Consider the following 63,348-nt stretch of genomic DNA (forward strand, 5'->3'; position numbering starts at 1 on the left):
GCCAGAGCACGCCCGGAGGATGTTGCCAATGTGCTGACAAAGGTTTAGACAGCACAGCGGGATTGTGGGCATGTAGACTTCCCCTTCTCTATATATTCTAATTTTTCTATAATAACACAGACTACTTCCATATAAGTGAATCTGTACAAAAAAATAAAATGAAGGTTATCTAAAGACCTAAGACATTTTGAAAGTTAAATAATAACATGATTTCAAGGGAATTATGATTCCAGTTCTGTGCAAGAACACTGAGACTTGGAGTGGCTTGGGACCCGCCTGATACCACCCCACTGCGGGAGATGCTGAGGGATGAACTCGGTTTCCCCAACTTGACCTCTCCGTGGTGAGCGGCTGTCTCTGGGCTGGGTGGGTCTATGGGGTCTCCTGATCATCCACTCACATCAGCAATGCATGGCTCCATGCTGGGGGCCACACTGGTGGACAGCTATGCATGGGCTTGGCAGATCCCAAGCCATTTTGCCACAGCCCAGGACACCCCACTCATCCAGCCTCTGAGAAGCCCTCAGGGACTGGGGACAGGGAAGACACAGAGTCAGTGGCTATGGCTGTGGAGAGACCCCCAAGCAGCTGCTCACATGCCCTGCACAGCTGTTGCCAGGGTGCCCCCAGCTTCAGAATATTCTTGTCTTTAAAAGTCAGACTGTCTTGGGTCAATAGTCTCCGTCTGCACTGTGCAGCAGAGTAGCCACTAGCTACATTTGATGATTTAAATTAAATTTCAAATTAAATAAAAGGAAAAAATGTAGTTGTTTTAGCTGTACTAGCACAAGCGACTGGTGGCTGACTAGTGCAGAATTATAGAACATTCCCACTGTGGTGGGTAGATCTGTGGGACCACACTGCTTTGTATGAACCCAGGACTTTGTCACCCGACAAATGTAGCTCCAACGCTTGGCTCTGCCACCTGCCAGTAGACCATATCTCTAGCTCACTGAGGACAGGCCTTTTTGGCTCATCCCCGAGCTCAGCACATAGTAGACACTGTCAGTATTTTTTATAAATTAATGAAAAACGTAGGTAAGGATCTGGCAGAGAGTAGGACCTCAGTTAACATGGCCACCACTTGGTGGGCATATCAGGAGAAGGAAGCCCCCATCACCCTCCCTCTCCTCTCCTCATGTAGATGAGCTGGTGGATTAAGGGGCTGTCTGTAGCGTGTGTAATAAATACCTCAAGGATATGGTCATTCACAAGACTCAGACATTCACGATATTGCTAAATGCTGGCTGCCACGAGCAATTTGTCAAGAACCCATCTATCACTGAGCATGGGCAGTATTCTAACATGGCAAGTGAAATTGTCTAATCCTTCTCTGCACTGTATGAACCACCAGGTCTGTCTGCTCAGCAAGGCAATATAGGGAGAGGTGTCTACGGGGGGGAATAATCGTCACCAATGGCCTGTCACATCTTCAGAATCCTGACTCCGCGGCACACATGCGAGGCTGTAGGGAGAGTGACACATGTTCCGCTAGGATGAGATGCCTGGATCTCCCAGGGTCTGCCTGGGGAACTGGTAAGCTTGCTGGCAGTGCAGTGCAGACAGACTCAGTTACTCCCACTTCCTCCACTCCTCTTCCCATTCGGCACGGCTCTTGTTTAGGTTTGAATCTCTCATCTGAATTCTGCTGGGGCTGCCTGCTCTGCACAGCTACATCCCTGTTCATCTTGTGTATCTGCCACCCTCCCCATATCCATTTTAATTGTCCCATTTCTGCCATGTTTTTTGGCAACAGGGGTCTTCCTAACAGGGCCCAGAGAATATTCTATGTCTCCTGACTAAATCTGTGAGGTTTTTGGTTTTTTTTTTTTTTTTTCTTTCTGGGTCATATTGGGTTCTTTTAATTTCCTCCTGTTTGTTACTTTCCTTGTCAGGGACATTACTATTCCTGGAATTACTACCGTGTGTGTTTAATCACTTGCAAATGAACATGTAGGAGGATAAAAGAGATCATTTTAAAAAGCAATGCCAACCTTCCAGAAATCTTATGTCAACATTAGACCTCGGCCGGGCGCGGTGGCTCACGCCTGTAATCCTAGCTCTCTGGGAGGCCGAGGTGGGCGGATTGTTTGAGCTCAGGAGTTTGAGACCACCCTGAGCAAGAGCGAGACCCCATCTCTACTAAAAAAATAGAAAGAAATTATATGGACAGCTAAAAATATATATAGAAAAAATTAGCCGGGCATGGTGGTGCATGCCTGTAGTCCCAGCTACTCGGGAGGCTGAGACAGGAGGATTGCTTGAGCCCAGGAGTTTGAGGTTGCTGTGAGCTAGGCTGACGCCACGGCACTCACTCTAGCCTGGGCAACAGAGTGAGACTCTGTCTCAAAAAAAAAAAAAAAAAAACTTTAGACTTCAGGTCCTGCATGTTGAAACACAGTAGGAAGATTTCCATTCGGGTTGCATTTTTAAGGAGGATATGGAAAATAGCATTTTTGGTTGGGAGGTAGAGAATTCAAAATTGTAGGGTGAAGAAGTTGGTTTAAACCACCCTGTCTCCTCTGCCCCTTCTACCTGCATTGTCACAGGGCTGTGCCACCGGGTCATCTAGAGACCCGCTTTCTTGTCCTCTCCCCAAACAAACTGAGCTGAATCCTTTCAATCAATGCCCTGGCGCCCTCTCCCCTAGGCACATTTTAAGCATCCTAACGTGTGTTTCCTTCAGGGCACAGGAGTCTTATCTCAGTTACGTGTTTCAGTTCTTTAGATGATGTACAATCTGTCACTCATCCAGGTAGCTTAGGTAGTGGGCGCACTTGGAGTGCACTTCGGGGTAGTTGTCTCCAGTTGTGCGTAGCCGGAAGTCATCAACCTGCCAAAGAGTCAAAGGTGACGTGATTCCAAGATGACTAGAAATGGGGTGGAGGGGGGTGTCCAGAAGAAACTAAGCACCTGGGACACCGGAGGTCATCCCTGCCTGGAGACCCTTGGGGGCACAGGTGTCTGTAATCACGGGAGTCACGTGCCCCAGCTGTGTGCTCAGGGTCTTTGGAGGCGCGCAGGCTGTCTGTCTTTAGGGTCTGGCGAAGCCCTGTGGGGTCTCAGCTCTCAGCTGGCAGCCCCCTCTTTCTTCGCTTTTCTCCTGTGCTCCACTTTTAACACTGTCATGTGCCACTGACTCCTTTGACATTCCTGTTTGTCTTCCTCCATCTCACTTACCTGCAAATGCCACCCTTGGCTGATTTCTGCCGCCCTCTTCCTGAGCTCAAGTGGAGAGCATGATTGGAGAAAATGACACAGCCTGATTTTACTGTAAATTCACTGTCACAAACCCTCAAACGGGCAGGTGGCCCTGGCCTGCTGTGTTTCTTTAACTCTTTTCCACCTTCTCTAATGCCCATTTGCCGTCTTCTCCTCTCTGTGGAGCCTGTAACATCCTGTCTTCTACCTCCTGCTCTACCGATGACCTGATCTCCATCAGGTGGAAACACACACACCTCCCCCACTGCGCATTTATAAAGCCACCCGCATTGACCCCCTCCTCTCCTTTCGCTTGTTTCTCTCTCTGCCCAAATCTTGCTTGTCTGTGCCTGCTTTGGGGTCACCCTGCCCTAGTTTCTCAGGGAGGGGCTGCCTTGGTTAGCCTCTCTCTGTCCGATATTAATTTCTCCTCCTCCATGGGATACTTCCCCTCAGCGTTCCCACATGCTCGGGGCCTTCTGTCTTTAAATAATCACGTGCAGGACTTGACTCTCTGTCCTCTTTAGATCTGGCCACCTGTCCCCCTCTTACCATAGTAAAATCTCTCAGAAAGATTCATCTGTGTGTGCTGCCTGCACCCCCTCACCACCTGGACCACCTGCACACGGTGAAGCTACTCAGTGTGGGCTCCGCCAGAGCACACCACTGGGAGCCCTTGTCAACGTCACCAAGAACATCCATGTTGCCAGATCCCAACAACGCATATGTCCTCATTTTTCTCACTTCTCAGAATCATTCAACACAGTTAATCCATTGCACGTTTCTGAAACATACGCTATGGCTAGAATGTAACCTGCAAGATGCAGGGAACTTGTTGACCCTTGTATCACTGTCAGTTAGAGGTGGCTGACTCACTGCAGTGTGAATATAGACAAGGTACGTTCCCCACATGCTGGACTTCTGGGAGACTCTGCTCTTGGGGTTCTGCTCCTGATTCTTGGCCCCCTCTTTCTCCACCTTGTTCTCCAGGTCCTCCTTCCCAGGGCACTTTTCAGTGTGAGAGCTGCAGGGTTCTGTCCTGGACCATCCCCAAGTGCTCATGCCATTCCCATAGTTCAAATCCCAGGCTCCCTAATTGACATGTTCGGCCCTCGTCTCTCTCCCAAGATCCAGCCCTGAATGTCCAGCTTCCTAGTGAACTTCTTTAATTCAAAGTCTCATGCACATCTCATGTTTATTCATGACAGAGCTCATCTCTCAGCCTTCCCCCTTTTCCATCCAAGACATCGCCATCCACCCGACTGCTCGGGAAAGAACTCTCGGCTTGTCTGTTTCCTCCGCGTCCCCTGGCGCACACCCACGGCCCATCTTATGAGTGTGCTCTACCAAGTCTCCAAGTGACAGGGCATCACCAACAACCTCTCTCCCTGCCACCCCAGCCCAAGCCACACAGCTGGCTCATCTTCACCCCCCACGAGCTTCCTGCCTTTCCCTGTTGACTGCTCCCCTGGCCGCCCATCCAGGTCACCCCATGGCCACCAGTGAGATCCTTAGAGCTTGTCAGGTCCTCCCCTTGCCTGCTGAGGGCTCTCCAGCAGCTTCCACTACACTAGGAAGGAAACTCCAGCTCCTCTCTGCAGCCCTCGAGGCCCTGCGTGACCAGGCACTGTGCCCCTGGCTCACAGCGCTCAGGACTTTGCCTCCAAATGCTTTCCTGCTTCAGATCCTTTACGTACTCCTCTTTCTTCATAAATGCTTTCTGCCTCCCTCTTCCTGGTGGAGTTGTGTTAGTCCTCCAGGCTCAGGTCGCCTCTCACTTCCTGAAAGGCCGTTCCTCCACCGTGTCATCACCGCCACTCTTTCTGTACTTCACAGCACTCATCAGAATTTCATTTTTTTGAACTTTACTAACTTTCCTGGGTATTGACTGTCTTTTCACAAAACTGCAAGTTTCCTGAGGACAGGGACCACGTGTGACTTGTTGGCTTCCGTATTCTCAGGGCCAAGCACTGTGTCTCGCCCAGAAATTGTACCCAGTAAATATTTGTTAAATATTGAGCAATGTTAAGATTTACTAAGTGTGACCTTTTAGTCGTATTCATTGACTAATTTCTAATATGGGGTCAAAGTCTTTTTGGTACCTCAGTCTCCACCCCTCCCTCATTTCTAGAATATTAATGAAAAAAGATTGAAGAGAAAGGTTCTATGTAAATGGTGATCTTACAGTTTCTAAGAGGCAAAGCATACTTTATTATTTTCAATTGCAAATTTTTTTCTGACTATCTAATTCAGAAATGTGCCCCTGCAATTATTTTCCTTGCCATGTGATTAATCACCCACACATCATATTTATTGATATTCATTTATAATGTTAATGTTTATTCATCAGTCATGAGGCCCCCCCCCAAAGCTGGTTACGGATCTGAACTGCCAGATGCTCTGATTTCCTCGTGGCTATTAGGATGTCTGGGGCTGGATGTGGCCTGTTTGCTGAGATTTTATTTAAAGGGTATATTCTATGAATGCTTTGGTAATTCAAGGATCAAAGTCTAACCTTATCAGCACTAGATTTCCTTTCCATTTTGAATATAAATAAAAAGGAAAGACTATTTCTAACTGACCTTTTGAAATAGCAGTACTCTGCCGAAATGGGTGGAACGCACTGTTTGAAACCTATGAAAATGGAACAGCCTCTTTGTCAACTCAAAAACCCTCCCACACTGTCTGTATCCATAAACAATTTCTTAAACATTCAAATTCCCTACCGTCATAGAGTGGGCCATAAAACAAAAAACATAGAATAGATTGCTATTGCAGGTCAAAATGACAAAATCCACAGAACAAGTTAGAGCTGTCACATCAATGACACTTCATTAAAATATCCACCCACAAACCAGAATGGCTACCAAGGAGACCCAGAGCTGAGGACGAGCTGGTTAAGGAGACAGAAGGCATTGAAGGGTCTGCTGCACTTGGGTTTGGGCTCCACTCCCCCACACCCACCCCTGCCAGCTTTGTAAGAAGTACCCTCTTTAAGACTGCCCTTCCCCATCGGAAAGTGGGGATAAAATGCTACCCTGCCCAGGTATAGTGTTCTGTGCCTACTTAGTAGTAGTATAAATTTTCTCCAACTCGATCATCATAACACCACTCTCTCAGACTGATCGAGCTTACAATTTTACACTCCAAATCCTAGACTGAAATAAAATTTCTATTATTACTAAGGCTGTTTACTTAAAGGTTGCCGTTCTGATTCTTGCTTTAAAATGCACCAATTTTTAGACATCCCTTGCTGTGGGGCAGCAGTGCTCAACTGGGAGTGATTTCGCACACCCCTGAGCTTTGGTAGTGTCTGGAGGCATTTTTGGTTGTCACATTTTCAGCAGAGGTTGCTACTGGCACCTGGGGATGTTGCAAAACATTTTACAAAGCAGAGGACACCTCCATGACAAGGGATTCTCCCATCAACTCAATAGGTCGGTGGTTCCAAGGCTGAGAAACACTGCCACAGGGTTTTGTACAGCCAAGCATCCTTTTGTTTTTGTTCTTTTTTGTTCTGGACCTGACTAAAAAAAAAAATTAATGGATTATCAGGTAAATTTATCAATTTGTAATCTACAAAAAAAAAGACTGCATTTTGAGTATCCAGATCACACAAACAGATCTGGACTTGCAAACTATTTATTTTGGAGTTTTAAAACATGTTTGATTTTAAAATCATTGAGAAAAGCAAATAAGAACTTTAGGCCCAGAAGATTATGTAGATAAACAGTGTGGTAACAATAAGTTTACAGTTATTTTAGATATTAGCAGTTAATTTTCTGAGTATCCAAAATGATTACACATCAAAGGGCCCTACAAGGGGATCTCGTACATTAAAGAAACTAAGAAGAAAACATGTACTTTAAAGGAAGTCAAATAAAAACTGTCATTTTCTGATGTTTTCCTCATGCATATACTTAAAAAACATTCAGCCTGTTTCCTTGGCTTTTTGGGCCCCAGGCACCCAATGTGTAAAGGAGGGGCTCGACCTAGCTGGCCTCACAGCACTTCTCACTGAAATTCTGGGGTTACATAACAGTTCACTGTTCTAAAATTAGCCCAGCGGGTTGTATAGGCATTGCCAGGTTCACTATATTCTTGACTTTGCCCATGAAACAAAATGTTTTATTCCTCTTGACTGGTTCTGTCTTTCCCCTTGATCTCTGCTAGACTCTTCTATCTTTAATACGTCCCAGGAAACAGATGTTTTAATGCAGTTTCATTTCAAAACCAGATGCTTTCATCTCTGATCAAATAAGAAATGACATGTTTGAGGAAGCACGTTTCCTGACTGGTGGACACCGTTGCGGAATGACTTTTAGAATTTTATAGTTCTGTGATTTGAAATGTCAGACGTGTCAGCGGGGGTAGTGTAAAGCCCTTGGAGTTATGTTCTGATGGTTACTCAAATATTCCGGTAAGCTGGGCGAAATGACTTCCAGGGAGCAGCGCCGGAGCTGCTTGGCGAGACAGACGAACGCGGACGCCCTGTCAGGGGCGGCATCGGCCCTTTCGGTGGAGGGTATCTAGACAGGAGCTTCAGTAAATTTTCAAATGCACCCTCACGTCTGAAATTCTTTTTTGGTTGCAGCTTGGTGGCCCCAGAGCCTCAGAGTGGGCATGCACTCTGGCCTGGACTGTCTCTGTCCTCACCTGCCTTGGGTGCCGCCAGACATGATGACAAAGGGAGCAGCATGCTGAGCGCAGGGAGGCTTTATTCACCAGCGTGTTGCATTTTGTGCTTAAATGTGCAAGATGGCCAACTCCAGCATTCCATTCATATTTTCAGAATAATTAATTAGTATTTTTAGCATGCCATTGTTTCCTTGAAAAACAGTAGGGGTTTTTTGTCCTCTCGTCTTCGAATAATAAAAAAACACTTACTAATTGACATTTGGCTTCTGGTTATTTTCCTCTTCTCACCATAGCTCTTTGTAAAGGAGCCTGGAGGTGTGTTCCCGTGGGGGGAGGTGGCCAGGGCTAAGCCTGGAGTCTGTCCTGGGCCCTGCTCAGCCTGTAGCAACCGGGCAGGGACTCTGCAGCCGCCTCCCCCGCTCCTCCCACCAGCGCCAGGTAAGAGGATGTCTTCTTCTCAGGGGCCAGCCCCCAGTGGGCTTCAAGATACCCCAGGAAATGAGAACAACTTCTGCACGTGGCAGGAATCCTGCCCTCCCCCACTCCCCAGTGCGACAGACCCCAGGCTTCAGCGGGTGTAACGAGAGTAGCCAAGTGCACACAGTGTGGACAAACATGTCAGACGTATTGAGTCCATCCGACAATCTAGTATGTGTGATAGCCTGGTGCCTCAGCTGCTTTCTGATTGAAGAGGCCAGAGAGCCTCATTATAAAACTGATTTACAGCCAGACACCTCTTAATATTTTTGTCTAAATCCTTATGGCCTGTTTCTGTTAGTATTTTAAACTTCAATCAGTGATACTCTGTTTAATATCTTTTCTTATAGAAGGTATTATTCATAGTGAGGGTTGTATGGTCTTAAAAAGACACAAATGAGAAAATTAAAACAAATAAAAAATAACTCTGGGTGGAGCTCTTGCTGTCTTATGTGAAGGAAGCATCTTAAATTGCATGGAGAACATGATTGGTGGAGGAAAGCCTTGATCGCAAAGAAAGGTTTACCACTAACCCGCACATGGAGCATTTTGTAGAGACAGTATTGGAAAAGATGGGGATAGATCCCTATTCATTGATGAGAAAGGATCGTGTGCACTTTAAAATAATTAAACGTCGTCTGTGCACAAGGGCAGCAGAGATGCTGGAGTAAAAGCTCTGGTATTCCAATTATCGAACTCCACTTTCCCACCGGCTTCAAAGGAGACATCTTCCTTCACTCCCAGACAGTCGTCTATTTGTGTCAATTTGTACTATTTTCATCCAGGATGAAAAACTGACTGTCGGGGCCCAGTCTGGCCAGATCTTTACTGGCACACGAGACAAGGAAAGACGTCTTCGTTTCCCGGACATTCCAGACAACACCTTCCCCTGCTCCTAAAGGGCAATCTGGAGCAAAGAAGGTTTTTATTTTCTCTTCTGAATTGTCCACATAAGGGCCTCAGCTCTCCACTTTCCTAGCTGTAGAAGGTGGCCCTTCAATATTTGAGACAGAACCTATATGATTTGAAAGCGACCACATCATTTTTTAAAATCTTAGAGTAAAGATAGAATTCAGGATATTTTACTTGAAAACGTATGTTTTTGTAAAGCCATGAGGAGAAACCCAATTTTATTTTTGACAATATATTAAGGTCTTGTCTCTGCAATTTTCTTTCCTTCTCATTAGCCCTAGAAGGACTGTTACCCAGTGGGTCCTGGCGGGATTCTCGGGTCTGCGACACTCCCACATTCGGAACACGTTAAGTCTCAACCCAGCCCTGAACACATAGCTGGAAGGATAGGGAGAATGTTTCACTTTTTCCTTCATATTTTTGAACCATTAGGTGTGAATGATGAATTTAAAGGATTCGAGACATTCAGTTCTTTTCGAGCCTGTGTTGAGAGCAAAGGAAAGTGGCAGAAGGTGAGAAAATATCCTCTAATGTGTGGCGGCTCCTGGAGGGGTGTGGCTGTGGGACCCAATGCTGGTTTTCTCCTTTGCAAGTATTTCATACTCTTTTTAGGCATCTGCAATTTCTTACAGTCTTATTTAACTCCCTGGTTATCAAATGCATGTGCATCAAGGTATGACTGCTGCCTGTGAATGAGTCCTCCTGCAGGAAGTATAATGTTTTGATATTATATTCTGGAGATAAGTGTGATGGACTATCCCCCTCTACAGAATGTAGATGAGTGAGTTTTTGAAGCATTAGAGACATTTGTGTTTTAAGTGCTCAGGGCAGGTAATGAGACTGAGTAGCAGGTATTGATACAGGATATTTCTCTGCATCCATCAGGATTTAGTAACCAACTTAGACATATTAAAAAACTTACATGTTGCACCCCCTAAATCTCTTGAAACCAAAGAAGCACATTTCGGTAAATACCATCAAAACAAACGTAATGAGAGAAAAATTTTTAAAAACTTTATTACTTGTGCAAGTATGCAAGGAAAGGTAACATTAAAAAGAGAAAAGAAAATATATATTTTCCTGAGTTCCACCATACAAAACTGAGAAGAGAGCTGTCCCATTTCCCTTTTGCATTGGTAGATGTGCCAGGCTTCGTGCTGGTCTGCGGAGGTGGAGAGGTGGGTGGTTGCAGAGAATTCTCAGACACTGGACAGGGCTGGGCGCCAAGGGCAGTGCTTCCCCCAGCAGCCGCTCCCTCCTCTCCCCACCCTGGGTGCTGCCTCTGAAGTCCAGGTCTGGGGAAGGAGCGAGGCAGGAAGAGATGTGCTGCTGGTCCTGAGCAGCCTCTCACAGGGGCAGTTGGCGCTGACACACAAGACATTCACTTACTCCTCATGTGTTCGGGTGTCATCCTTTGAGTGTCTGTTAGCGTCCTGGAGCTGTCTTAACAACCTACTGCAAACTAGATGGCTAAAGCAACAGTTGTCTATTCCCTCATGGTTCTGGAGGCTGAGCAAGTGTCAGCAGGGCCACATTCTCTGACCCCTGCCCCCCGCCCGCCCCCTGACCGAGACTATGGGCAGAGCCCTTCCCTGCTCCGGTCGTGCCAGCCATCCTGGGTGTGCCTTGACTTGTAGATGCATCACTCCAATCTCTGCCTCCGTTTTCACCTGGGATGTGGGTCATAGTCCCAAAAGACAATCTCTTTTTTGGCTGGAGGCTGAAAGAGCTGTCCGTGAGCCCGCAGAGCACACTGGAGAGTAGATTGAAACTAAAAAGCTGAAACACTCTGTGTTTTCGTGCGATGCAGATAGCGTTTCTGTGGCATCTCCTTTTGAAAACCGAGTGTTTGGTTTTGGGAAAGAATGGCGGATCACACACACGAGGCTGACCCCAAGCGAAATAATGAAGCCCCAGTCAGTCCGAGATGGTTTCGGTTTCGAGGCTCATGGTCACTGGGAGGATTAGTGGAAACTGACCCTCCCTGACTCCCCCCAGCGGCACCACCACTTAGAAGCAGACGGCACCGGTGCAATCTTCTCTGGTTAATGCAGCCAATGCTACATTTTCAAGGCAGTATTTGATTTCTCAGCATTTATCTTAAGGGATATGGATCAAAATACCTTTGAACCATTTAGAATCAAGAAGTTCTGTGGCAAAGAAACCATATGAAATGTCCTAGGGTCACCAATGTCACTGTTTTAAAAATCTAGATTTCTCCCTTAAATAGAAGGATGGCTGATAAGGTCACCATTGTTAAAATAAAGGATTATATTTTCTCACCTTAAAATTGTAGTATTGGAAAGCTTTATGTTTTTAGGCTGTGAGTAATCACCATAAAATAATGTATGCTTTCAAGTTGAGAAAAACATACATTGGTTATAATTTCTTACATTGGTATTTATTTTTTATTGATGAATATTGCCAGTTCAACATACACTCCTTCTAGCATCTTCTTGGTTGCAAACATCAAGGATAGAAAGATAGGAAACCTTGGTCCTGCCCTCAAAGCCCTGAAATACAAGTAGAGAGACAGATCTGCAAACAAATTGTAATGGAGCAAAGAAATTTCTAGAATGAGGACTATATACTACAAGGCAGCCTGTGCATACAGAAAGGGCTTCATATTAGAGTCTAATGTTAGCTGGGATTTAAGGATGCTTAGAAGCTAATATTAACTCAAGAGAAGCAGTCAGAAACTACCACAACGCCTTTCAATTAAATAACAAATTCTCTGTAACTCTCTGCTAAAATTTCTGGCAGGTGGCTGGTAGAAATAATTTGTTGCCATTTTTGGGATCAGAGCAAAAAAACGATGTCTTCCACCTTTCCTGCTAGATCCAAGTGCAGCGACCTGGGTCACAGGGATATTCTAGCACAGGCAGCTCAGACCAGCTGGGGCTGTGCAGTAGCATCTTCTGTCATGATGTTCAAACTGGCAGCCACTGGCCAGTGATGGCTATTAACTCCTTGAAGTGTGGTTAGTGTGACTGAAGAACTGGATTTTTATGTCATTTCATTTAAATTCCTAAATAATATTGAATAATGCAGAGAGTCGCTTTGACTCTCTCCATATATTCCAGAGGCTGAGTGGCGTTGGATGTGTTTCCAGGAGGCAGTGTGTCATCGTTAGCTTAGGAAGGGCACCTGCTCCCCTCCTCCTCCTGCATTGTTTCAGCTCTTAGGAAGCAATTTGGGCAGGAAAATAAGGCAGCCCTGTACAGGTTAGTTCTAAATCTGCCATTTGTCTGACTTAGAGCAGGACACAGAACTTCTTCAAACGTAGCCTCCACACTTGCGCAGGGGGCGGGTTTTACCAGATGTGCCTAATTCTCATCAGCACCTAGCAGGTGTGGCCGTAAAGTAGAGGCTTTGCAGGCAGAAATGCGTGCATCTGGGTCCCAGCCCCAGCACTTCCCGGCTGTGTGGTGTTGGATCTATCACCCAAGAAGTACCTGCTTCTTCTTCTGCTAAGTCCTGGGTTTAGTGTTTTCTCTGCAGAGTTGCAATAAGGATCAGAGGTGACATATTAAGACAGTAGGCGAGTCCTCAATGGCAGCCATTTTTTAAATCTAAAGATTGTACACATTTTGGGTTGTCCTTGGTTGTCCAGCTCCTTCCTTTGAGAAGTCTGTATTATGTGCACACACGTGTGTGATTCACATAGATCTAGGAACCTTTGGAAGGAGTTTGTGAAAAGGAGTTCAAATTAAATGAATTGTGAAAGAATTCAGATTCCTCCAGGTCAGCAGGGAGTCGGAAGATGCCTTTCTCAGGCCTTAGGGAACAGGCCATTGAAACAGTTATTGAAGCCCTTTCTGTTTCCACGTGAATGCCGGCTCCCAGGATGCTGGAGGGGAAACCGTTGGTGGGTGCGGGCATTCCTTACAGATTTAACTTTCCAGGAACTGAGAATGTTCTAGTGTGTGTCTCTTGGGAAAATCCCTTCAACTCTTCTGACTCTCAAAATAACTAATTATAGAGTTGGCCCAGTGCTCACTTCCAGGGGCTGCTTCTCTCACTGGTGCCCTGAAAGTTCTTATCTCTTCCGGAGTTGGGGTGTGAGCATAAAAGGAAAGCTGCTCCATGTCAGTGGTGACTGGACTTGGAGAGCAGTGGTTGTCCCCACCCTCATTGCTGCTCCACTGCCATCTGCACTCAGAAGACACTTCTGCAGTTTCTGGGCCCAGCAAGCCACACATGGGCACCTCCTGCCCGGGGCTGAAATGACCATGGGTGTGTGACAGGAGCAGGGTAAAGAAAGCTGCCTGAGGACCGTTCTAAGAGCTGAGTGCCCAAGGCCACACCATCACCCCTTGCTCCTTCCCAGGCTGTTTGGAATGTCTCATAAAGATGAGTGTTTTTCAGAAAAACACAAGAAGTTCAGCTGATTAGGACTTTGCAGTGGAATTATTGGTTTCTTCTAGAAAATGAATAATGAGGTCTGATTATGTGACCATTCTTGAGGAGGGTGGCTTCTTGAGTCTGTTGGTGGCTGTGCTACTGCCATGATAGTGTGTCCAGTGTGTGGTTTCACGAGGCAGGGCCCACAAGGTGCACCAGGGCTGATGGGCCAGCCTGGAGCCAAGGGAGAAGCTGGCGAAATGTATTTCAACCTGTGGCTCAAAGGTGACAAAGGAGACCCCGGTTTTCCAGGCCAGCCCAGCATTCCAGGGAGAGCAGGGTCTCCTGGGAGAGACGGCCATCCGGGTCTTCCCGGCCCCAAAGGCTCCCTGGTATGTTTATTTCCAGACTTGAAACAGAGTTGAACATTTACAAATGTGCATCTGCAAAGAGTAAAGGAATAAATAATTTGAATCGCATCTATATATTTTCATTTGGATGGTGATTGACACAAATAAACTTGTTTCATGGTTCACGGAAGGACTCAGGTCTGTAAACCTGGGTGTGGGCAGTGTAGACTTCAACAATTGGGTGATAATGGCTCAGTCTCTTCAGCTGTGTTTGAGGAACTGAACAGACAAGTTTCATATCTCTTCACCTTGCATACTGGTGAAATCTAAAGTTAACAGTGATCAGGTTATTGTTTGAAAGAGGATTCCAGATAGAAACCTCTTATTATCTGGAGTATCTCCCTAAGTAGGGAGTGGGAGGGAGAGCGATTGCTCAGCTGAGGGAAAAGAATGCTGGTTTCACTTATTAACTAGAGTGGCCCACTAGGGGGGCTGCTGCGGTGAATGAATAGTGGAAGCCGGTTAAACTCTGGCACTCATTGACTATGATGGCCGAGGAATGCGACATGGGCAGGGATGCCAGTGCGTCTGCTGATGATGGTTTTCCCCTCTTTTCACATCAGGGCTCCATAGGATTGAAAGGAGAACGTGGCCCCCCTGGAGGAGTGGGATTCCCCGGCAGTCGTGGTGACACTGGTGCCCCTGGGCCTCCAGGATTTGGTCCTATCGGCCCCATTGGTGACAAAGGACAAGTGGGCCTTCCCAGGGGCCCTTGGTCTCCAGGCCTGCCAGATGAGGCCTGAGAATCTCGAGATGCAGCCGCCAGGTGCATGAGAATCCGGGGCTCAGAGAGGCAGGGGACCTACCACTTGGGGAACCTGCATCCTTAAGGCCATATGTGGCCTTCTAGGTCCTTAAATGCAGCCTTTTGACTGAATCCAAATTTTACAGAACGAATCCTTTTATTAAAAAGGGTGCAGCAGAGATGAATGAAGCTTTTCTTGCCTCCTTTGGTGCTTAAAAAAGAATAAACTTGAAATCAGAACTGAAGTCAGCCTTTATGTAGGAGTAATATCAAACCGAGGTCACTTTTTTCCTCTTTATCTCTTTTCTGTTTTTTCTTGATGAGCCACCCATTTTGGCCTCTGTATGTCCCAAGCAATGTGACCTCCGCGTCTCCACTGACACATAGGTGCCTGTTGAGTAACTTTACAACAGATGCTGTCTCATGATGGCTGTTGAATTCCATGCTGGTTTCAGCCATCTGCTGACCATTTTTCAAGTGGTTCATGTGCCGAGCGCTACGCTGAATGCTGACAAGAGATGGTCTCTGCCCTTGCACGGCCTGTCCACATGTTTCACAGACACCCTGGAGTAGGGTCTCCCTGAGTCATTCTCTACTGTATTATCAGGGCCGGAGGGGAAAAGGCTGTGGCCCTGGGCCTTGCACACAGTGGGTGCTCAATAGTGACATGGTACACTCTTACGGTTCCCTAGAAGACCCTGGAGTGGGAATGGCTGGTGTGTAGAGGAGGGAAGAAAGGTGCATTACTAGCACATTTTTGAAAGTTGTAAAAGGGAATGAAAGGACTTAGGGTGATTAAAAATGTGTGACAAGTAAACTCGGAAAGGCGTAGTAACTAAGTAGCTGGGTAATCAAAGCGTCCAACAGGAATGATGTTGGAACAATTACACCGCACCCTTCTTGCTCACATGTTTGCCAGTTCTGTAGATCACCATATAGCTAGCCCAGCTATAATCGATTCCTGTCCCCATGTGGGACTATTACTTCATAATTAAGACAAAGTGTAAAGCTCATAAACATTCCAACATGAGAAATATTATCCAGTCTTGATGGGAGTCCACATGTCACATGCTGATGTGTCTTTTATCATCATTCCGAGTTTTGTTTAACCACTGAGTGCTCAACGTTGTTATGACTCCGCTGGCAATTGCTCTTTGTCTAGCAAGGGTCCCAGACATGTCTCTTTTATGACTCCTGTAGCAGGAGGGTGACACCGGGCAAAGGCACCTCTGATCACTTTCCCTCCTCGTTCCACAGTCAACAAATCAAGTGTTCATTGTGCTGTGGCGCCTGCAAATTTGCAGAGCTGTAAGAAGGAATTAGACTTTCTTTTTGGCCAGAAACTACCATCAGAAAAACCAAATGTGTACTTCCAGATATCTCCTGGTGAGATGAGGGATGAAGGGTCCTGAAGGAGGATTGTTGATGGTGGGGTTGATCCTCTGCCCACAGTCTGTAGGGTTCCTTGGCCATCCAGGCCCAGTCACCTTCGAGATTAGAAAACTAGCCTTCTTTGATCTGCCAGAGCTGTGTTTAACTTTGGTGATCGTAAAAGCCTGGTTCCCAGGGACGTAGCCGATAGCAGATATTTTCTAGGGTCAGTCAGTTGGCGTTTCCCACAGTCTATAGATAAAGAATGTGCTGGCTGTTCTGGGGCCGCCCCACATATCTGGAATTCTTACAAGGTTTGTGAAGATTCAGTGCACAAGTCCTTGGAGGTGACCCCCTCTGTCCTCTCTTGATAGCTAGATCCTGACACCCAGTGGATCTCCCAGGCATGAACGGCTGGGCAGCCGGGCAGCCCTTCCTGGCTGGGAAGCAGAAGGGGTGGTTTTCCTGTGCTGCTCAGGGGAGCACAGAGCTGCCCCGCTGCACCGTTATGCATAGTGGGTGACACGTGATCATCCCTTTATCATGTTTGGATGATCTAGCGCCAAACGAACACAATTTAGGTCAGCCTCAGAGCAAATTGGAATTTGTATGACAAGTTGAAAGAAACCAGTAAAACCATTTTGGTTTTTTGAGACAGGCTCATTAAGAAATTACCCAAGGCCATCCACTTTATATTGTAGATTTTTCAGCTTTTTGTGACTATAATTTTGGACTCCTAAGGAATTCTTGAGACAAACATCTTGATCATTTTGGACATACATTTTGGGAAGAAGGGTAGCTCTCTGGAATATTCTAGAAACGTAGAGGGAAGAAATGGAAAATGTGGACAGCGGCTGCTCTCTCTGGGTGCACACAGTGCTGTGTAGCAGCTCACACGCCGAATGTCTCTGTCTTTGTCCCCAGGTCCAAAGGGTGAACAGGAAGAGTCGTTCCCCTTCCAGGCTCCTCTGGAGCAGAAGGACTTCTGGGATTCCCAGGTTTCCAAGGGCCTCAAGGTACCGTTAGAATTCCAGCCCACCTGGGTACCCTGGGAGCTCCCTCACGTTCTTCTCACGCTGACCATTGGTCTTTCTCACAATAGGTGACCGAGGCTTTCCTGGAACGCCAGGAAGGCCAGGCCTCCCAGGAGAGAAGGCGCTACAGGCCAGCCAGGGATTGGATTTCCAGGGCCCGCCGGCCCCAAAGGTAAACCTGCCTCATGACCCCTTTGGTCCTCCTGCGGATCCGGTGAGAAAAGAGGAGGTAGCAGACATAAAACACCACACACGTTAGTGACCTAGGTGTTAACTGGGGCTTTCAAAAATGTCCATGCAGTTATGAGGACAGGGATTTCAATCACTTTATGCGACGGATGCCTCGCAGCGGAGGAGTTTGGTTCTAGAGAAGATGGGACTTTAGGATTGTGCACGCTGCCTGGGCACCACCGTAAGCGGCATTTGTTTAAAACCCACCCTCGAGGGCTTTCCCTTTATCAGAAAAGAAAACTTGCGTGCACTTGGGTGGGCTTGGGAGTCAGAGACAGGGCTTTGCTCCTAGGAGAAAGACCCCTATGGAAAGGGGTGTCCCCACAGGGCACTGGCACTTTAGGACCATCACTTCCTTCTGAAAACTTTAAGGAAGTAATGAGGGCAATTTCACCTTTTTTCTTTTTCTTCTTTTTTCACATTTCTTAGGTCTACTTGTTTATCAGGTAGACTCTGATTAATAGACTTGTCCTTACGGACCTTGGGTCCATGGCTGAGAAGAAGGTGCTGTGAGCATGAAAAGGGGTGTGTTGTGTAAGGAAGTTTGTCTTCATACGACACGCCCTGTGACCAAAACTTCCCCGGCCTCCCAGGCTTTGTGTCTAGAGGCTCTACATCACACCCTCGCATGGACTGTTGTGCTTGGGGAACCGTAGACAGCAGCGCTTTTCTCCAAGAGCCATGTGATGCACACACACGAGGCTACTTCTGCCAGGCTCAGAGAGCAGCAGACTCTCTGTGCTCAAGAGGGAGAGATGCTGAGGCCTTCTCCGTGCCCGTGGACTTACCATGTCCCACGGGAGTGCCCTGTCACCGTCACCATGGAAGGCCTCCCTCACAGAAGCCTGTGGCTCCTACAGCTGCATGGAGGCGCAGGCGTGGTGGTTAGATGCACTCACTCCCAGACCCCGTCTGTGTAGCAGCCGCATCGCATGTGCGATTCAGGCCTACGCCTCTGCAAGCTTACACGTCACCACTGAGCATCACACGTAAAGGGTCTAAACCTGTGGTTGCCAATGTCACTGCCCATCAGCACCTAAAAAGCCCATCAGAGCCAGGCCCAGTGGCTCACACCTGTGGTCCCAGCTACTTGGGAGGCCCGGGTGGGAGGATTTATTGAGCCCAGGAGTTCGAGACCTGGGGCAACAAAAGGTAGTGAGATCCATTTCTAAAAACAAACAAAAGCCCATCTGAGCCTCTGGGAGCGCAGCCCAGACAGTTGTTAGATGTCTGGTGGCTCCAGGGTGGGTGCAACCTAGTTTGAGATCCGGTGGTCTGAAGTGCTCCTCAAACTTGAACGTGTCCACAGATCATGCGGGATCTTGTTAAAAAGTGGGTCTGACTTAGCAGATCTGTGGAGTCTGCATTTTTCACGAGGTCATGGTCATGCTCTGGCCTCTCCAAAGTGCCCTTCTCAGTCTGCAAATGCCAAGGGAGCTATTTGTTCCTACTGGGGAAGTAGGGCAGGAAAGAACAGTTGAGGAGATAGAACAAAGGAGAGGAGGAGAATCAGCATGAGAGAGAAAGAGCAGAGTGCAGGTGCCGGAAGGGTGGGCTCATCTGGCCTCTCAGGGTCGCTCCCAAAGGGCTTGTTTGGTGACCATCTTGAATCAGGTCAGAGATGTTTGGGCAAGTGCAGGAGAAGTAAAGAAAGTAGGGAATAGCATTATAACTGGGCTGATTATGTTGACTCTTCTGCACAGGTGTCGATGGCCTACCTGGAGAAGTGGGAGCCCCCGGGAGTCCAGGTCACCCAGGATTTAATGGCTTACCAGGCAGCCCGGGTTTGCAGGGCCAAAAGGTGGGTGTGATGTTCCCTAGATTGCTCTCTCCCCCTCAGCTTTTTATTAATGGGACACAGAAAATGTAGGTTATTAATCTCACAGGATAGGCTGGAGCAACATGTTTTGTTTTTCAATGAAATGGCATAGACTAGAAAATACCAGAGTACATAGCACATGGCAGTAAATATTTTGAGGGGAGACATTTGTCTGATTTTGTGAAACATTTGTTTCAGTCTTACGAAACTGTATGAGATGTTTTTGTGCATGTGCATGCTGGGTCTCAGTGTGAAATGTGTTTCTCATGGCGGGCGGCAGAGGAACAGCTGCGGGGAAGCCTCTGTCATACAGAGGTCACAGCCAACCAGGGGGTTTCTCAGTGCAGGTTCCTCAGCCTCAGCGCCGTTGGCATTCTGGGTCCAAAATCCTTTTCCGTGGGGTGGCCCTGTGCCTTGCAGGACCTTTGGCAGGAGCATTGCTGGCCTCTGTCCCTGAGACATCAAGAAATCCCTGCCCCCACCCTCAGCTGTGACAACTGAAAATATCTCCAGACATTGCCAAACGTCACCTGTGGGACAAAAGTGTCCCTGCTTGAAAACCACTAGTCTAGTGTGACTTTGGGATTCTTTTTGTCCTCAAATATTCTTCTAGCAACTTTCTTGTACTCAAAATTCTGCCCAGCAAGTGTGAGTGGCCATTAAATGGGGTGGGCTGGGGACCCTGCAGCTTTGGGGCCACATATGGCCTTCTGGATCCTTGAGTGTAGCCTTTTGACTGAATCCAAATTTTACAGAACAAATCCTTTGAATAAAGGATTAAAAGGGTCAGTTGAGGGGCTGAGCTCGGGGATTCGAGGGCCACATGTGGCCTTGGGGCTGCAGGTTCCCCATCTCATCCTTGCATGTTCTGATTATAAGGAACGGAAGTGAAATTGCTGGAAGGTGTTGGTGCAGAAAGGGAGAAAGAGCCGAGGGCAATAGATAGACTTTGCAGATGGCAGAACCTGGTTGGGTAGGCTCACTTTCTATCAGGAGAAGGCAGGTGGCCCCATGGTCCTGGGGGAGCTCCTTCCTAGGAGATGCCTGGCATCATGGTGCCTTCTCTGCAAGGCAGAGACAGAAGGGAAGGCCTTGGAAGTCTGTCTTTATACAACATGCAGCATTTTCCTTTTATAATGTACGTTTTTTTTTTTTTTTTTTTTTTTGAGACAGAGTCTCACTCTGTTGCCCTGGCTAGAGTGAGTGCCGTGGCGTCAGCCTAGCTCACAGCAACCTCAAACTCCTGGGCTTAAGCGATCCTACTGCCTCAGCCTCCCGAGTAGCTGGGACTACAGGCATGTGCCACCATGCCCAGCTAATTTTTTTTTTTGTATATATATATTTTAGTTGTCCATATAATTTCTTTCTATTTTTAGTAGAGACGGGGTCTCGCTCTTGCTCAGGCTGGTCTCGAACTCCTGACCTCCAGCGATCCACCCGTCTCGGCCTCCCAGAGTGCTAGGATTACAGGCGTGAGCCACCGCGCCCGGCCTTATAATGTACGTTTGATTTGAAAATTTAGTCAACTGTGGTGGCGTGTGGATCACCTTAAGCATGCAAGGCTCAGGAGTTAGTGAATGCCAAATGGAATTGGAATGAAGGATTTGATTTGTGATTTGAAATAGTGTGCTTTTTAAAGAATCCTTTGGATGGAGTTCCTTCCATTGTGCAAATTTCCTACTGGGACATGAGAGAAGTATCCAGTACGCACTCACGTCCTCCTTATCTGGAAGTGTCACTTGCATGTAGTGGAACGCTGTTGTTTCACATCCACCTACTTGCTTCAATGGGTACAAGTACAGTCTATGTCTGTGTCTAAACTGAGGCTATTTCCAATGTGCCCTTGCTCTCCAAAATACTTCCTTCATTTCTAATCAACTGTATTCGTCAAAACCCCTGTATTCATGTGGTAGTTTTAAATGTTTAATTTGCTGTGAAAGCCTTCATTTATATAAAAAACTGTGTCAGTGGTACCCGTCCTAGCCCTGGAACTTTCCCATCTCTTAGGAAGCACTCGGTTAACTGGTCACAGATCATATTCGGCATTTTGTCAGTTATTTAGGGTCAGCTCTTCCTCACAGACGCAGGCGGCAGGGCTGAGGGGACAAGCTTGGGTCAGAGGCCCAGGTAGAAGGGCATTCTGTGGGGAGCCTTGGTTTTCCTCCTCTGTGAAGTGAAAACAATAAAAATTCCCCCTCTTGTGGCTTGTGGTGAGATTAAAAGGATATAATAGGTGTGAGGAAGCTTCGCAAACTTTTATAAAGAGTTGAACAGACATTCTTACTAAATGCACTGGCAGTACCCATTACGTGTTCACTTATGCTATTGGCTTGATATAAATATTGACTTTGTTGGTCAATTTGCTTCTCTGTGCTTTGGGGATGGTGGAGCTGGGAGTTGGTCTACCAGGACTGAAAGGGTTGCCAGGTCTTCCCGGCATTCCCGGCACATCCGGGGAGAAGGGGAACATCGGGGCATCAGGCGTTCCCAGAGAATACGGAGCAATCGGCCCCCCTGGGCTGCAGGGAATCAGAGGTAACTTCTTACAGATCTATCCAGACTGCTTCAAAGAGTGGGTGTGCTTATTTTTGTATCTCCAGAACACCTACTAGGTAGATTCCAGACCTGTTTGTTGAAAGAATGATGAAAATCCTAGTTTAGAGCTCACGGTTTCCTGCCATTGTGGCCCATTTTGTAAGTGGGAAGTGTCTGCTACTGTTTCTACAGTTTATTCACAATTTTTCCCTCCAGGTGACCCTGGACCTCCTGGACTGCTGGGCCCTGCAGGAGCTCCAGGAGCTCCAGGAATAGGACCCCCCAGAGTTAGGGGCCCCCCTGGAGGACAGGGACCCCCAGGGGCATCAGGTGATGTGACATTCTCTGAAAATTATCCCTTCTCTAAAGCATGGTCACAGTGATATGGGAGATGATGCTGGAGGGGAGGTCAGTACGATTTGTGAAATAAATGGGAAAGAAGTAAATTCCAGGTTGTAAAGTTAGGTTTGCTTGTTTGCTTAAATGTAGAGTCATAGATTTCTGTTCTTTCCTGCCACTGAGACTGGTTTATGTGCCAAAGAGATCTTTCCTGTATTGTATATTCAATAACTTAAAATTTTACTCAAAATGATGTCTCTATACTATCTTTCCATAGGGGAGTTAATAAGTTGCCGATAATTTAAACTAATTGAGTCCATATCTAGAAGTTACTATTGACTTTAATGGTAATAATCTTAGAATTAAGGTGGTGAGGGAAGAATAGGGTAAACCAATCAGGGAGAAATGGTTCAGAAAAAACGAGTTGTGAACTCCGCTAAAAGTCATTCTCATTTCACCCGACCTCAGGCTCTCCTGGAATAAAAGGAGAGAAGGGTTTCCCCGGATTCCCTGGACTGGACATGCTGGGCCCTAAGGGAGATAAAGGTGCTCAAGAACTTCCTGGCTTATCAGGACAGTCAGGGCTCCCTGGCCTTCCTGGAGAGCAGGGGACACCTGGAATCCCCAGGTTTGCAGGTAAATGGTTTTAGAACTTCTGGCTGGATGGAGGACAAGGAAACAGGCCTTGCCTCATCCTTTCCATGACTCATAGCATTTACCATCCATGTTCCAAGGGAGGAAATATTCATGGTCCTCCCCTCTGTCCACAGGTCCCAAGGGAAAGATGGGCGTCATGGGGACCCCCATGCAGCTGGGCTCACCAGGACCAGCAGGTACTCCAGGATTACCGGGTGAAAAAGGTAGGAATCCGTCTCTCTCGATGCCCCTTGGGAAATTCTCAAATTGTCATGGTCATGTGTCATTTCGAGGGGTAATGAGCAAAGTTAAGAAGATCAAGCAGGGGCTGGGAGATGCCCCTTGCCCAGTGGGCGTCCGAGGTGCACAGTGCATGGGGGACTCAGAACAGCTCTGCCCCACAAATCAGAAGGAAGATGGGGCTGAGATTCTTTTTGAGAAATGGTGGAATCTGCAGCAGTGCCAGGGCACAGGGACTGAGTCCTTAGAATCAAGTTAGCAAATGCCATGACTTTACAAATCTTAATTTTCATTTCTTGTTATTTGAAATTGGCCCATAATAATTTTTTTCAAAGAGAAATTGATTTTGAGTGTGAGGTATAAAAAAAGACATCTGTGGAGGTCAGGAGTTCAAGACCAGCCTGAGCAAGAACAAGACCTCATCTCTACAAAAAAATAAAGAAATTAGCTGAGCATTGTGGTACATGCCTGTAGTCCCAGCTACTCGGGAGGCTGAAGCAGGAGGATCACTTGAGCCCAGGAGTTTGAGGCTACAGTGAGCTATGATGATGCCACTGCACTCTACCTGGGTGCGACAGAGCGAGACTCTGTCTCAAAAAAGAAGGAAAAAAGTCATCTGTTTCATAGAATAGGAAAATTTCTACTCTGTCATTGTATAGGAATTGAGGGCAGAATGAGCAGGGGTGATAAAGTATGTAGGAAGGCAAGAAAATGTATAATAAATTATCTAACGTAGTAAGCCAAGTTTGAATATATTAGCATTACTAGCAAATAATGACTTTTGGAAAATGGCTTGATTATTTGTTTACTTGGTTTCAGACTCTTTTGTGTAACTCAGACACTTGGCACGTAGTGCCATTTTTAGAAAAGTTATTCATCCTCGATACCTTCTTAATCAGTCACGTCCTAGCCAGCAAGAGTGCTGAGCTCTGTAACCAGCCTCACTCGGTACCTTCTCTTTCCTCTGCAGGGGAACACGGCTTCCCAGGTTCCTCGGGACCCAGGGGAGACCCTGGCTTCAAAGGTGACAAGGGGGACGTTGGTCTCCCTGGCAAGCCTGGGTCCATGGACAAGGTGGACATGGGCAGCATGAAGGGACAGAAGGGAGACCAGGGCGAGAAAGGCAAGTGGGAAGCTGGGTCTCCATAAATGACACCAAACCACCCTGTGTTTCTGCAACCACTTGCTCTGCAAGCAGCAGGCAGGGTCATCGTTGTTCTTTTCTGTGATTTATAGGAGAAATTGGACCAGCTGGTGAAAAAGGATCCCGGGAAGACCCTGGGACCCCAGGAGTGCCTGGAAAGGACAGGCAGGTGGGGCACTCTTGACAGCCAGGTACAGTGTGGCACTCAGGTTCCCGGCGTGGCAAGGGGCATGTGCTCCCCAGCACTTTCTGCAGATGGAAACCTGCTGACTGTTCTCTTTCTTATGCTAGGACCTAAAGGTGACCCAGGTATAAGTGGAACCCCAGATGCCCCCGGACTTCCTGGACCAATAGGATCTGTTGGTGGAATGGGCTTGCCAGGTAACTTGGATTTAGAACAGGAGTCTTTGTAGCGCATGTGTATGGGCAGGACATGTCTACAGAATGATATCTTGCTCCATGGAGGAGAACATAATCCAGGCAGTTGTGTCTTTGACACTAATTCACATCCTCAGTCCTGCCTAGGGATGGATGGATGGCGTTTGGCTGACACTATGACCATTGCTATGAAAACCTACAATTTAATAAAATAAAACATGGGCTGGACACAACCAACTTTTGATGATCTCCAAGTGGCCGCCCACTTGGCCAGCATCTCCCTAGGTGTTTTGCTCTCCATTCAGCGTTGTCAGCTAGAGCAGCGCCTGCCTCTGGAGCCCTTTGTGTTAGTTCAGAAGAATCCCCTGGACTCATCTGCCCCAGTCCTGAGCCAGCCTTAATGCTCTGCCAGTGGGGCCCCTCCAGTGACAGCAAGCACAAAGAGAAGGAATGTGAGACGGGGTCTGGTGGGTAATGCTTCTCATAACCTGCCCAGAAAGGGGAAGAGTGGAGACAAAAAGTCTATGTATCTTCTCCTAAGTTTCTACGAGGTGCTGCTGTCACTTGAAATATAAACATCTAGGTTTCTGGTCATACCCACTTACAAATAAGCTTGGCCGCCAATGTACATTGCAAACCAAGGATGCGTTTGCCATGTACACCTGCCCCAGGCGCCCTGTGATTCTTTTGGTTAGTGAGAGTTAGTTATATAATAAAGAACCTAAGAGCCATTTTTATACTGTTGAGAAAGTATATATTTCTAAGAAGTTAGTATATTTCTACTCTGTCTTTATAAAAAGACAGGAGAAACGTTTCCCAGTGCGGCTTCGATGTGACCTGGGTGACTGACATCTGGCTGGATTGTTTGCAGGTTGATAAATGAAGGGGTCCATGTTCCTTTACCTCATTCTTGGCTGGTCGTCAAGGGACTCTTTCCTTTTTAACACTAGCACTAGCCAGTCCCACGTTCTAGTTTCAGTTTGTTTGTGTTTACAGGAAGCCCTGGAGAAAAAGGTGTGCCTGGCATCCCCGGCCTACAGGGCATCCCTGGCTTACCTGGAGAGAACGGCTCAAACGGAAAGGGCAGTCTGGCCCTCCTGGCATTGGCATTCCTGGGCTTCCCGGGACCAAGGTAACCAGCACCCTGCGTGGAAACGTCCCCTCCGCCCCTCTCGGTGAAAACACTTCCTGAGAAATATTCAGTAATTATCTTAGCACTTTCAGTGAGTCCTCAGCTCCAGTAATGCCCCCAGGGTATTAGAAGCTGCCTCTTCTCCCCCTTCTATTCAATACCTGTTCCCCCCAAGGAAGAATCTGGAGACTCAGGGGGAGGCCAGGGTGGGGGGCAGCTATCCCTGGGAGAAAGCAGAGGGGACGCAGGTGAGCAGGGATGGTGAGTAGAAAAGGGGCACTTGGCTCCTTTATGCTGAAGTTTTTCTTTTTTTTTTTTTGTTGAGACAGAGTCTCACTTTGTTGCCCAGGCTAGAGTGAGTGCCGTGGCGTCAGCTTAGCTCACAGCAACCTCAGACTCCTCGGCTTAAGCGATCCTACCGCCTCAGCCTCCAGAGTAGCTGGGACTACAGGCATGCGCCACTATGCCCGGCTAATTTTTTCTATATAGATTTTTAGTTGTCCATATAATGTCTTTCTATTTTTAGTAGAGACGGGGTCTCGCTCAGGCTGGTCTCGAACTCCTGACCTTGAGCAATCCACCCGCCTCGGCCTCCCAGAGTGCTAGGATTACAGGCGTGAGCCACCGCGCCCGGCTATGCTGAAGTTTTTCCTGTGTTCTTGGAGGTGGCCTTCGGCGAGAAATGGGCAATGGCAGTTTATGGTGCAATAATCATCGCACCAAAATGTCCAGGGACAGATGTGAAATTAATATGCCTGATTTTCACTTGCAGGGAGATCAAGGGGTGGCAGGTTTCCCAGGCAGCCCTGGAGAGAAGGGAGAAAAAGGAAGCACTGAGATCCCAGGGATGGCGGGGTCTGCAGGCCCAAAGGGGTCTCCTGGGAGCGTCGGCTATCCAGGTAGGTTACCTGGGGCTTCCTCCTAAACATGATGATCACAGACAACACAAACTCCAACTTACAGGTGTTCTGGTGTTTTGCTTGTTTCTTTTTAGGAAGCCATGGGCTGCCCGGAGAAAAAGGGGACAAAGGCCTCCCAGGACTGGATGGCGTTCAGGGTGTCAAAGGAGAAGCAGGTAGAGGCCTTGCTCTAGAGCACGGCCGGGCATGTGGACAGGGATCACCAGGGACAGGGACTCCAGAGGCTCAGGGAGCTGCCCACGTGGATGGGCTCAGGCCCCAGGACGCTGCTGCAGGGCTGACCGGGGCCAGCTGTCTGCCCCTCCAGTCGGCAGATGAGCAGACTGGGTCTGGGGGGCTCACAGGGCCTTTCTGAGATCTTGCCGTGAGTTAGGATCCAGGCCCAGTCTCCAAACTGTCTCTCTAGGTGGCATGGGGTTCCAGGTGTCTGCTCTCCATTCTCACCAGCCTTTGTGGCTCAGGATTCGGTAGCAGTGTGACAGCATGGAGGGTCCTTTTTGAAGGGGTTTCAGAACTAACCTCAGGGAAGCCAGGAGTGCTCAGAAGGGAACAACTCCCTTAAAAGATGACCATTTTACGTGGACACCAGGGTGTGGGAGAGGTTCTGCGCGTGACTGACGTGGCCTTTCTCTTTGAGGTCTTCCTGGGAAGCCCGGCCCCACGGGCCCAGCTGGCCAGAGAGGGGAGCGTGGCAGTGACGGAATCCCGGGGCCGGCGGGAGAGAAGGGTGGACCAGGTACGGCCCGGCCCGCCATCCCCTTTCAGAGCGAGCAGCACCCCCTGCCACAGACTCACAGGCCGTGTTCAGCGGGCAGAGCTGGGTGCACAGGGGATGGAGGAGGGGCCACGGGGTCCCAGTGCTGTTGGCGCTGAATTCACCTTTTAAGTCTATAACCCTTATGTTTACATTGCATACATTCATTTTTTATAGGAATAATTCATAAAAAATACCCTGTCCTCCCTTCCCCCATTTGGACTGTCCCTCAAGCCCTTTGCTTACATTTGTCCCTGCCCCGACGGCTTTGGCTTCCCCACCTGCTATATGAACAGCGATTAGCCCATCTCGTGTCTCCAGACGGTCGTCAGAAATAAGTGCTCATTTGCACAGTTCATTCCTGCTAAATGCTGGATGGTTCTGAGCTGAAAGGTACTTAGAGAAAGGCACTAAATTATGAATATCCAGTCAAGGGTATCTTGCAACAACTGGAGGAATATAATTTTATTCCCATGGTGCAATTAACTAATTTCCAAGTACTCTACGAGTGTATACAGTATTACTTCAGAGCCGATGCTGCTTTGCACTGTCCCTGCAGACTGATTGTTTAAGTAAAGAGAAATGTGGCTTTTTGCCCTCACCTTGTAGGTCTACCAGGAAGAGGATTCCCAGGGTTTCCAGGGACCAAAGGAGACAAAGGTAACATTTGTTCAGTGTGCGCTTCCTTTCTAGCCGGCCACTGCTGCACGCTGCACCAGCAGAACAGGGGGTGACGTCTGCAGGATGCAGCCCTGTGCCCCTTAGCAAGGCAGCAGCGGATGTGGAGGATAGACTCTGTGTCCAGAGGGGATGTCCTGCCAGACACGGCTGGTCATGCCACCATGCTCTCGTTATTGGAAATTCTCTTTTATTTGGACTTATTTTATAAAATTCAGTACAGAGGGAAACCCCTGTCATTTTTGTGCTTAGAAAGTAATCGGAATATCAAAATTGTTACTTTCTAAAACTGGTCATTCTTTTTTTTTTTTTTTCATTTTCTAATGACTTTATGAAAAAGATAACATAGAAGTTGCATTGCTTTTGCTCAAAAAGTGGAGACCACAGTATATCAAATGACAAGGCTGAAAAGTCTTTTTTTTTTTTTTACATAGTTACATTTCCTAACTTTGTTCAAAACTAAAACCAATCCAAATGGCATATATACACATATTCACACATCTGTAACTATTTGTACTTAAGATGCTCTTGAATCACGTTTTTAATTGGTGAAACTTAGCATACTGTGATAGATATTATATCTTGGTAATGGGCAGCTGATTCCATTGTTCAGAGATGCCCTTGTATTAAATTCTATGAAGATTAGCAGAGGATCCTTGCCATTACAAAAATAGTCATTGAAGAGCAATGGAATGAGACTCTGCTTATCCATGTTAGCATCCCAACACACATTTCAATTTGTAATAGTCCTAACATTAAAGTGGCTGAGACTATGGAACATGGAACATTAACATGTCCACAAATCAAATCGCTAAGGTTGTTCGGATGAGTACCACACATAACTTGGTCAAACCAATTCAGGAAGCAGTATTTACCAAGATATACAAGCTAGGTATATTTTTAAGTCATAGGTGCCTCAGAATTCCATTTATGCTCCATCCTCTTCAGTAAATTCATCAAATTACTGTTTAAATTCTTAGGAATGAGACCTTGATACTATCTTCACAGTTCATCCAACCACAAGTGCCTAGAGCACCTCAGCCTTAGCATTATCTACTTCAAATTTAATTATTTAATGAACTGACATACATTCTTATGTGAAGGTAGGACAGGACGTCACACGGGCCAGACACCCCCTGTGCAGCCCTGGTGAGCTAACTCCCAAGCACACTTGAGAGCTGGGAAGGGACGCAGGCTCTTCCCTCAGAGACCTTAGCATTTTGTGAGGAAGAAAAGGCAGATGCTGGAAATACAAAATCGATGGACATTGAAAGGAAAGCCGCGGTAGCCACAGCTGGGAAGGGCACACACTCCGGTCACTCGGACAAGGCTAGGGGGTCCTGAGTGATCCAGGGCTGTGTCTGAGGATTGGGAAAGGCCTCGGCAGGCCTGGCATGTCGGCGCAGACCGAGCAGGGCACACGGTGGCTCTGCTTCCCCGGCCCTGGCTCTCCGGAGGCCAGCCCGGCACCTTTCCTGTGCAGTGTGTTGCCCGGCACTGGACGCACCTGGCTCTTGAAGGGTGGGATGGTGCCGAGGGTGCTGCCTGGGGAATGGCGCTCCCTCCCCTCCCCAAACACAGCGCCGCTGCGAAGGCTCCTGCTTGGAAAGGGAGCCGGGGACATGTCTTTCCCTTACCTGCCCATCCAATCCTGTGCAATCTGGTTGACACATCCTACCGCCCTGGGACAGACTGCACACGATGGCTTGTGTTGCGATTCGCTGCCTGTGAAGTAAGGGGAGAGTCCCAAGAAGGAGCCCTGTGACCAAAAAGGACTTGACCCTGTGCCATTCCCTTTTCATTTTTTCTTAATAACCTTGAAATAATCCTAGAATTTTGGTGTTTTTATTGGCAAGTTTGGGGTGATACGTTTAAAACTAAACATAGAGGGTTTCTTTCCCTACAAACTCTTATTTTTATTTTTTAAAGCAGCTCTATTGAGGTGTCACTGACAGACAATGTAACACACATATTTAGCGTGTGCAGTTTGATAAGCTTTGACACATGTATGCACCCACGAGAACATCCCCGCCTTCAAGGTGGTGGACACACACATCACCCCAAAAGTCTCCCATGCAACCTCGTAATCCTTCATGCTTGCATGTGAGATCCATGCATGTTACCACGTGTGTCAATAGTTCATTCATTTTTACGGCTGAGCAGTGTCCCATTGTAGGGATATAATACAATTTAACCATTCACCTGTCGAAAGAATAAGCCTTTAATTTTAGTGATGCAGTTGCTAACCACATATTCAAATGCCTTTGCCATAGAATATTTCTCTTGAAAAGTAAATATTGATACCCATGCTCTTAGCATGCTAAGCTTTCTCTTTTCCAGGCTAGGCCATGGTAGGAGCCAGGCATGTTATTTAAACGAAGGAGTGAGCAGAGCACCCACTCCAGTTTTTTCCCTGGGGCCTTCAGGCGGTCCCTCTGAGGGTGGCGGATGACAAGGAACGCCCACCCCCAACTGCCCATCAGTGCTCTGAGCCCCCTGCCCGGCTGTGCATTCACCGCTGTCTCAAACTGCTTTTCTCATTTAGGTTCCAAGGGTGACGTGGGTTTCTCAGGATTAGCTGGGAGCCCAGGAATTCCTGGACCCAAAGGAGAACAAGGATTTATGGGTCCTCCGGGGCCACAAGGACAGCCAGGACTGCCTGGTGCTCTGGGACACGCTGTGGAGGGGCCCAAAGGAGATCAGGGACCCCAGGAACAGCCCAGCCTGCCAGGTAAGGGTGTCTCACCAGGTGTCAGTGCCAGGGTATGGGGCAGAATTTCAAGAAGAAATTAGTGTACAAGAAATTAAGGAACAGTTAAATTCTCAATTGAGCTTTTTATTTAGAAGTCTGCAGCATTTGTTACTGCTTGAACCTGTATTTTGGCCTCCCTTGGGTCAAAGATTTCCATGTGTCCTTTCTGTCAAGGAATTTGAGTAATAATTAGGGAGATGCAAGAAAGGAAATTGTTGAAAAAGCCTGGACACCTGTGCTGTCTATGGTGTTTGTCTTAAAGTGACATAACACTCTGGCACAGCCTGCTGCCGTGACCAGGACTGCAGTGGTGGCAGCACAGGCACACCAGGTGCCACTGACCCCAGGCGTTTTAGACAAAGATTGTGGCACTTGTATGAACATTCTTCCTTCCCTCTAGGACCTGCCCTGATCTCTCTTAGGGCTCGTGCTGCCAGACATGGTGCCGTTTACAGTCAGGGGTGGCTGGGTGGCAGCAGTGATAGCCCCACAACCCAGGGACACGTGCACATAGCATCACCCTTCAACCCAAACGTGTGACTCTCGTTTCTCCCATTAGGGCTTCCGGGACCCATGGGGCCTCAAGGGCTCCCCAGGCTCGATGGACTGAAAGGTGAAAAAGGACAACCCGGATGGCCAGGAGCCCCTGGTGTTTCAGGGCCCAAGGGAGACCCAGGATTCCAGAGCATGCCTGTGAGTTACTGATTTGCAAATTGTTTTTGGAAAGGAGCCTTCTCTGGTCGCAGAATTATTCCTATCTTACATATGTGTATGTGTTGTGCCTATGCACATGTGCACATGTGCCGCGCTCCCGTATCGTGCATATGTGCATGTGTGCTGCACTCTCATATTGTGCGTATGTCCCCGTGCGCATGTGCCACACTCTCATGTTGTGTGTATGTGCACGTGCACATGTGTCACACTCCCATGTCCTCTCTAAATCAGGTTCTCCTCTCTTGCCAGTAATCAGCATCTTTATTGGCATCAGAGTAGGAAACTGTTATGACATTTTCTACAATCTAGTTTTACAAGAACCATGAAAAGAGAAATGTTATAGTGCTGGAAATTATAGTTCAGTGCCTAAATTTAAGACCTATTTCCAAACTCAATGCAAGAAAGCAAGCTGGTGTTGTTTTGTAAAGAACAACTCTGTAAAACCAGCCCAGTGTCTCCTACGACTGGCAGGACTAGAATATTGTAGTTGAGCAGTTGAAGTCCTGGTGACTTAGACAAGGCTCGGAGGAGCACGTCTCAGGGTGGAGTAAGTGATCAGTGGTGGGTTTTGCGTGTGTTTGTGTTTATTTAACTCGGTCCTTTGCATTACCTGAACATACAGCCCCTGCTAGGTAATGTGGTGCTTGTGGATCTCTGGTTGGATTCTTAGCCCAACCACAGCCATGGCTAAAGGATTGTGCTTATGTGGCTTGTTGAGGTCAAATAGATGCATTAGCAGAGATTCATGCTCTGTGTGTGTCTCTCTCTCTCTCTCTCTCTCTGTCTATCTGCATGTCTCTCTCGCTAACACACGTTGGGAGAAAGAGCATGTGTCAGGGGAGATTGGAAACAGGAGGGATTTGAGACACATCTCTGTGGTGACAATAGGAGCAAGTAGAATTCTTTTCCAAGTCAACACAGGTTCTCCCCTACAGGGAGAACTACGGACTGCTCATCAGCAGCAGAGACATGTTTTAGAGTCATTAAGGCACTTTCTGAAGAATGGATGCAGAATGACTGACCTTAGTTTGCCATGCACTAAAAAATAGTGGTGCTGTTTTACTTCTGCATCTGGAACTGATGAAACGCTTATGAACAATAATGCAGAGCAGGCTGGAAGGAGTAGCAGTAATCGCTTTTACCTACTCCTTGTCCTCGGAGCCATATGCTTGTCCCCACAATACGCTGCCCGTGTATGTGGATATATTCCCAGACCCCTTCTTGCTATATGGTAGTTTTCTAGTGATGTAAGTGTAGATGATTTCTCAATTATTCATGTATTACTGCTTTTATTCCTTAGAAATAAAATATAGAGATACACTCCCCACTCCTGGAGCCAATCCATGTCTGTCTATCTCTATACATATGTATGTACAAATATGTGTGTGTGTATATTTGTGCATTTATTCTGCTTATGGAACTTCTAAAATAAGGTAAAGCAAAGGAACAAATCTGTGTAAGAAATGATACAACTTGTTACATGTCGCTATGTGTGACTAGAGAAAGGAACAACTATGTTGAAAACAAGAAAATGAGGTACTGTTTTAAAATACGTGAATATTGTTATATTGTAAAAAAGTTCTTTAGTATTTTTTTATCTTCTTTCCAAATTAAAAATTGGTTTTCCGATAAGATATGAAGCTAATGCTAAGGAAAAATGACCACACTTGAGTGTTTAGGGGCAAGTTTTCGGAAAAGGCAGTGAGGTGTTGGTGGATGGACACGCTGCCACCACGGGTGTTCATGGAGCTCTGACTGTGTGTGTGCAACACGCCATGGGGTGGAGACAGCAGGTGTGAGACTTCCACCTGCCCCCAGGGAACCTAGCATGTGGACAAGCACAGTGGACAGGAGGGAATGAAACAGATTGTTCCAACTTCCAGTTTCCTAATTTAGGCACACACAGAGGTTCTGTCACTCCTATTACGTCATTTAGGAAACCACAGGCACCCTTTGTTTGGAGTCTACTTTGCAGAATGTTGAGGGGCTTTCTCAGTTTTCCAACTCCCAGGTCACTTTTAAGACACTGATCGTGCGTGTCCTGAGGAATCCCAGCTGACATCCTCTTTGTGTGTCTAGAGTATCGGTGGCTCTCCAGGAATCACAGGTTCTAAGGGTGATATGGGACCACTAGGAGTTCCAGGATTTCAAGGAAAGGCAGCAGAGGACATGCTGCACAGCCCGTGCAGTGGAGGGCGAGCTGTTGGAAGAGCTTCCTAACCACGGGCACTTTAGCACTGATTGCACTGGCTGCATTACAGCACAAGATAGTGTTCTCTTCAAATTAAAAATGTTATTTCTGTGTGCAGCCCAATTTGTATAATCCTGTGAATGGTTGTATAAAGGCATTCTGATTTGCTTATTATGAATTAGTGGATCATTGATTTCTTAATAAAAAGTCATGGATTTCGACCATTCATTAATTTATTAATGTATCAAACAAACATTTATTGAGTGTCTACCAGCTTCCAGGCACTGCAATTTTTACAGCTGAATCAGATACATACGAAAGGTGAATAAAAGAAGTTCTCAGCCTCTAGGTATCTTGTGATCTATTTGCGGACACGAGTGAATCAGATTGTGACCAAAATAGTGTCACGTGCCCTTCTGCTGGTGGTGATCATTTTACAGTTTGCTTCATGCTCAGAAAAAGGTGGCTTCCAGGTTCTAGAAAAGAGTTTCATCAAAAATTTTACATAGCTGGCCAGAAATAACACTCTTTTCTTCTTTGAGGATAAATTGGAAATATGTTCTCTGTGTGTGTGTGTGTGTATGTATATATGCATTATATATGTATGTGTACATGTATACATGTATATGCAGGTGTGCATATATATGCATATGCATATGTGTGTACATATATAATACAAATATTTGTATATCATTGGAACTTCTGTGCAAAGACACTGTTGTCCTTCTGTCTAGCTCAGAAAGGTCTTCCTGGCCTCCAGGGAGTGAAAGGAGACCGAGGAGATCAAGGAATCTCTGAACCTAAAGGTAGGGGAAAGGTGAATCTGTGGGTACTCTACTGATGACTGGGGAAGCACAAAGCCACTGAACACACAGAATGAGGGTGTTTGGTTTTTCACATGTAAAACAACTTGGAAATTATTAGAAAACAATTGATTAAAAATTCCTTGCAGCATGTCAGGACTTTTGTAGTTGACATTGACATTTTTACCAGCAACTTGTCTTGAAAGTCCAATCTGTTAAATCTGTGACCAAAGTGGATCTGGTGGAGGGGTAGCTAGAGGGCAGCCAACAGACTTGGGATTCAAGTCTACAGCTAGATGGAAACCAACTCCCTTTGTTATCATAGGAGAAAGAGTCAGTCTTGCGTGTAGAGACCACGTTCTGTCTGGACAGTAAAGATCCTTCATAGGAAAGGGTGTCTGTTGACTTCTCCACCACTGGGAGCCTGTAGCATGAACTGGCTCCAAAAACCAAGAAATAATCTCAAAAGGGACTGCTTTGAGGATAGTATTTATCCTATTGAGTCTCTGCTGAGCAGACCGTAGTTCTAGGGCTTTATTTAGGTTTCAAAACCATGTTTTAGGAGACAGAACAAGAAACCCAGTGCATGGAGAAGTGGATATGAGAGAAGAGAGAAAATGAGCAGGAACGTGTGTGGGAGGAGAGAGACATGGGGGTGTTTGGCTGAAGAAGGGGAGGCCGAGGCCAACCTCAGCCTCTGTGTGGTTTCTACAATGTGCCAAGGCCCGTCATGCAGAAGGATTAAGTTCATTCGTCACTAAAAGATTAGCACCAGTGTTGAAATGTGAAGCGAGGCAGATTTCAGATAAGCATGAGAAACACCATCCGAATGGCAGATAGTGGCAGAGAGGCATGAGCGCCACCTTCCGGGAGTGCCCGAACGAGGTCGGTGGCGGTAGTCAGGGTGCCCAGAACTGAATGGGAAGTCATACTGGTGCCTCCAGTGTCTCCTCCAGTCCTGGCAGTTCAGGATTTTAGGTTAAATAATAAAAGATGTGCAGATTAAATATATTTTCATGAGTATCTGACTACTTGTGTGTTGACAATGATTTTACTTTTGAGAAACACGTTCCTGCCCGCATATGTGGAGAGTGAAATTGACCAATGGCTTCCCACTTCCCACAAGTCTCCCAGGCTCCCCCCACCCCCGACCCCCAGGTCCTTACCAAACCATTAACGGGGAGTCAGGGCTTCCTGGTCCTGAGGGACCCCCAAGTCTGAAAGGGCTTCAGGGACCTCCGGGCCCTAAAGGACAGCAAGGTGAGATGCTCGTCGGGTTGTGCGGGGTGGTGTGCAGCGCCCCAGGGGGAGGTGGGCGAGATTTCCTTTTCATCCGTGTAAAATCAAAGTTTCTGGGTAATGATTTTATACAAACACATATTTGAATATGTCTTTCTTTCCTCCCTTTAATGTATATCAAAACTAAGGAAGATTTTAAAGGGACTTAAAAAAGCTGGAACAAAACACAGAAAAAGCTAGCAGAATATGCGACTCATCGTGTCAATGCTCAGTTAGGAAAATGTGGGCTCAGGGGCCAGCACGTCACCTCCCCTGGCTGGAAGACCAGGGCGGCAGGGCAGCGGCTCTCGCTGTAAGCATGGGTGCTCTGCGTCTGTGCCCCATGAGCTCGGTCTCACTAGTGGAGATCTGTGCTAGTCCCTGTTGCTCCCAGAAACCCTAACCTGGGGTCTTTCTGCTTAATTGAGCTTAACACTTTCTATTTCAAGAGCTATTGATAAGGGGTAAATAGAAAGTAAAGGAGAATGAAAACATTTAGAGTTGAAAGGACATTTCCATGAAAATTCAAGTTTATAGCAATCTAAGGATAAACTCTATACCTGAAAACAAAAAGCTATCCATGTCAATATATCTAAAATTGAGACATGGAAATATGGCCAAGGGGGGAAGGCTTATCAAATCTCTCCTTCCTCTCCACCTTCCCATAGCCTGCCTTTTCCAAACCCATCTGCCAAACAACAGCAGCAGGAAACCAAGGGAACTCAGAATGAGGTGGTCGCACACATGGCCCTATAAATGTCACTTTGTTGCTTCTGCCAAGCGTATACTGAGCTTTGCAGGAAGCAATTCACAGTTGTCAAGGAAAACTTTCTCACCTGCTGTCAAAGGCCTTATGCTTGCTTCCCTGAAGACTAAAGAAGACATTTAAGAAGGGAAGAGAGAGCTTACTGCCACCCAGGACTGGATCATGACTTCTTTCTCCTTCGCTTTAGGTGTGACGGGATCGGTGGGTACACCTGGACCTCCAGGTATTCCCGGGTTTGATGGTGCCCCTGGCCAGAAAGGAGAGACAGGACCCTTCGGGCCTCCTGGTAGGTTGCTGTGTCTTCCAACCTAGTGGCCCTCTGCCTGTGTCTTTGGGATATAAGCAGTAGGACCAGGCATGGGAAAACCTGCAAAATGAAATTGAAAATGTTACATGAAGTCTGTTTCTTACAAGAATAGGCTCATATAGAAGAACTGAAGGATTGTCCTTTTTTCTGTGTAGAGACAGATGTTGATCAAAGCCTACAGTCCAGATGTTGAAAGGCAGCCAATACTGGTAACCCTGTGTGGTTTCCTAAGAGGGAAGTGGCTGCAACTACAAAAACTCTGTTTCAGCAGTGGGCCAGGGAAAGCAGAAATGAACTAATGCTGCCAGTGCTTGCCCAGAGGCCATGGCCTGGCACGGGATGAACTGGATCTGCTTCCTGAGGAAGCAGGAACTCGCTTGAATGCCCTGTACTGACTGTGGTGCTAAAGGCTGAGGCCATGGACTGACTGAATGCGGAGCACACCCAGCAGCCCTGCGAGGGTCCTGCATGTGGCACAGTTAACCCCTCGCTGTCCCGTTTCCATGTGCAGGCCTTCAGCTGCTGTGGAAGAGAAGGCTCCTTGAAATGAGGATGTTGTACCCATTCTATATTAATCCTCCCTTAGGAGAGCCCCACAATCCTATAGGAATGATGTGCACGAATCATGTCATTCATTTGTTTTCATTTATTCTTATACCCATTTTCACACATTTCATTTGCTCATTGAACTATACATTCTGAGCATCTGCTCTGCGCTGAGCAGTGTGCTCATAAACATACCTTGAGGTGGCATTTGAAAAGGAACAGGTAAAACACCATGGAGGAGGTGGGTTGCGTTTAGTTGGCAGTGCAATATTTTGAGTACTTTTTTTGTACTGTGAAAGGGTAAGATACTTTGTGCAAATACAAAATATTACAAACTCTTTTGAGACAGTAATTTTGAAGGCTTTCAGGGGAACCTGTCTGTAACTAGGGAATCCAATTTGTCTTGTCTTCCAGGTCCAAGAGGGCTTCCCAGTCCCCCGGGCCTGAATGGGTTGCCAGGATCCATGGGGCCCCCAGGCACCCCATCTGTCGATCACGGCTTCCTCGTGACCAGGCACAGTCAAACAATAGATGACCCACAGTGCCCCCCCCCCCACCGGGACCAAGATCCTTTATCACGGGTATTCTCTGCTCTATATGCAAGGCAATGAATGGGCGCACGGCCAGGACTTGGGTAAGATGTCTCTAGATCATTCATTTACTTGTGTGTGGCTTTGTCCAGTGCCCACCTGATGCAGCAGCGCCCTGTGCTCCACTCGGCTGTGGTTTAGTGTGCCCTGGAGGCAGCAGCTAAGGAAAAGAGAGCTGGGCCTGTTTCCCCCCATCCTGATCGATTGAGTCATCAATTTAACAGCTGCCATGTTACTCGTGGGAAGCCGAGAGAGCGTAAAGGCCAAATCTTTGAAAATGTTTACATTAATAAAACTTTAGATCTCATCTACAAAGTTGTAGGATCAGGATTCCTATAGGGCACACTTAACAGTTTGCTTTGATATTCTTAAAATAGGGCAACTTAACCATTGCTCTTCTAGAAAACAATGTCCATGTTGTCATGTCTGAAATTCTCTGCATCTTCTGAGCTCTGCCCCTGTCCTAGTTCAGGTCAGCAGAAAGCTGCGTATCTGTCCTCATTACCATAGTGTGCGCCGGGTACACCCCACCACACTGTTTCCATGCTCTGTATCTTGAGGTTTGAATCAGCAAGCAGCTATATAAAGAGCATGAATGTGTTTTCTGCAAAACTATTGTCAAAGCCACTGCCCAATATGTTACTGTCCGTTGTATTACAATCCACATGTTAAAATCCTTCTAGAATTCAGTTCTAGGAAAAGGTTTCTCTCTACTGGTAAACTGGTTTTGTTTCCTTTTGTCAACAATGTTCTACATAATTCTTTACAGTTTCCCTTTTGCCTGATGACGTTAAATTTAATTTGCTCACTTACTGTAATACTGGTCTATTTGGTATATTTACTTCCAAATTACAAGTTTTAAATTTCTGTTTTAATGGTTATGTTGGATATACGTCTTTGCTTACCGGCCAGCTGAAATCCATTTTCACACAGGTAGATGTGGAAAATTCTTCACGTTGTCTTTTCCCCATGTTTAGGCACGGCTGGCAGCTGTCTGCGCAAGTTCAGTATGATGCCCTTCCTGTTCTGCAATATCAACAATGTGTGCAATTTTGCATCCCAAAATGATTATTCATACTGGTTGTCTACTCCTGAGCCCGTGCCGATGTCTATGGCACCCATCACTGGGGACAACATTAGACCATTTATTAGTAGGTAAGTCAAGCATTTGTAGGAGCAAATGTACAACTGAGGAAGAAAAATCTCTTAAAAACTATTTCATATAAAATGCAGCTATCCCCTTGAAAAATTACAGTGCAAAACCATGGTGAGATAATTCCCAGCTTGAAAAGAGAATTCCTATTCTACATGACTCCCTATGGTGTTCACTGCTCCATGAACACATAAGGCAGTGTTTCTCAACCTTTTTCTTTTTTTTTTTTTAAATAGTAACCTTTAAGACATTTTTTTCTGAATCACCCCTGCCCCTAAAAAATTTTTAAAACTTAGTCATTTTTAATTATGGTAAATGGCAAAATGTACGTAACATAAAATTTGCCATCGTAACCATTTTTAAGTTAACAGTTTGGTGACATTCACATTGTTCAACCATCACCGTCGTCCCTCTCCAGAACTTCATCATCTCTCCAAACTGAAGCTCTGCACCCCCTGCACACTGACGGCCCCTCCCCTGCACCCTCCAGCCTACTCTCCATGTATGGATTTCACTACGTTAGCGACTTCATGAAAGTGGGATCATGCGGCATCCGTCCTTTTGTGACTGCTTTATTTCACTAAGCAAGGTTTCAAGGCTGTGGCAGGCATCAGAATTCCCTTCCTATTTGAGGCCAAATAACCTTCCGTTGTGTGTCTGCACCATATTTTGTTTATCCGTTTATCTGCTGATGGACACTTGGGTTGAGTCTACATCTTGGCTATTGTGAGCAATGCTTCTAGGAACACGGGTGTGCGAACATCTCTTCGAGACCCTGCTTTTCATTCTTTTGGGTGTACACCCAGAAGTAGAATTGCTGGATCAGATAGTAATTCTCTTTTTCATTTTTTGAGAAACTTCCATACTGCTCTCCACATGGGCCTCACCCTTCACATTCCCACCAGCAGCGCACAGTGTTCCAGTTTCTCCACATCCTCACCGACACTGGTTATTCCCCGCTCTTTCTGAGAGTAGCCATCCCAGCCTGGTGTGAGGTGGTGCCCAGGAAATCGTAATACCACAGATAGATACACTGTACAGCTCATCTGTTTATGCATTGTAGTATGTGCTTCATACATAAAAGCATACAGATTTATAGCTAAAAATGTATACAGCAATAACAATTTCTTCACATGCCCTCCCCAACCCCACCAATGTTTACTCCCTTGGGGTGATATTGTATATTGTACCCACTGAGAATGCACATGTTTGAGCAACTTCCCAAATTAAGCGCTTATCCACATAATGTCGGGGGTATGATTTCAGGTCCCCGAGACCCTGCCTGGTAGGAAGTAAGATGGGAAATTGAAATTATTATAACTGAAAAGTACAAGATTGTCCTATCTTTGCCTCTTTCCTTCTAATTAAAAGTTGATTGCTGGCCGGGCGAGGTGGCTTATGCCTATAATCCTAGCACCCTGGGAGGCCGAGGTGAGAGGATTGCTCGAGGTCAGGAGTTTGAGAAGGGCCTGAGCAAGAGCGAGACCCCATCTCTACTAAAAATAGAAAGAAATTATCAGGCCAACTAAAAATATATATAGAAAAAATTAGCCAGGCATGGTGGTGCATGCCTGTAGTTCCAGTTTCTCAGGAGGCTGAGGCAGGACGATCACTTAAGCCCAGGAGTTTGAGGTTGCTGTGAGCTAGGCTGACGCCACAGCACTCACTCTAGCCCAGGCAACAGAGCAAGACTCTGTCTCAAAAAAAAAAAAAGTTGATTGCTTAGCCATCCTCAGAAGTAATACAAAACTGGCAAAAGAATAAATTCATCTGACTGAGGAGCTATTGTGTGTTACTTTTTACACTCTAAGATAATTAAAAGAATACCAAGGCAGGAAAAGTTTTCCTTAGGAAAGTGAGAGTGAGAGAGAGCCCAGCTTTTCTGTATTTCCTTTAAGGAAATTAGCAGCTTTCAAATCGGAAGAAAGGTGCAGCAGCATTAGCTATGAAGTGCCCTGCGGTTGGAGGGAAAAGGGACCAGGACCCAGGCTTGGAGCGCCCCCTCCACCTGAGCTCCTGCCAGGCAAGGCAGGCTGGTGGCCATCGGCTCAGCTGCCCTCACTTGCTGGTCACTTCCTGTTTGGGGGAAGATCGAAGTTTTCCTAAAGGAGCTGTGCCCCGTGGGACCCTGGAGCAGAAAGGCCTGGAGATGCCCACTATGCAGAAAGCTCATGAGGTTTTCATTGCTTTACATTAAAATATCTTCTGGCAGTTTTCTTTGATTTTTTCTTTCTTTCTTTCTTTTTTTTTTTTTTTTTAGCTATAAGAAAACTTATTTTGTGGATCTTAAAATGGAAAGTGTCATTCCTTACACTTCCAGAGTGGCACTTTTTTTTTTTTTTTTTTTTTTTTGAGACAGAGTCTCACTCTGTTGCCCAGGCTAGAGTGAGTGCCGTGGCGTCAGCCTAGCTCACAGCAACCTCAAACTCCTGAGCTCAAGCGATCCTCCTGTCTCAGCCTCCCAAGTAGCTGGGACTACAGGCATGCACCACCATGCCCGGCTAATTTTTTCTATATATATTTTTAGCTGTCCATATAATTTCTTTCTATTTTTAGTAGAGATGGGGTCTCGCTCTTGCTCAGGCTGGTCTCGAACTCCTGAGCTCAAACGATCCGCCCACCTCGGCCTCCCAGAGTGCTAGGATTACAGGCGTGAGCCACCGCGCCCGGCCCAGAGTGGCACTTTTCAAAATCCAGACAGTACTTGGCCTGTGTCAGGGAGTCCCTATTGCCTGCTCTGTTCTGAGGCTTTCCTGACACACAGCCATGCCTGATGCAGTGGAAGGAAAACCAAGGACTTTCGTGTTGTTTTTTAAAGCTTCCTTTACACAACAGGTAGAAAATGATTATTCATTTATGTGTTTCCTGTTTACCTTCTTGCCAGCACTGACATTTGACCTTGATTTGGTTAAAGACATGGGGCGGGGGTGGGGGGTGGGGGTCTGGCATGCCTTGGCCATATTCCAAAAACACGTCCAAGAGAAGCTGTGTGTCTTGGACTCGCCTTTCTCTGTGGACACGTCACTTTCAGCAAGACATCCCTGGATCTGTAAGCACAAACAGAAACTAAGTTGTTTAAAAGCCCCAGGACTTCACATTTCAGGGTTTTCACATCATTCTGTTAGTGGAGCCTTAGAAACTCAGCACGAAGGGGCCTTCCCAGACACATCCTTAAAGCTGTACCCCAAGGTCACGTCTGTCTCTACCTCCCTCCTGTAGTGATGGGGACCATTTCTCCCTGGCTCCCAGCAGGCGCTTTCCTTGGTTACTTTAACGTAGTGGTTTCCAGTGACCTCTCAGGACTTACAGGTTCCTTCTCAGGTCTTTCCTTTGGGGAGGTCCTGAAGCTTGTCTTCAGAAGCACTTAATAACACAAAATCCTTCATTTTGAGCAGAAAAGGTAGCAACTTTACTGCTTTCATCCTGATAGTAGGGCAAAATGTTCTAAGCATTTTCTAGCTTTTTGCAGACAAGAGTCATCAGAAAACTGCTAATTGTTTAATTGCTCTAGTGGAAACGCTACTGGTGTGAGAGCAGGGAGAATTGAGCTCTAGTTCTGGCTTTGACACAACTAACTGTGGCCTTAGTTTCTCCATGAGCACTGTGGGGAATTATTAGACCATATGAATTTTAAGGGACCGTGCAGCTCCTCACACTTGCGACTCTGTGTTCCCTAGCCACCCGTCTGACGGGGGAAGGACCACTCCCTGTCTGTAGTCACTTGAATCCCCCCAGCCCAGAATCAGCCTGAAGAAGATAAAGCACTTCCCTGCAGGCTGCATTTCTGGTTCCTGTGTCTGGCAGACAGATGGTGGCAGATGTATAAGGTCAATTTCTGTAATTGTTGTTTAACTGAAACTTTTAATTCAACTGCATCTGTGTGAACAAAATAGAAAACGCACACATACGCACATACAAAGTGCATGGAAAATCAGATGACTAATTTAGGCCTTCTGCCATTCTGATCCATTTTCATGCAAATGTTCCAGCATAACTAGGTGTAATTATTAACACCATTGATAGTCACTTACCAGCATTGTTAACACTCTGTTCATTTTGTGACTTGAATGTAATTATTTATTTATTTTTATAAACAAAGCGTTATCCTGCCATCCAGGGTTCCCTTAACTGAACGGTCTTGGTCAGAACACTGTGTTTTCATTCATTCTTGCGAACAGTCCCAGTGGCTGAGCTCAGCCAGCCTGGCTTGGGAGGTGTCCTGTCTTTGAGAGGTTCTTTGGGGGTCACTTCAGCTGCAGTGGATGCTGACAGCCTCAGGCCTTGCTCAACTGGCCCTGGAGGCAGAGAAGAACAGTGGGTCTGTCGGCTTCAGTCTGGAACAAGTTTCCTGAAGAAGGCTTCTGTGGACATTCAGTCCCAAGTGCATTAAAGCATGCATCATTTGTCTTAGTTATTCAACTCACTAAGTGTATGTCTTATATTAAAGATTGTTCATAGTGTAAAGCAAACTTGCATGTGGAAGTGGTAGCTCTTGCATTTTGCCAACTCTTTTTCCTTAAGCATTAATCATGTTTGTGGATGTGCAAAAGAGAAAACAAAAGGCACCTATAACCCTAACCTGTCTGGGATAGCCACTGTTAGAACCTGGCCTTCCTATTTTTCTCTCCTACGAAACGGATGGTTAAATAATTAGTGTTGGATCTTTTTTTTCTTTTTTCTTTTTTTTTTTTTAACTTTTTAGAGATGGGGTCTTGCTCTGTTGCCCAGGCTGGAGTGAGTGGTGTGATCATAGCTCAATGGAGCCTGGAACTCCTAGCCTCAAGCAGTTCCTCCCGCCTCAGTCTGCCAAATAGCTGGGACTACAGATGCGCCGTTGCACCCAGCTCTATTTTTGAATTGAATATTTTAATATTGAAGCAGGCTTATAAAACCAACAAGAAGGCTCTAAGCCTCAGAGTCCAAGCCATGGGCACAATGGTTTGCACTTAATATATAGTTGGATCAGAAAGACTGAGTGAAGAGATTGTGTGTAAATAACGGGGCAAGGTGAGAAGAGGTAAATCCCCGTCCTGCACCCCTCCAGCCATGCTGAGTGTCTTTGCTCATACCTTCCAGGTGTTCTGTGTGCGAGGCGCCCGCCATGGTGATGGCTGTGCACAGTCAGACCATTCAGATCCCACCGTACCCCTCTGGGTGGTCGTCGCTGTGGATTGGCTACTCCTTTGTGATGGTAGGTGTTTGGGGAAATGCCATATTTCTGTGGAAGAGTCACCATTAATGCCCCATTATCTCCTCTGTCCAGTGTAATGACCTCTAAGTTCTCTGAATCATGCTGCTTAGGTGTCTACTCCCTCCTCTTACTGTCCCCTTCCAAAGCATGCCCAGGAGCCTGGCCTGCTCTGCTTGGGGACAGCGGGGTCTCCAGCACCAGCCAGAGCCCTCCTTTGCTCTGAGAGTGGGCAGCTGGCACGAGCGTCCTCCTGGAATGCAGGCCTGGACCGCGCTCCCCTACAGCTACTCACGCAGGTGCTCTCTGCCCCAGTACCGGTGACATGAGCAGCTGCTCTAGAGTCAGGGACTCTCCCAGGGAGAAGAGGAAGTGAGTCTGCATGTGGGGAAGTGTGCATTTTACTAAACACACACAAACTGGAAAGCAAGAGCTTGAGTTAGGGAGAAAACCCCTGAGGACTGGCTGGCAGCAGCCCTCCAGAAAGGTCTTCCTTGGGCTCACGCCTGGGGCCCCTCACAGGGGGTGAGGATGGCTCTCCTATCACCCAGCTGCCCCAGCTGTTAGACCCCCCAGAGGTTCCCTTGCCCCCAGAAGCCAATTAAAATAGGAAACAAGGTACCTCTTTGAGTCACTTGTTGTAGCTTATTTTGTTCTATTGCCTCAGTTGAAAGTGTTGATACAAGCCCTGAACCTGTAAGGTCAGGGTTATCCTGGAATGTGCCACATCCCAGTAAATGACATTATACAAACATCTTCTGTATTGTCATTGTAAGGCCTAGTCCCACCTTCATACCCCCAGGGGTGCCCAAATTGTACTTTTGACCCATAAATGCACATTAACCTTAGTATTTGAAAGGGGAAAGGGGCTTCTTAACTATTTTCTTCCGCTGTAAATGATCCCAAGTGTAGAAAAGTTGTCAGGAAAGCAATTTTTAAAACATTTGTGTATCTATTCAAGTTTGCTCATATGGTTTGCTGGGTTGGTTTTATTGCAGTTAGACTCTTACACATCCAAAGAGTTTGCAACAACAGCACCACCAAATTAACAGGTTATTCCAGTAATTCTAAATGATGCATTGTAACTACTTTATCAAGAGAGCCAAAAGTTGGAAATGCCATATAGGGAAATCAAGACACCAACAATGACATGTGCATGCAATTTTCATTGAAAGGTAGATTGGATTTCTGACTTCATGATCCTAAGGAACACGAAATGACATCTCTGTATGACAGAGAAAGCTCACTGATCCAGGGGTAAAGCAGCACAGGGAAGCATCTATCACCAGCACTGTCTCTTGTCCTGGTGTCATATGAAGATCTGAAACAGTGGTTGGCACAGTTCCTTCAAATCAGGAGCAAATAAAAATAATGATGTTCTAGAGAACAGTGTTACCTGGTGCTGCTTCTGAGTCATCGGGGAGGGGCTCTGGTCTGGAGGTCTGGAAAGCGCAGTTCTGGCCCCAGCCATGCCTTGAGACTGTGTGGTCATGGTCAGACCCCAGAATGTAGCAGGGTCCTCTTACCCTCATCCAGGAATCCATGGAGCTAGACTTGTCCTCCAAGGTCCTTTGCAGCTCTAAAATTCCAGAGTTCACTTTTCTCATACCTGAAATATAGTCCTGAGGATGTTTATGTGTGTCTTCTTCAAGGTGGCCAGCCATTCATCCCAAGGTCTTGGTTTCTGAGTACAGGTAGGTCGTGCTCGAACCTGCTAGATGAAAATGCAACTTAATAAACAGTTACAATAGTAGTTATTCTTTTTTCTCTTGTTTAATTTTTCTCTACCTTTAGAGAAAAAAAATGATTATTCTTTACTTTAGAGTAGGATAATAGAACAGATTCTAATTTAGCAAATATAGGATTTTGTTTATAAAGTCTGATTTCATCTTTGTTGCTTCCAACATTATTTGTACCTTTTGGCTATTGGCTCATTCCCTGAATTAGAATAAGTTCTAGTGTTTCAAAAATAATACGCAGTGAGGACAGCATTTCATTAAATTCTGATAAAGCTGGACTGGCCTTTTATTTTGGGAGGAGCTGCCGGCTGATCTCTGTGCCGTGCTGAGTACCGCAGTGCCCCAGCAGTGCAGGGACTGCCTTGCCGGCCATCACGGGGTTTGGCCACAGAGTGTGTTCCAGAGTGACTGCATGAGGCCAGAGCATGTGGCTTTCCCGAGGGAGTCCCCTGGCTCCTTCCCAGGAACAACAAATCTCTCTGCTGGCCTTTGGGGAGGGAGTCTGTGACTCACAGCTCACATTTGTTCCACAGCACACCAGCGCCAGTGCCGAAGGTTCAGGCCAAGCCCCTGCGTCCCCGGGGTCCTGTCTAGAAGAGTTCAGAAGTGCACCATTCATCGAGTGCCATGGCCTTGGAACTTGCAATTACTGTGCAAATGCTTACAGCTCTGGCTTGCCACTATAGAGAGAAGTGATATGTTCAAGTAAGTCAGGAAGACGCCCTTCTGTGGCCCCGCTTCTCTGTGACTTTTCCTTGTGATCATCCGTGACCCATAACACCCTCCCTTGCGGAGTCTCCAAGGTGGTCATAAAATGATCATTAGGAACGCTTCTTCCACCTGTAGTAATGAATATTTGATTCTGTTCTACACGGGCAGACAACCGAGACAATGTTCAAACCAGACCCTAGGTGATAGGCTTAATTCTTCTATTTACTAAAGAACCGTAAAAGAAAAAAGTCAGTTTCCATTTCTCTAGGTGAATGTACTGAAATGGAATTAAAGCAACAGAAATCTTCAAACAGGGCACGTTTAAAATTTTGTCTAGTTAAAAATCCAGAGAGAGGGAGGTGACCAGCATTTGCTTTCAGAGCGTTTATAATGCTAGACGTAGTGTACATGTTGTGTAAGTTCTCAGTGACCTCATAAGAGACCTTTTGTTAAGACCTGTGCAAATAAAAATTAATTGCAGGACAAATGCAGCTGAAATTGAGGGAGGACGTTTCCTTCCCTTTCCATTACCAAAATGTCACCTTTAAAACAACTGTTCCGAGAGGCTGTGAGCCTTGCTGGAGCTGCTCTGGAGCCCGGCCCAGCCCCGATGGACAGCGCAGGAATGAAGGCTGCGGCCTCCGCTAGGTGCCCGCCCACCCCGCAGGAGCCCGCGCTGGAGGCTGATGGGGCCGAAACACTCTCATACTGTTCATTCCCGAGATAAATGCTTCTCACCCCTGGAGAGAAGTCTTTCTGTCTCCACCTTTTGGGAGAGAAATATATGGAACTCTGCTACAGTCCTACCTCTTTCCAGCTTAGATCATAAGACTCGAAACAACATATTAGCTCCTTGTAATTCTTTACCCATCAGAAAAGTACCTCATGCCTAGTTGGTGGCTTATACTAGCTTTTTAGGCAACTGGAAACTTGACATCCTACCTATGCTGCAGGTAGAATTTAACTGTTGACTACTGAAATGAGCATACTTTGTTCATGTTTCAGCTGCTGGAGCTTCCCATTATAGGGTTAATAGGTAATAATGGAATTTTTTTTGAACCAGCAGCCTAATACAATACAGTAAAATGTCTTCTCAAACAAAATTAGGTAAGATCTCATTAATTCAAATAATTAATTTTGGGGGCACTAGAATTTGTACCCTAAGTTGCTAAAATAAGCAGCCTCATTTTTAGGACAAAGTGCTCACATATATGGCTACTTTTATTTTAATAGAATTTTATTAGTGCCCATTTTAGTTCAGATTTCACCTTTGCAACAATCAAAATAGTGTAGAATTTCTAGGAGGAAGAAGCGTTTGGGACACTGTCTTTCCCTCTCTTTGGCCTCAAATCTGACCATTGGCATATAAATCCCTCAGGAGTTGTAAAAGAATGTTGAGGTCTGGTTAGTTATTCCAGATTTGTTACTCATCACATCATTTGACAAGTATTTAATGAACACTTGCTATGTGTGTAATGTGCTGCGGAGAAGAATAGTATCTTCTTCTTACCTTGGAAGAGTTTATGATCTCGTTAAAGGGAGAAGGAAAGAAGTTAAATTATGGTACACAGAGGCAGGGTGGCACAGTGGGGAATGGTTCAGACTTCAGAGCCAAACCCATATGGGGTGACCTCAGCCCTGCCCAATGGGCTGTGTGCACTGGGGCAGGTCATTGACCTCGGGTGCCAGGGGCTGGGAATGCAGACAGTAACCCACAGTGCATGGGGAGCCACGTGGGCATCGCCACCAAGAAGGTGCCCGCCCAGAGTAAGGCTGGTGATGGCCACTGGTCATGACCAGGGTGGGGCCTGATGCCAGAGGCTGGTGCCCACCTGGTGCCTTTGAGACTTCTGAGCAGGGCTGGAGGGCTGAGGGCGGATGTGCTGGGAGATGATGGCCAATGGTCTGTCTCTGTGTTGCATTTTAGGAAGCCCACGCCGTCCACCTTGAAGGCAGGGGAGCTGCATACACACGTCAGCCACTGCCAAGTCTGTATGAGAAGAACATAATGGAGCCTGACTCCCAGCTCACGTCAACATGGGGCTACTCTTCTTCTTCTTCTTTTTAACAGCAATGAACCCTAGAAATATACCCTGTGTACCTCACTGTCCAATATGAAACCATAAAGTGCCTTATAGGAATTTGCGTAACTAACACCCCTTGCTTCACTGGCCTCTACTTGCTGAAGGAGGAAAAAAAAAAAAAAAAGACATGGATAAGCTTTCAATAGTGGCATACCAAACGGCACTTTTGATGTAATAAAATATAAATATATTCTGCAATCCGGTGCACTGAGGCGTGAAGTGAGAACTCCATTGAGAAACCAAAGGGTGCTAGGAGGGGTGTGGTGCCTCCCACACTGTCTGCCCATTTTCATTCTTGTATTATAATTAATTTTTCACCCCCAGAGATAAATGTCAGTTTATATCATTGTCTAGCTATTTCAAAATTCAGGTCCCTTGGTCTGTACAAATAGTAGTAATGTAAAAACAGTTTTTTGAACCTCCAAATGGAATTGCAGACTCAGTAGACTATCTTCCACCCCCAAATATGTCTCTCTGCTATGTGTGGTCCTCTTGCAGCTGCTTTGGCAAAAGTCACAACTTTCCTGTAGAATAAAGATGGTCCAAAGGTAGTCAGAAATTAAATATATATATATTAGTAATTTATATAGATGTCAGCAATTAGGCAGATCAAGGTTTAGTTTAACTTCCACTGTTAAAATAAAGCTTACATAGTTTTTTTTCCTTTAAAAGACTGTACTGTCCTTTAACATAGGCTTTTAAACACTAGGATGTTGAATGTGAAACGTTAGTTTTCATTGTTCACTTCTAATCCAAAAATTATGTATTGCCAAAACCAAACCTAGCTTCATGAATATGGTGTCTATTATACTGAAACATGTACTTTGAGCTTATTGTTTTTATTCCGTATTAAATATTTTCAGGCTTTTAAACACTAATCACAAACTGAATGACTTGACTTCAAAACAACAACCTTAAAGGCCTTCATGTCATTAGTATTCCTCATTCTACATTCTGACTTGAAAAACAGCTCTGTTGAATCAAAATGTCAGTATTTTTACACATAAGCACTTTCAGGCCACTTCCTTGGTTTCACATGAGCTGTGTTCACAGACTGCAGAGAGGGAACTGATAGATGCCTGGAGGGCAGATTTGGACCACTGTGCCTGAAAGGACATTTCCCTGTAAGTCTCCAAAACGTGTTTAAGACTACTAAGGCCTTTTATGTAATTTCTTTAAATGTGTATTTCTTAAGAATTCAAATTTGTAATAAAACTATTTGTATAAAAATTAAGCTTTTATTAATTTGTTACTACTGTTGCCACAGAAGCATTAAAAGAAGTTACTGCACAACCACTAATAAATGCCTAAGCTTTGCGTACATTAGATCATTTTTATTTTGCACTTCCTCCAAATGAGAGTCACAGACTGGGGGTGATTTGCAGTGGTGACTACAAAGAACAAAGATTGGTCTTCTCCCTCTCTTCCTTATTCACCGCCTCCTTCGGGCCCTCCCTTGTTTCTTCTACCTGGCTCTCCAGACAGCCATCATCTATCCCTCCATCCATCATTCATCGTGCTTATGTGGAGGGCTTCCCACTTCCCAGGGGGGTACCAGTTAGGTACAAGATAAACAGAGTTGAATCACACACACACCTAGCCATGAAACGTGAATCCACTGGGGGTTAGCACAGATTATAGCTATGCAACAGATAGGACTGAGCAGGGGGTTGGATCCCAAGTATTACTTGAAGTAGCAAAAAAGACAAGATGGCAGATTTCTTTTTCCCTAATGATTTCAGCTTCAGTTTAAACTTGATCAAGATGTAGTCCACAAAAGATGAGTGCGTTACTGAGTACTCCAGAACAAAGGCATAAATACTGTCATGTTCTTGGTTAACTCACCCAACAGGGCTGTGAACACTCACACAGTGCTTGCTCAACGCAGGGAAATCAGTCAAGGTCTAGTTTAGGCCACCTTCTTCCCACTTTTGACAAAACGGATGAAAAGAGTTCTTTTGCTTTCCTTAATGTCTAGAATAGTAGAGAAGAAAACTAAAATCATTAGGCTTAGTTTCTGCTGAAGTTACAGAGAGATATTAAATCCCTCTGTATAGTAGCCATTTTAAAGCATCTTGTTTTTATGTATGAAACTGATTTATCATTTATTATTATTATATACAATTTGGTGTACCTAGGGAAGTGCAAAGAAGATATGACACCTTGCATCTCAACATTCAGATCCTGTGCATTTTTTAATCTGCTATCCTGACAGCAGTTTTTATGTTTCTTTTAACTGTTACTGCAAAATTAACTTATTTTAATGTATAGTTCTATGAATTGTAACATATGTGTAAGTTCATGTAACCATAACCAAATCAGCACACGAAACAGTTACATCACCCCCAAAATCTCCTTCATGCTCTCACTATGTAGAAACACTCTCATGCATCCCCAATCTGGTCATCACCCACTGAACTTTTTCCATCACTACAGCTTGTCTATTCAAGAATGGAATAATAGGGTATGTGATCTTTTGAGACTATTTTCTTTCACTCAGCATAATACACTTCACATTCATCCAAGCTGTTGTGTGTATCAATAGTTTATTCCACTTTATTGCTGAGTGACATGATGTTTTATAGATAGATCATACTTCAGTTATCTGTTCACCTGTTGAAGGACATTTTGGGGTTGTTTCTAGTTTTGGGTGAGTGCAAATAGAGAATAACCATTCATGTTCAAGGTTTCACCTGTTTAGGGTAAATACCCAGGACTACAATTGCCTGGTGGTGCTATGAACATGCACATGCATGTATCTGTTTGTGTCCCTGTTTTCAATTATTTTGGATATATACCTAGGCATGCAATTGCTGAGTCTATGTTTAATTTTTTGAGGAACTGCCAAACTGTTGTCTATAGAGGTTGAACCATTTTATATTCCTGCCAGCAATATAAGAGGGTTCCAGTTTTTCCACATACCTGCTAACATTTGTGATTTTCCAATTTTTGATTATAAGCATCTTAGTGGTATCTCGTGGTTTTGATTTGCATTTTCCTAATCATTAATGCTGTTGGGCATCTTTTCATGTGCTTGTGGGCTGTTTGTATATCCTTGGAAAAATGTATATTCAAGTTCTTTGCCAATTTTGCATTTGGTTGTTTGTCTTTTTGTTTACTTGTAAGCATTGTTCATATATTTTGAATACTATACCTTTATCAGATATATGATTTTCAAATATATTCTCCTATTCTGTAGGCTTTTACATCCTTAATAATGTGCTTAATGCACAAAAGGTTTTTATTTTCTCCATTGAATAATCGTGAACGCCTTTGTCAAAAATCAGTTGCCCATGGATATGGGTCCTGTGATCTGTTTAATTTTTTAAAATGATATGTGAGGTTTAGAGTAGAGTTCACCATTTTGCATATAGGTATCCAATTTTTGAGACACTTAATGAAAAAGGCTTTCATTTCCACATTGAACTGAATTTGCATCTTTGTCTAAATTAATTGACCATACTTTGTGTGGGGGTCTACTTTTGAGCTCTATACTGTTTCAGTGATCTACGTGACTATGTGTTCACCAATACCATACACTTTTGATTAATTTAGCTTTAAGTCTTAAAAGCAGTTAGTGTTATTCCTCCTACTCTGTGCTTCTTTTCAAAACTGTTTTATCTATTTTAACTTCTTTGTTTTTTAATATACATTTGAGATTCAGCTTGTCTAAATTTACAAATCTTCCTGGGACTTTGGAATTATATTAAATCATCCATCACTTTGGGAAGAATTGTCATCTTTGCTGAATCTTACATTCTGTGAACAGGATATGTTTTTTATTTATTTAGGTCTTTTTTCTTCTTCGACTTTTCTTCATCATGATTTTGTAATTTTCAGTACACAGATGCTATACATGTTTTATTAGATTTATACTTATTTATTTCTAGAGCCATTGTAAATGGCATTATCTTTTAAATTTTGATGTCTCATTGTACATGCCTAATCTATAGAAATGGCTGATATTTTTGTATGTTGACTTGGGATTGTGTGACTTTGCTAAATTCACTGTATAGTTGTAGGAGGATGTTTTTGTAGTTTTGTTAGGATTTTCTATGTAGACAATCATGTTATCTGTAAATGACAATTCTATTTATTTCTTTCCATATTCCACATCCCCCCCTTTTTTTTTCTTTCCTTTTTGCACTGGCCAGGACTTCCAGTACAGTGTTGAATTGGAGTGCTAAGTGTGGGCATACTTCCTTCATCCTTGATCTTAAGAAAAAAGCATTTAGTCTTTCATCATTAAGTATGATGTTAACTACAGGTTTTTTTTTTTTTTTTTTTTTTTTTTTTTGAGACAGAGTCTCACTCTGTTGCCCGGGCTAGAGTGAGTGCCGTGGCGTCAGCCTAGCTCACAGCAACCTCAAACTCCTGAGCTCAAGCGATCCTCCTGTCTCAGCCTCCCGAGTAGCTGGGACTACAGGCATGCACCACCATGCCCGGCTAATTTTTTCTATATATATTTTTAGCTGTCCATATAATTTCTTTCTATTTTTAGTAGAGATGGGGTCTCGCTCTTGCTCAGGCTGGTCTCGAACTCCTGAGCTCAAACGATCTGCCCACCTCGGCCTCCCAGAGTGCTAGGATTACAGGTGTGAGCCACCGCGCCCGGCTCCAGTTTTTTTTTTTTTTTTTTTTTAATAGATAGCTTTATTCCCATGCGTGTTTATCATGGGTGCGTGTGGAATTTTATCAAATGCCTTTTCTTCATCAACTGCTATGATTATGTGTCTTCTCTTCTTTACACTGTTGATATAGTGGATAATAGGGATTGATAATCAAAGATTGGACTGGTCTTATATTTCTGAGATAAAGTACACTTGGTCACGGTGCATTATTCTTTTTATATTCTGAGCATTCTATGTGTCAATATTTTGTTGAGGATTTTTGTTCCTATGTTAGTGAGGAAAGTTGTTTTTAGCTTTCTTTTCTTGTATCATCTTTATCTGGTTTTCATATGGAATAAAACCATTTGCAAAAAAATGATCTGGGAAATGTTCCCACCTCTTCTACATTTTTGGAAAGATTACGTAGAATTGATGTTATTTCTTCTTTCAATGATTGCAGAATTTGTCAATAAAACTATCTGGGCCTGCAAATTTCTTTTTTGAAAGGCTTTTAACTATAAATGTGATTTTTAAATAGTTGTGGGACTATTCAGGTTATCTATTTCATCTTGGAAGAATTTTATAATTATTTCAGGGACATACTAAGTTGTTGAATTTGTGTGTGTAGAGTTGTCCATAGTATTCCCCTATTATCTGTATGTCTGTAATGCCTGTAGTGATATCCTTTATTTCTTCCCTTATATTGAAAATTTTCATTTTCTCTCTTTTCTTTGTCAGATTCATCAGATGTTTGTCAATATTGTTGATCTTTTCAAAGATCGAGCTTTTGATTTCATTGATTTTTTTCTATTGTTTTTCTGGTTTCAATATGATTTTTTGCTCTTGTTTTTATTATTTCCTTTCAAGCTCTTATTTTGTGTTTGTTTATTTCTTTTTCTAGTTTCTTAAGGTGGAGGCTTAGATGATTAATTTGAGACTTTTTTCTTTTATTTGTAAGCATTTGATGCTATAAACTTCCCTCTAAGCATTGATTTACCTACATTTCATCAATTTTGTTATGTTATGTTTCTGTTTACATTCAGTTCAAGATAATTTCTAATTCCCTTGAGACTTCCTTTGATCTATGGTTTATTTGGAAATATGTTGTTTAATTTCTAAGTGTTTATGGATTTTCCTATTATACTTCTGTTTTTGATATCTTGTTTCTTTTCATTATGATCATAGAGCAGACTATATATGATTTCAATAATCTTATATTTGTTAAGATTTCTTTTATCTTTCCTGGTGAATGTTCTGTGTATAATTGAAAAGAATATGTATTCTACCAGAGTTAGATTGTTCTATAAATGTCAATTAGAATCTACTTGGTTGATGGTATTGTTCAGTTCTTTTATATCCTTGTAATTTTCTATTAGTTCTATCATTTACTGGGAGATGAGTGTTGAAGTTTCCAATATTAGTTACGGATTTTTAAATTTCTTCCTTCAGTTGGAACAGTTTTTGCTTTATCTATTGTTAAGCTCTGTTATTAGACAGATGCACACATTTAGTATTAGCATGTCTTCCTAATGAGTTGACCCTTTTATCACTATGCTATGTGCCTCTTTATGTGTGATCAATATTTTTGGCTCTACAATCCAGTCTACTTTGATATTAACATAGCCACTCCATCTTTCTTTGGATTAGTGTTTGCTTGGTACACTTTTTCTGTTCTTTTACTTTTATCCTATCTATATCACTATATTTGAAGTGAGATTCATACAGACAACATGTAGTTGGGTCATGGTTTTTAAATCCATTTTGACAACCTTTGTATTTTCATTGGTTGTGTTTAGACTGTGTTTATGTTTAATGCAATTATAGGCATGTTTGGATTTAGGTCTAGCATTTTATTATTTGTTTTCTATTTCTTACCTCTGATTTTTATTTCTCCTTCCCTGCCCCCTTATTTTGTTATTTAAACACTTTCTAGAGTGCTATTTTAACTTAATGTTTGTGTTGTTTACTATACTGGCATATTTTTAAAACTCAAAATATCTGGGTCTATTATATTTACCCAGATATTTCCCATTTCTATTTTTCTTCCTTTATTCCTGGTGTTCCAAGTTTTCTTCTCAAATCATTTCCCTTATGTCTAAAGAACTTCTTTTAGCAACTCCTTTAGAGTAAGTCTTCTGGCAATAAGTTCATTTATTTTTCTTCACTTGAGAATGTCTTTGCTTCACTTTTCCTGAAAGATTTTCTTTCAATACATACAGAATTCTGACAGTTCTTTTCTTTCAGCAATTCAAATCTGTTGTTTACTTCTTTTCCTTCTGGCCTCCATTGTATCTAGTAATAAACTCTCAGTCATTTAAATCATTGTGCCCCTATAGCAATGTGTTGTTCTCTAGCTACTTTTAGGATTTCTTGTTGTCTTTAATTTGCAGACAATTAATCATGACATGTCTGGGTGTGGATTACCTTCTCTGAGCTTTTTGAATCTGTAAATTTGTGTCTTTCTTCTGTGTCTGTGGAAAATGTTGATATTTTGGGGTCATGGTAGGCCATCGATTGGGTTAGGTTCCAGGCTGCAAGCTCCAGTTCACCTGTGGGCTGTGGTTGCAAAGTCAGGTCAGTATTTGGGGTGCTCTTCAGATCTGTCCTGTGGGTGGGCTACCCAGTGGCTTCCTGGGTGTGGGCAGTGAGTTCAGTTCTCAGTCTTTGGTAGGTTGTTTAGAATCAGATTTATGAATACACAGATCAAAGATGAGTCCGATTCATAGACAATTTTATGGGGTCTCCTTCTGGAGCTCCACCATCCTCATGATCTTCCTGTCACTTTCCAGTTTCCTAATGTTCCTCTTTTTTATCGTTTGTCCATAAAACTGGGTACTAAGGTAACGAAAGGTTACCTTACCCTACACATACTTCCTGTGGCTGCAGCCACATCTTCCCTAAATAGCAGGAGGACTGGACCAAAAAAAAAAAAAAAAAAAAGTATGGTAAACTTCCCACTGGTTTACATCCCACTGGAATACATCAAAATCTGGTTTTCTTCCCCAATCTATCTGCTACTGTTTACCATCACAGACCTCTAATAGCTGCTCTATGCGCTCAGTGGGAGAAACAGGCTGGGGTATGCTTCTCAACCTCCCCTGGAACTGGTACCAATCACTACAGCAGTTTAGAAGCATGAACAATACTAATTTTGATGGTTATAATATAATGAGGATATACAAATGGTTAAACTTTGCTCATTTTAAAAATCTTTCCACTCCTTTCTAAATCTGGAATGCACTGCAAGTCACCGATTCAGTTACCTATTATGCAAGGGCTTTTCCATTTTCACAGCTGTATGCTGGCTCTCCCCATGCTCTTTTTCATTCTAGCTAGCTGTACTTTAAATAACATACATTGGTCTGTGCTCATTTCAGGTACCATCCCTTTCACAGCAGCCTCTCAAATCCTAGGGCTTAGAAGCTCAGCTGTCCACCCTCGTGATCTGTACCTGATCCCAGGGGCCACTCTGGTGTACTCATGAAATTAGACAAACCTGTGTTCAGACTCTGATTTTTGCCACTTATAAACTCGTGACCTTAGGCAAAGTGTAAAACCTGTCAGAGATCTGCATAAATTAGGCCATTTTTACTTGTAATTCTTCCAAATCAGAATCATAGACTGGGAGGAATTTTCAGAAAGAGGAAAACCCTACTTGGCCGCACTCACCCATCCATGGTTTCACTCATTCTCTACTTCCTTCCGTCTGTTCCTTCCATCCACTCATCATCCCTGTCACCCTTCATCCGTCTCTGCATCCACACTCTGTATGCTTATAAATCCCCAGAGTCTAGATGAGGTACAGGATAGAAGAAAATGAATAACATTGAGCCCTTAAGAAGTGTCCTGTAAAAACTATATATCTTTGCTGAAGGAACCTGCAATTCCTCAGGTATGTTGTTCATTTTAATGCTGAGTAGTACTTCACAATATGAATACACTGCAATTCGTCCATTCACCTAGTGATGGACATTTAAGTTGTTTCCAGTTTGGGGCTATTACGATTAAAGCTGCTATAGATAGTCATGTAGCCTTGTGGATATTATGTCATTTATCTTAGGTAAATACGTAGGAGTGGAATTGTTGGGTCATGCAGTAAAAGTATGCTGAACTTCGTAAAGCAACTGAGAAGCTGTTTACAAAAAAATCTGTGAAGCCTCATGGAGATGGAGCTGGTGCTGTGCTGTGACAGTTCCTCTTCCTGCCATTGCCCAGGCACAGCATAATCAAGGGGACAAATTTACACAACTGCACTTGGCTTGCTATCTTGCTGAACTACATCCACACACACAACAGGTCCACTCGGGCAGCAGTTTTCCCTGTTGTGTTTTGTAGATGTCTCCAGACTTTCCTATTAGAGTTATTGAGGGGACAAAGGGAAAACTTCATTTACAAATACATTTTTATGTAAATATAGACTTCATATTTAAATATAGAACTGTTTTGCTTAAATAGAGAATGTATGTTAAATTCTTAAATATAGAAATTGCTTAAATATAGACTTTGCACTTAACAATAGAATTGTTGTACTTAAATATAGAATTTGTTTTACTTAATTATAGAATTTACTTAAATATAGAATTGATTTCCTTGATCTCAGAAAATCAGCTCCTTCCTGTATAATTTGCATGCCACAGAAGCTGCAGTTAGAAAATAACGTGATTTAGGGAGCTTCTTGGAGTATCAGTTCATCAGGAACATTTGCACATGGACACTGCATTTTGCACAAGACTGTGGGGAACAGCAGAGTAGAGGAAGAGCAGGCCCATCTCTGAGGAGCTGCCACAACTGCTGGGGCAGAGGAGGAGGAGGATGGGGAAGGGTGGGAAGAAGGAAAGGGGATGGCTGGGGAGAGCCAGATGGACAGAGGCCGTGGGGTAGAAGGAGATGAAGTACATATGAGATGCACCCAGAAGGTGACTTGCAGACTGGGTCGACCACTCAGGACAAAGTGCCCTTTCTAGGATGGGATTCTGCTAACATTCCTTCAAATACAACCTCAAAATACCACCTATGACATGGGACAGAAGCCAGGCTAATGCGCCCACCTGCAACCTCTCTTGCAGACAGTGAGGCGAGAAAACTCTTAATTCCCAAGGGGATTCCTATGGGGGTGTGGAGCAAAGACTGAAGCAAGATGACCTCGGAAACTGAGCTTCCTACTAGTCACTCCTGTCCCCCACCTCCTGGTGCCAGCCTCCCATGGCCAGCCCCCTTCCAGGAAGCGCACAGCATCCACTAATGTGCCATTGAGGCCTCCTCATGCTCACTGCATGAAATTTTATTTTTGAAATATGTATTCACCTGATTCAAAAAACACACATCACCAAGAAAGGTATGGGGAGACTCCTCAACCTCACCCCTCCACCCATCGAATCCCCAACTCCTTCACTGTCCCTTCTCAGTCTTCACGGATTTTTTGCATGTCCCTCCATAACTCCTTTATCCATGGATAAGCAAATACTAAATATATATTAATGCTATTTCCCATCCCTTGCTGTTTTACAAAGGAAAGGTACAATCCAACCAGAAAATGTCTAACTCATTACAATTTATTCAGAGCTTACTGGACACAGTCCTCTGCATTGGGCCTTTTCATCTAAAACAGGTCTTGCCCACAACCTCTGAAGAGCTCCCAGTCCTGGGCTGGGCATCCAAGGCTCTGTGCAGCGTGACCCCAGAGGACATCTCAGATCAGCTGTGCTCAGCTTTCTGCTCTGGAAACACACTCTGGTAGCTGTAGGTTCTTCCAGACACAGCTCCTCCATTCCATTTTCTACCTGGACTCAAGACACCCTCCTTGTCTGAAGTGCGCTCTCCCTTCCTCACTCACCCCGCCAAGTCCTTTGAGCGCTGGCGGGAATCTTGGCTCTGGTAAAGTCCTCGCTCTTGCCTCTGAGCCAGGCTCACGCTGTTCACCAGGACGATGATCCTGGAGTTGAACGAGGCTTGTTTCCATTCCTTGGTGCCTGTGCGTGTGGCACTCAAGCAGATTTCACATTTCCAGACAGACCCATTGGGGTCTTACACGCCTTGGTTTCCTTTGTCGGAAAACTAGACTAGTATCTGGAACAGAAGTTAAGATATAGTGATTCATTTGTTGATTATATTATACCATTAAATGAACTAAAAGTGCTTTAAAATACTCACTCCCACTCCCTGCTAGCAGGCTGCTACTCTGGAGGTGTAATGAGGGACTTTTCAAGACACTGTTAGAACCAGTTTCCCTCAGCCCCAGGAACAGATAGGCAGAGTCACCAAGGCTGCAACAGACAAAGGAGTTTATTTTCTAGCCCGGGCTAGGGTCCAAGGCTCAGAGCACCAGTGCAGTGGTCTCTCCATGAGCGCGGACCCTGCTCTGGGGTGGGCACTAAGCTTTTATACTTATCAGTAGGTTACATGTATCGGGCACACCCCCCCACCCCCCTTTTAGTTTATTTGCTCTTTCAAAAGTGGCTGATAGTATTGGCTCCTGATTGGCTGGTTTCCAAGCCGGGGCTCTGGCTTCTGATTGGCCGGTTTCTAAGCCGGGCTCTGGCTCATGATTGGCTGGTTTCCAAGCTGAGGCTTTGGCTCCTGATTGGCCAGTTTCCAAGCCGGGGCTTTCAGTTGTTACTAGCGGCATTCCAGGGAGGGGGAGGGCCTGCGTTGGGGAAACCGAAACTTAGGCCTATCCTAGGAGGTCCAGTCTGTCATGGAGTTACTCCTGTTTTCCTTCCTGCTCTACATTCCCCCCCCCTTTTTTTTTCCCCTAGCACTCTTGCTTGGACATGGGGCCTCGTGTTTCCCCTTTTTGTAAGCCAGAGTCATAGCTCAGCCTCTGGTACTGTTGTCGCAGTACCATCAGTTGTACCATGTTGACTCGTTCTTTTACAAAGGTAATTAATCTATTTAGAATATACGGTCCGAAAGTGAGGATGAGCAAAAGCACAATTAGGGGTCCTAATAAAGTTGAAAGCAAAGTAGTCAACCAAGGGGAGCTATTGAACCATGACTCAAACCACCCTTCTCTTTGTTCACGCTCTCGCCTCCGTTTAGCCAGTCCTTCTCTGACTTTAGCCATGGATTCTCTTACTACCCCTGTATGGTCAGCGTAGAAGCAGCACTCTTCCCCTAGGGCCTCGCATAGCCCTCCCTGTTGGAGGAGTAGTACGTCTAGTCCGCTCCGGTTCTGCAGCACCACCTCAGACAGTGAGGTCAGTGACTTTTCTAAATGGGAGATGGATTCTTCGATCCTGGATATGTCTTCATCTACAGCGGCCCTCAGGCTATTGAACCCCCTGTGCTGCACCGCTAAGGATGAGATACCTGTCCCTGTTCCTACTGCACCCAGACCAAAAAGGGTGGCTAAGGTTATTGCTGTAAAGGGCTCTCTTTTTGTAGTTAACCTGGCACCTCCTGTGCCTTTTTACCATGCATCATATATTATATTTTCTTGGTGGTAGATAACCTTAGGGAATACTAGTATCATGATGCAGACTTCCTCTAACTCATTAAAGACAGACAGGCTAAGGCATGGGGTCAAGCCTGTTTTAGAACAAACCCACCATCCATTGAGCGCTGGAATCACCCATTTTGTTCCTCCATTCCAGTTTATAGATGGGTGGACTATAGCACAAAATTGTGCATGGCTAGGGGGCACCTTTCCTACGCAGGTTCCATTTCCAGTGACTGCCTGAAGTGTTAGCCCTGGGCCTTTGCGGTCCCACGTGCAGGACCTGGGGGCCTCCTCTCCAGTGCGGTTGAAGGGTGCATCTATTCCTACTGCTTCATAGAAAGGGGGTCTGATGTCATAGCATAACCAACAGGCTTTTGTAGCATTGGGATCGGAGCGGTTTAATGCCTCATATGCTGCTGTCAGCATTTTCCATAAGGGATCTCCTGACTCCTTTGTCCTAGGGGTTATTTGCATTTCTATCTCTGCCACTGGGGTCTTTAAGAGTGAGGGTGGAGCAACAGTCAGGCGTGGGCTATTTTGTTTATCTCCCAGCACCCCCAAAATGTCAGAACCGGTTCCCCCCAGCACTGGATTGGGCCCTACAGCGCCCGAGATGGGAGAAGCCCTCAGTTTGAATTGTATTACAGGCCGGGCGCGGTGGCTCACGCCTGTAATCCTAGCACTCTGGGAGGCCGAGGTGGGCGGATCGTTTGAGCTCAGGAGTTCGAGACCAGCCTGAGCAAGAGCGAGACCCCACCTCTACCAAAAATAGAAAGAAATTATATGGACAGCTAAAAATATATATAGAAAAAATTAGCCGGGCATGGTGGTGCATGCCTGTAGTCCCAGCTACTCGGGAGGCTGAGACAGGAGGATCGCTTGAGCCCAGGAGTTTGAGGTTGCTGTGAGCTAGGCTGACGCCACGGCACTCACTCTAGCCTGGGCAACAGAGTGAGACTCTGTCTCAAAAAAAAAAAAAAAAAAAAAAGAATTGTATTACAGTGCCCCGCCCCCCCCCCCAGCAGCGGTCATAGAGAGTTACTCCCCAGTATAGTCCCGAGACCCACCGTCTGTCTTTTTTTCCTTCCTCTGTGAACCTTACATGTATCAGGTTACAGTCAGAGGTATACCTGGTTCGTGAGCATGGCCGGACATAAGACATCTCTATGAAAAGAGGTCGGACCTGCCATTTCCACTCTCCGTCATTGGTGGTCACACACTTCCAGGCTGCACAGTAGAGAGACTCGATCCCCCCACACACGCGCCTCATTTCCCCTGTTCTAAATCCTGGACATGCAAAAAACCCATTCCTACTTAACTATCCGGGCCTGGTGTTGGGTATACTGATATTCATAGCCCAATCCCTGCCGCTTAGGGTCGTACTGCAGATTATCCATGCCTGGCAATTGTTCTAAGTTGAAGTACAGGTCCGGCCACCAAGTGTTTAGTGGGGCCGTTCCTGAAGTCCTATTATAAACTTCATGAGTTTCTAAGTTAGTGATTTCCCGAGTGAGGTTATAGGGCATGTGGGGATTTGGGTCAGTCATTGGTTTTCCCATAAGGGTTATGAATATAGCAGTGACCACAAGCATTTTTATTCCGTATGTCTTTATCCTGAGTCCCGCGGCGGTCTGGTTGTTACGTGAGTCAGTCTGGTCTTTAGTGGATTCTCTGGATCCGCTGAGGCCCTCCACTAAACTTGCTGCTGCTCCCGCTCGTCCTCGTTGGCAGGTCTTACGTGGGAGAGGTGTACCCAAGTTGCCACTCCGTCAACCTTTAGGGCAGTGGGGGTAACAAGAATAGTCTGAAAAGGTCCCTTCCACCTGGGCTCCAGGGTCTTGCTATTATGCCGTTTTACCCATACCCAATCTCCCGGCTGGTAGGGGTGCCCGTTAGCCTTTTCCCCTGCTGGTCAGGTGACTTGATAAATGGCTCGAAGGGCAGGCCAGATCTGGCTCTGAACCCTTTGCAGGGCCTGCACAGCCTGTAGTACTTCTATAGGGTGTTCAGGCAGGGTCTCAGGTTTCATTTTTGGAATTACCGGTGGAGGAGCACCGTATACTATCTCAAAGGGGGTTAGGCCTAAATGGTAGGGGGTGTTCCAGGCTTGGAACAGCGTCACCCAGTCCCCGCCAGTCTCCAGAACCAATTTAGTCAAAGTCTCCTTTAGAGTTCTATTCATTCTCTCTACCTGCCCTGAGCTCTGGGGATTATATGCACAATGTAGTTTCCAATCTGCCCCCAGAGCCCGGGCGAGTCCCTGACTAACTTGACTTGTGAAGGCTGGGCCGTTGTTAGACCCTATGCTCTCCGGCAGCCCGTATCTGGGAACTATTTCTTCCAGCATTTTCTTGGCTACTATTAAAGCAGTTTCTCTTTTAGTAGGAAAAGCCTCTACCCACCCTGAGAAGGTGTCTACCATAACCAGCAAGTACTTGTACCCATATTTCCCTGGCCTTACCTCCGTGAAATCTATTTCCCAAAACAATCCTGGCCGCCTTCCCCGTTCCCTGGTACCTGCATGGGTCCCTCTGATCCTC

General features: G+C 45.3%; 1 protein-coding gene across 1 annotated transcript; it reads left to right on the forward strand.

Annotated features, from left to right (window-relative positions):
- The first annotated feature begins 13,736 nt into the window (after nucleotides 1-13,736).
- On the forward strand, nucleotides 13,737-48,685 carry LOC138385884 (collagen alpha-1(IV) chain-like). Its single transcript, XM_069472077.1, is given in 32 exon segments — nucleotides 13,737-13,964; nucleotides 14,546-14,714; nucleotides 17,022-17,114; nucleotides 17,201-17,248; nucleotides 17,251-17,304; nucleotides 19,067-19,170; nucleotides 21,573-21,717; nucleotides 21,934-22,047; nucleotides 22,525-22,692; nucleotides 22,827-22,916; nucleotides 23,903-24,055; nucleotides 24,169-24,267; nucleotides 24,368-24,457; nucleotides 25,451-25,531; nucleotides 25,534-25,586; nucleotides 26,359-26,485; nucleotides 26,581-26,661; nucleotides 27,144-27,242; nucleotides 27,870-27,920; nucleotides 30,484-30,669; nucleotides 31,250-31,383; nucleotides 33,484-33,561; nucleotides 34,335-34,401; nucleotides 35,533-35,658; nucleotides 36,630-36,728; nucleotides 37,710-37,840; nucleotides 37,842-37,929; nucleotides 38,863-39,040; nucleotides 44,115-44,229; nucleotides 46,499-46,631; nucleotides 46,634-46,670; nucleotides 48,604-48,685. Coding segments are annotated over 32 exon segments (3,501 nt in total).
- The last annotated feature ends 14,663 nt before the right edge of the window (nucleotides 48,686-63,348 follow it).

The sequence above is a fragment of the Eulemur rufifrons genome, chromosome 7 (genome assembly GCF_041146395.1).
Source record: "Eulemur rufifrons isolate Redbay chromosome 7, OSU_ERuf_1, whole genome shotgun sequence".
NCBI classification, from domain to species: Eukaryota; Metazoa; Chordata; class Mammalia; order Primates; family Lemuridae; genus Eulemur; species Eulemur rufifrons.